Below are 72,089 nucleotides of genomic sequence, written 5' to 3'. Positions count from 1 at the left end.
ATTGCAGACGCGACAGCGGGGATTTGATCCCGCGACCTGCGGGACAGCATCAAAGTACTGTAGCCACTAGACCCATGCGACGAGGCCGTGAATATGATTATTTGCATCTCATGGTCTTGCTGCTCTTGCGGTGGTTTCGTTCACAAGACATATTGCAAAACTGGTATGTTATGACATCGCTGCATGGCGAACATAAGGGAGAAACCTTAACGTGGAAATCATGACATGCATTTTATGTAAGACATGACTACACGCCACGCTCACGGTGTACTCGCGGTTGTTCTGCTAACTCCAAATCTAAAAGATTGTATTACGGGACGTGAATGGATTACGAAGGTAAACGACACGTCCAAAAATAATAATCAATGCAAGCGTGTTATGCGAAGCATGACTACATGCTATACTCAATGCGCGTTCGTGGCCGTTTTGCTATATCTCGTCATTTACTAAATTCAGTAACACGTGAAATGAATAGACACAAAGATAAATGGCACACCTAATAATAATATTCATGAGATGCGTGTCATGCAAAACATGACTACATGCTACGTTCATAACGTGCTCGCGGCCGTTTTGCTATCTCGACATATACCAAATTTGGTATCACGCGTCTTGAATAGACAATGAAGGAAAATGACACGTTCAAAGATGATAATCATGAGATGGAACTCATGTACGGCATGATTTACGTCCACTTCGTAACGTTGTGCTTTTTTATGTGCTTTTCCTCATGCATGCTTCGCATATTATCGATTCGCAGTGTACGTGGGATCTGCCAAGTTTTCAACAATGTTAATAACTTTCACATTAAAAGCTTTGTATTAGTTTTCTACACTCTTATTCAAATTCTTGCCGTAAAGTGGAAAATTCGGTCAGATTACAACTAGTTCAAGTAGTTTTGTTCAGCGGATCCACAGCCGTGCCCCAGAGGATGCGGCACCATTCCGAGTGGCCTTCAATACAGACATGAGGTCACTTGGGCAAGTTTTAGGTCAAACTTTTTCTGACTACATACGGCCTTCGGTTAAGCGTGATGGCACTGTAGACGGCCTTGATGTGGCTGGGTGAAAGAATTAGGCGCCATGGCCTATTCTCGCCAGATTGCTAGTACAAGTTATGAATACGTGTAATCAAGAGACGATCAGTATCAGCATTTTCTACATCTGCGACCATAAGATACAAATTACACACGGCACTGCAGTTCAACTTGGAACCGCGTGCACCTTACTCATTGCACCCCAGCGCCATCGCATGAACGCTCTTTTCTCTTTTCTTGCAGTGCTATATGTGTACATTGTGGTTAGAAAACCATCTGTGCAACGTTGAACTTTTGTTTTCGGGCCTCATACATGAGTTTGAGCGTATACTAGGTCGACAAGTCATTTGCGGAGCTTCACGACTTCTAAACAGCGGTAAGCACCTTCATCTCCGACTTCAGTTCTTAATTTATCATGCCCTAAGAACAATTAGTGTATGTCCACGTGGTTTTTCAGTGCTTCTGCAAAGACATTCTTTATTGTGAGGTAATCAAAACAAATCGTCGGCTTGCACCATAAGCATTTAGCAGGCAATGCCAATTAGAAAAGGAAAATGAGCAGGGCAGAGCAAAGTGAAATCTTGATGGGAAAGGATGTGCAGAAGAAGTGGACTCCACTTATTTATCGAGTTTGAAATGCAACAGGATCTCTAGTTGCTTACAATAATAGAGGTTATTCAACTTTTTTTTAAACTTTAGAGATATACTTGCGGGTTTCTAATTTTCAGGAAGAAAATTTTGAATTGTGACAGAAAGTCCTCGATAGTTGTTAAATTTTATCTTTCGTGAGTGCAATGTATATAGGTCTGACGATTTTCGCTTCAACGTTCTTTTGTTCTTTTACTTTCACTCTTTTTTTTCAAGTTTTTTTTTTGTTATCCTGTCTCGTATTTTTCTCTCTCGTTTTATTTATTTTATTTTCTCACTTTTCCTACTTTTTGCCTTTCATAAAGCAAATGTCTCAGGTTTTGTCGTCTGCATCTTTTTATTTTAATCTTTCCTGCTTTCTACTTTTTCTTTCCTTTTCCTTTTTTTATTTTTTCGTTATCTTTCTACTTTTTCGCCCCCACTTTTTTTCTTTATTCACAACTATTTGTAACCGGTGCCATAAGCTTGTGCGTTACCTTTTCATAGCAGGCAGTAATATAACATGCATATTCGCGTTGACTTCGTGAATACGAAGGTTATGGTGACCTGTTAAGGACCAATAAGCTGCAGTAGTTTTTTAGAGGAGTGTATACACAACAGAGTTAGTATTCGGTCGTGAAAACGAAATATTCGCTATTGCGGCGTTATCGTTAGCCCTCTTTGCCTACGCATCGACTGGCACGTTTCATGTACACCACAGTGTCCTCGAATCCCCTCATACCCATACGATGGCCACTTTTCAGGGCTACATGCTGTGACTGGGCCACTTCTTGAGATGTAACACCACATGGACTTCATTTAAGCACTGCATATATGACCTGAAGTCCTGCTTTAGAATCACAAAACATTATTCAGCTGCGAGGGGAATGAGTCGTTATATAACGAATTACCTAGAAGGTCACATTCTATACCGCCGTTGTTGTTTTTTGGATGGTCTAGACGGAAGCTTTCACTGGTCGTTAGTTTTGCTACAACAAACGCCGCTGTTGAAGCAGTGGGTAACAGAGAGATGACAGTAAATACAAGTGTTGAACAGGCATATTTTGTAGATATAACCGATAACGTTAGTTGTTTCAAGCCACATGTAGGCATATGCAACTTTTCCCCATTCCCGGAATGAATAGACGCACCTCAGGTCTTGATTGCGTCCATGCTGGTAAATCTGCACTTTCGCTGAAGCAAAGCCGGAGGGAATAACACTCTCAACGTGCGAGATCGCTTAAACAAATGAGCTGTCTCTGTCAGTGGGTATGAATCGTCGGTAAAAAAGGATGACCGTGGCGGGTAACAGCAGGAAATATACTCTTAATGTTCGCATGAAAGATAGTTGTCTATTCTAGTTATGCGTGCTTCCGCCATAACTTCCAACGTTTAAGTACAGCGTGGCAGTCTAAGACGCGTTCGTAATGTCCGAGCTTGCAAGCTTTTCAATGTACGGAGGTAAGACGGGCGAATACTGGTCATAATAGGCAAACCATATCGTAGGTAGCCTGCGAAAAGTGCCTCATGCAGTTCACGCAGTGACCTGTCTGATGGGCTCCATTTGGAGCCTGCTAACTGTCTAAGCTTATGTATGAAGCTGATTAGTTTAAATCTAAGCATCCCCACCTTCTTCGACAAGGAGAAGTTTCAGTCGATCAGGACTGCTGGGAATTGGTGATGCGTCACATATGATACCAAAGCGTTGTGAATCGTAATCAGGTAAGGTTACATCGATTTGCGCATAAATGCAACGACCGCACACTTCACGGTCACCAACTGTAGACCTTGCTCACGCAAATATTCAAAAGTGACCGACGCTGCACGTTGTAGTCTTGCACGAAGCTGTGATGCAGATGCCGTTTGCGTACAGGCCCTCGCGTTCTAATGTACTACATTGGCAAGTCCAATGATAGTAATGTTGTGGAGTGTTGGTTTGAGAATGCCCCCTGAGGAACTCCGTGAAAGAATTCCATCTCGTCTATCCATCTGCCGTCGCCATATACATGGTCCCGCCTGTAAGATAGTTCAATGTCTACGTATCAATTTATCTATTTGGTGCCTACATATGGGTGCGCTCATGCTCTATCCCTTAACTTGGGGTGAATCAAGATTATTAAGGAAGCATAGATGGTGTAAAGAGTATGATGCACTTGTGATGGCGTGACGAATTTGAGAATACCGTGGCGTCCGTCGTCCAACGCTCTTGGCCACACCTGTGGCACATGCCCACCCACGTGTATGTGCCACGTTGAATTGACAATTCGTCTAACCAAGAATGGCGAGAAAAAACACTAGTAGTTTTAACGCAACAGCACTAAGGAAAGGCTGATATCAGCAGCGTCGATCGCACGATTGAAAAAAAAAATGACCGCTCTCTCCGTCATAGGGGTCGGAAAAACACAAAAGTGAAACGTTTTGTCCTATAAGTAGTTCTTATAGTCTAGTGATATACATCACTACGGAATAAGCACTACATCTGTGAGAGCTTGTACAGTTTCTATTGGCATTTTGCAGATATATTCCGGTAAACGTAGCTACTGTGATGCGTAATAGCACCTGTACATTGCGGCAACTACCACTCATGGCCATGATTTCACAGATGTGGCAACTTCAATTTGTAACATACACATAAACACAGCGTATCGTTATTCATGTACAAAGACACCAACAAGCACACGTTTAACACAACTACTCGATATGCGCATCTTCAAAATTCGTAAAATATTGAGATGTTCATATATATGCGGCGGCTCCAAGTGCGCCGACGAAAGACAGATAGCATGCTAGCCGCTCACACTGATCAACCGTTGGCACACCATAGAGCACGTCATTTTCGTGGCTGAAGCTTGGACGAGTGAAGACGTGTGCTTGGCTAGCCACCACCATAACCTCACAATACCTATTGTCGATGCTGCAACTTTGCTCACATGTGTGACTACTAACATCGACGATATGGGTTGTCTTGCAGATCGCCTTTATTCCTCAAACATGAATGAAGCGCATATAGCGAGTGTACCACTTATGTTTTGCCAATCTTACCTTGAGGAAGTGGGTCGTCATGTCGAACGAGTTGCTATTATTAGGGAGTCTAGAAATGAAAAGCTGTACGCGATCAGTATGGTTAGCATATCAATGCTGAAGTTGATGACCTAGGGTGACCAGCATGCAAAAACTCCCTCAGCAGGGTGAAGATAAATATTTACTGTTATATATATATATATATATATATATATATATATATATATATATATATATATATATATAGATATATATATATATATATATATATATATTACAATACTGCCGGTCAGATCTTCAGAACTTTGGAACTTTCCTCAATGGTGTGATTACTAACGTCGACGTTATGTATTGTACAGCAATTCGCCTTCATTCCTCCAACATGAATAAAGCGCTCATAGCGGGTTTGCTACTAATGCCTTAACAATAATACCTTGATAAAGTTCATCATGATGTCATCCGAGTAGCTAATATTAAGGAATCTAGAAAGGAAAAGCTGTACTAGATCAGTGTACTTAGCATATGGACGCTGAGGTTCACCTCGGGTGAGCAGCATGTATGAGTGCCCTTAGAAAGCGGATGACTGATGATATATTATTGCCTATCGTTCCAATGAAGCTGTTTCGCAAGAAATATATAAACGCCCTGAAGACTGAAAGGACTACACACACAATGCCATTTTGCTCCTGCGCGGAAAGAAGCACTGCTTTCGGGCCATTCACCAAAAGTGACCAGTTGACCCTTCCTGCATGGTGGTGACCTCATGTGACCACCTCACACTTTTGGAACTAAAATTGGTATTTTTTCAATAAATCTTTCTTGCCAAAAATGAACTTTTGTGCGTGAAAGGGTTGAAGCGCGCTGTTCAAGCCAAAATACGCACAAAACGAAGACAATGAATGATTGAATAAAACATCCATCGCCAAAATGGCAAATTACAATTAGTTCGAAAGAGGACATGGTGGGTCTTTGTTCAAGACCATTGTATGACGCTACAATTCGTGCCCACTCCACGAGGCTCGTTGGTCCTCTAGAGCTGGCTCAACAAAGCATTCTTGCAGCCCTCCCGCGTTGATGCGTAGATTGTGCAATACTTCTTTTAGACTGGCAGACCCAAACCATGTGAAAGCGATTAGCGCTGATCCCACAGAATTTTCGCGTGCCACTAAATTGTTCTGGGTTTATTTGGTCATCATTACCAGGCTGCTGTTCGATATGGTTTGCAGCATGTGCTGACAGGTCTCGGCTTTAGTAAGTTCCTTAGCGGGATGAGGCAATGTTTGTCTTCGTAGGCGACATAGCTGCCGTATATCTTCGTACGTTGCCGTGGGTTCGAACGCAAAGTATACATAGTAAGAGCGGAAACTGTAACAGTTTTTAAGGGCCAACCACTCGCACGCGTATTCACGCGTATCTACGTGCCCACGCGTTGAAAACGTCGTGTCATGCCAGTGGGCGAAAAGGGCACGCAACCACTGGTACGTGTCGACGCTCACACGTGGTTATGATGATGATGATGATGAGGATGATGATGTTGATGACGATGAAGACGATGATGATCTGAGGTCTTGCCTTTTGCAACGGGTGATCAACAGGCATATGTGTAGCCCTGATTAGTGTAATAAACGCTAAAAAACTTCCGAAAAATTAGTCCTCATTGATTGATTTGTGGGGTTTGACGTCCCAAAACCACCATATGATTATGAGAGACGCCGTAGTGGAGGGCTCCGGAAATTTTGACCACCTTGGATTCTTTAACGTGCACCCGAATCTGAGCACACGGGCCTACAACATTTCCGCCTCCATTGGAAATGCAGCCTCCGCAGCCGAGATTTGAACCGGCGACCTGCGGGTCAGCAGCCGAGTACTTTAGCCACTAGACCACCACGACGGGGCAAATTAGTCCTCATTGGCTCCGCTTTCGGGGGCACGTACCTTATTTCTAGTGCGTCATCAATGTTCTCGCCATTCTTTGGTTAGCTCTATCGCTTTTCAGTTAGGGGGTGCACCATGTTCGCAGAAACCCAGTGCAGTTGCCAAGGCACTAAGCTTCGTCTGGTCGAGCGAAGGCATAGAATGGATGCCAGTAAATTCAGGTACAGTGCCCTGTATGTTTTATTCGGCCGCACTGCAGCGGTGGCAGGTAGTCGACGTGCTTGATGTGTACTTCGTTCTGCAGGGAGCGAGTTGAAAGTACTCCAACATGGAGCGGATGTTCGGATACACGGACAGGTAGATATATGTACAAATGCGTGGACGGACAGATGTATGGATGCATGAATGGATCGCAGGATGAACGCACGCCCGAAGGGATGGATGGACCAAAAGATCAATGGAAGCATGGTGCAGGTAATCATGTATTGTGCTGTCATATACTTGATTTCTGTATAAATAAAGTCCAGTTTTTTAGAAATGTCCGTGTTTTGGTTGTGCAGCTGTCCAGTTTTGGTTTGATGGGGCGTGGCGCCTAAAAGTTGCCATCAGCAGTGTTAACCCAACGAACGCATACAATAATTATGAAGATCCTAGCAGGAATCGAACCCCCGAATTCTGCGTGACAATCAAGTGTTCTACCACAAAACCACGCCAGGTTTCTGAACTGCTTTTCAAGTCAAACGTGATGTAAGTGAAACATCAATTGTAGTCGCAGTGCTAGCTATCTACTCTTATAAACAGTGCTTACGTACTCCAATTATACAGCCGTCAAGTTGAGTTAACGACAACAAGCGCCATCTATTTAACCAGTTTCCAGTACCACCGTCCTCGCTGGCACGAATGCTGCCTCTCAGCTTATTGCTTCTGGTCTTGCTAATACCCATCTCGCTGTTTGCATGATTACGCAAAAATAAACAAGCAAATGTGTAAATGTTTAACGTACATTTGCACGTACAACATTTGTACAAATCTTTAGTCTCATTTCGCAATGTTTTGTTTAATAAAAATTAACAACTCAGAGACCTTTTCTCCTCATAGTCTGATACCGTTGACTGCTAAGCTACATGGGATATACAGATGTTTTTTTTGTTTTCCATCTCTTCAGTTCGTTTATAGTCCTTCTTTATCCAGGGCTATTCGTAGTTACCGTCTGAGACTTCGTGCTACATTGCAAATGATGTGCACCTATTTTATGATCCTCTCTTTGATGATTCGAGAGACCCGCCGTGCAGATTTCGCTGTTGCCAGGTGTCACTTTATGTTGTTTTTCATAAGCTTCCCCTTGTAGCATTTATTTTTTTGTAATTGTTCTTCCCTTTTTTAAATAACAGAAAAAGGCTGCGCTGGTCTTCTAAACGTAAAACGTTCAAATCCTATTGGTAAATAATAATAACTATAACTTGTATTTCCTGTTCCAGTATATCGCAATATGATTATGTGGGTCATCCTGGCTCAGGAAATTTCGTTGATCCGGTGTTCTTAAGCGTTGACTCACACCGCATAGTTGTACACGAGCCTCCAGTATTCCGCCTCCATCGAAGTACTACCATTGAAGCCGGGATGAAACCCGGGAACTTCTGATGAGCGGCCCAGCTCTAAAACTGCTACACCTGACTGGTGGTCCACGCTAAATCTAATGCGCGTGCAATCGTTCCTATTTCATTAACTAGAAGGGAGCGAGGCATATGGACTTGAACTAAATGCTAACAATTCCAACCCTGTTGATCACCTTGCTTGTGGCTCCGGATGTCGGGTGACAAACTTATGACTTGCACAGTGAAGATAAATGAATCCGCTAACCGCACTTCTTGTCAAAGACGAAAGCCTTACGCGTATTGTGTCGCCACAAATACGTCGGTGCTGACCTCTGTACACAATCCAATAGCTAAGCTGCTTACGTACGAGGTCCACACGTCTGTGGAGCGCAGTGAGCTGGCACCGGCTGCAGAGCTTCTCTTACGACCAGAAGGCCACCGGAGCCCACATTGTCCCTGACTATGGAGCAATGTGAAACGTTTTAGAACTGCACAATATTGTTCTTTTTTAGGTACGATATGTCCAAAATGCAAATAATTATGCTTTGATGCATATATAGGAACGCTAATCTATGGGGAGCTAGGGGGCTCACGGAAATAGGTGACGCTAGACGAAAAAGCAAAGTTCATTGGATATCTGATATATGGAAGGACTATTTATATCACGGGCATTCATTCACATTGGATGCCCCTGCAGGCTGGTATCATGAAAAACAAAAATTTTCTGAGAAAGGTGTTGCAGTTCTCTAGCGTCTCACGAAAAATCGGGCACTGCTTTCCCGCATGACAGAAGAAAAGAAGCAGCACCTCGATTCTGACTTTATTTGTCTAAGTAAATAAAAACATTTTGTACCATATTTATTATTTTCATACTGTTCGAGACACATTTATATTCAAAATGTGCATTGTTATGTTTATTTTGCAATATATTTGCATATTGCCACGTTCCATTTCCCAAGTTTTTGTTATCGTCCCAAAACACCACACCATTCTCAGCGCGAACCGCGCCTGCGGTTTTCGAGAAGGTTCCGGACTGTAGTAGATCATTTCGATAAGATCACGCCCACTGTGCGAACGGTACAGATTGTTCTGGAACCTACGCCGCCGCCAGCGATAACGCTAGAACATTCGACGGCAAGAGTATAAATGCCGACGCGCTTCGCCGCTTGTCAGTAGTTGATCGAAGGCCAACGCTCCGTTCGCCGCTATCAGTCCGAGACTGTTATCTGTGCGAGACTGCTGCTGTAATTGGACTTTCCGTTTAGCGGGCACAGGTTCGCCCAAATAAACAGTTAAATCCCAACACGAAGTCTCCTGTCTTCGGCCACGTCACGACCCCGTGACATCTGGTGGAGGTGCTGCTTCGTTCATGTACCGGACGCCCCCGTCAAGCCGTGAACCCAGCCCACGTCGCGGAGAAGACACCGACGCCAACCAGGAGCATCGAACAAGCCGCCGACAGCAAGGGCTACCACCGGAGTACGGGATTCTAGAAGACAAGGCGCGGAAGACCAAGGCCATGACCGCGACTGCAGCGACAATGACAACCGCCGCATTCCAGCCCACGATGGTCATGCATCAACCCAGGGAACCACCAATTTTTCATGGGTCATCGTTCGAAGACCCGGAGTCCTGGCTAGAAACATACGACCGCGTGGCCACCCTCAACCACTGGGACAACGAAGAAAAGCTCCGTCGTGTGTACTTCTACCTGGAAGACACCGCAAGGACCTGGCTAGAGAATTGTGAGTCCACGCTCCGAACGTGGGATGTCTTCTGCGGCGCATTTCTGCAAATGTTCGCGAGCGTCGCTCGCAAGGAAAGGGCCGCTGCTCAACTAGAGACCCGGGTTCAGCTACCAAATGAGAAGGTTGGAATTTTCACAGAGGAGATGACCCGCCTATTTCGTCACGCTGACCCAGACATGCCCGAGGAGAAGAAAGTTCGTTTCCTCATGCGAGGGGTCAAACAGGAGCTCTTCGCGGGACTAATGAGGAATCCACCGAACACCGTCCAAGAATTTGTATCCGAGGCGACCACCATCGAAAAAACCCTTGACATGCGCACCAGACAGTATAATCGTCGCCTGACTCCAGAATGCGCTGCTGCTCAAACCAGTGACTCCGAAAACCTGCGTGAAACGATCCGAGCGATCGTGCGGGAAGAGCTGCGCAAACTGTTGCCTTCGGCGCACCCTCAAGTGGATTCGATCGCCGACATTGTGCGAGAAGAAGTTCGGCAATCACTTCGAATTCCCCAAACACCGCTGCCCGAGCCAGAAACTATGAGCTACGCCGCTGCAGTGGGCCACAACGCTCCTCCCCGTCGACGCCAAAACGCTGCCCCGTCGCACTTCCGTCGCCGGACACCACCACCCCCACCGACGACCTACCGTTCACCAGCGGGCCAGCGCAGTGCACCGAGAAAAACCGACGTTTGGCGCACCCCTGACCACCGCCCACTGCGCTACCACTGCGGCGAGGCCGGGCACGCTTACCGCCGTTGCCAGTACCGACAGATGGGACTGCGTGGCTTCGCCGTCGATGCACCACGTCCGCAGCCAGGGGAACGGCCACGTGACATCGCCGACTACCTGACAGGAACTCAATGGACACCACGAAGTCCTTCCCGTTCACCGTCGCCCAGCCGCCGCATGTCACCACACCCCCGTCAGTACTCCTGCCCAACGCGGGGCCGGTCTCCTAGCCCGTATCCGGGAAACTAAGGGCAGCAACCGGTGGAGGTGCGGTTGCTGTGCGACGAACTACCGAAGATCCTCCGACGACGACGACGACGCCGCGACGGAGCATTCCGAACACAATGCCAACCAGGCAAAGCCCTGACGGCAAAAGCTCACTTACCGCAGGTGGCCTGACGACGCAACATGGAAGCATCGGATCAAGCCGACGCAGCCGTGACCCGACGCCACGCCCTAACTGTAATGCGAGACGGCGAACTAGCGACATCGACGTTCTTATTGACGGCCACAGTGTGACCGCTCTCGTCGATACTGGAGCCGACTATTCTGTCATCAGTGGGTCGTTCGCCGCGAAGTTGAAGAAAGTTAGGACAGCTTGGAAAGGCCCTGAAATCCGCACAGCCGGAGGTCATCTTGTAACGTCTGCAGGAATCTGCACAGCGAGAGTCACCATTAACGGCCGTATTTATCCTACAGACTTCGTAGTCCTACAGCGTTGCTCGAGAGATGTCATCCTTGGCATGGACTTCTTATGCCTCCATGGTGCTGTCATCAACCTAAAAACAAAGTCGATAACGTTATCCACAGAGGAAGCACTACCACCGCGCACGCCGTCAGGACACCATGCCTTGATTGTGCTGGAAGAACAAGTCACCATTCCGCCTCGCTCAAGCGTCATTATTTCAGTCGGCGCTCCTAAATCACCTGACTTGGAAGGCGTCGTTGAAGGCAGTCAGCATCTGTTGGTCACCCGAAATATTTGCGTCGCAAGAGGAATAGCAGAGCTGCGGGGAGGCAAAGCAACGGTTATGCTCACGAATTTCAGCAATGAGTACAAACTTGTGAACAAAGGAACAACGGTCGCATACATCGAAGAAATAGTCGAAGCCACCAGTGCTTTTGCCCTCGCCAATTCTGCGGAACCTGCTCAGAGGAACGAAGCCCCTCCCATAGCATTCGACGTCAATCCCAGACTACCGAACGATAAACAAGAACAGCTCAAGGCCCTGCTCCTGCAATACGAAGATTGCTTTTTGTCGTCATCGAAAATTCGGCAGACTCCCATCACGAAACATCGCATCATAACCGAAGAAAATGCCGGACCACTCCGTCAGAGTCCGTACAGGGTTTCGACGCGAGAACGTGAGGCCATGAAGAGACAAGTTGATGAAATGCTGCGGGATGACATTATCCAGCCGTCCAAGAGTCCATGGGCATCCCCCGTGGTGTTAGTGAAGAAAAAGGATGAGACCCTACGTTTCTGCGTCGATTATCGCCGCCTGAACAAAATCACAAGAAAGGACGTGTATCCTCTCCCACGAATAGACGACGCACTTGATCGGCTCCATAACGCCAAGTACTTTTCGTCAATGGACCTCAAGACTGGCTATTGGCAAATCGAAGTAGACGAAAGAGACCGAGAGAAGACGGCGTTTATAACACCAGACGGCCGCTTCGAGTTTAAGGTGATACCCTTCGGCCTTTGCTCAGCGCCTGCAACTTTTCAACGCGTTATGGATACAGTACTGGCAGGATTGAAGTGGCAAACTTGCCTTGTGTACTTGGACGACCTCGTCGTGTTTTCTTCGAGTTTCGACGAGCATCTTCGGCGCCTAGAAGCTGTACTTCAAGCCGTCAAGACGTCCGGACTCACACTGAAGCCAGAAAAGTGGAGATTTGCGCATGAGGAGCTTTTGTTTCTGGGACACGTTATCAGCAAGTCTGGAGTTCGTCCCGATCCACGGAAAACAGCCGCCATCGCCGACTTCCCGCCGCCCACTGACAAGAAGGCCGTGCGCCGATTTCTGGGCCTGTGCGCCTATTATAGGCGGTTCGTGAAAAACTTCGCCCGCATCGCCGATCCTCTCACTAATCTTGCCAAGGCCGACGTGGAGTTCAAGTGGGAAACGCCACAGGAACACGCTTTCCAGGAGCTTAAACATCGCCTCCAGACGCCTCCGTTACTTGCCCATTTCGACGAATTCGCCGAGACAGAAATACATACTGACGCAAGCAGCGTAGGTCTTGGCGCCGTCCTTGTGCAGAGGGCTGACGGACTTGAAAGGGTTATTAGTTACGCCAGCCGATCGCTATCCAAAGCAGAAGCCAACTATTCCACAAGAGAAAAGGAGTGCCTCGCCATCATCTGGGCTACGTCGAAATTTCGCCCCTACCTCTACGGCAGGCCCTTCAAAGTTGTGAGTGACCACCATTCCTTGTGTTGGCTAGCCACCTTGAAAGACCCTTCAGGTCGCCTCGCACGATGGAGCCTGAGACTTCAAGAATATGACATTACTGTCATTTACAAGTCCGGCAAAAAACACTTCGACGCTGACTGTCTCTCTCGTGCGCCTGTCGACCAACCGCTACCCGACGACTCGGATGACGAGTACTTCTTGGGAACGATAACTACCGACGACTTCGCTGAACGACAGCGGGCCGACCCGGAACTTAAAGCCCTAATAGAATACCTCGAAGGCAGGACCGCCGAAGTCCCGAAGGTACTCAAGCGCGCACTTGTGTCGTTGTTTCTACGAAACGGTCTTCTACAAAAGAGAAACTTTTCACCGCTTCAAGCTAAGTACCTCCTTGTGGTGCCTTCAGCTCTGCGACCAGAACTCCTGCAGGCCCTGCACGACGATCCGACGGCAGGGCGCCTCGGTGTTTCCCACACGCTCGCGAGGATACAAGAAAGGTACTACTGGCCACATCTTACCACCAACGTTACTCGTTATGTGAGGACATGCCGGGACTGTCAGCGACGCAAGACACCGCCGACAAGGCCAGCGGGACTTCTGCAGCCAATTTATCTACCTTGCCGACCTTTCCAGCAGATTGGTATGGACCTACTGGGGCCGTTCTCGACGTCGGCTTTCGGAAACAAGTGGATCGTGGTAGCTACCGACTACCTCACCCGCTACGCCGAGACAAAAGCCCTGCCAAAAGGCAGTGCATCCGAGGTAGCTAAGTTCTTCGTCAAAAATATCGTCCTACGTCATGGCGCCCCGGAGGTCCTTATCACCGACAGAGGAACGGCATTCACTGCCGACTTAACTCAAGCGATCTTGGCATACAGCCAAACAAACCACCGCCGGACGACAGCGTACCACCCACAAACCAACGGCCTCACCGAGCGGCTTAACAAGACGATCGCCGACATGCTGTCAATGTACGTCGATGTCGAACACAAGACGTGGGACGCCATTCTTCCGTATGTGACCTTCGCATACAACACGGTGGTGCAGGAGACGACGCAGATATCTCCATACAAATTAGTCTACGGAAGGAGCCCGGCAACGACGCTCGATGCCATGTTACCCAACCTCACCGACGAAGAAAACCTCGATGTGAGCGAGTATCTTCAACGTGCCGAAGAAGCCCGACAACTTGCGCGTCTCCGTATCAAGAGTCAACAGACGACCTACACCCACCGTTACAACCTTCGACGACGCTTCGTGGAATACCAGCCCGGTGAACGTGTTTGGGTGTGGACGCCGATACGCCGACGTGGACTAAGTGAAAAGCTTCTGCGACGGTACTTCGGACCGTACAAGGTGGTTCGACGTCTCGGCCCACTTGATTACGAGGTCGTCCCCGACGGCATCACGAACTCTCAACGACGCCGATCGCGACCTGAAGTCGTCCATGTCGCGCGCCTCAAGCCGTTTCATGCACGTTAACAAACTGAAACAGTTTTTTTGTATTATAGTTGTGTCGTAATTTATTCATTGTACTTCGTAGCATTATTATTGTACCTTCATCTTTAGTTAAACCATCGGGTCGATGCCTTTTTTTCAGAGGGGGACAATGCCACGTTCTATTCCCAAGTTTTTGTTATCGTCCCAAAACACCACACCATTCTCAGCGCGAACCGCGCCTGCGGTTTTCGAGAAGGTTCCGGACTGTAGTAGATCATTTCGGTAAGATCACGCCCACTGTGTGAACGGTACAGATTGTTCTGGAACCTACGCCGCCGCCAGCGATAACGCTAGAACATTCGACGGCAAGAGTATAAATGCCGACGCGCTTCGCCGCTTATCAGTAGTTGATCGAAGGCCGACGCTCCGTTCGCCGCTATCAGTCCGAGACTGCTATCTGTGCGAGACTGCTGCTGTAATTGGACTTTCCGTTTACCGGGCACAGGTTCACCCAAATAAACAGTTAAATCCCAACACGAAGTCTCCTGTCTTCGGCCACGTCACGACCCCGTGACAATATAGAGTGCTTTTTATTGCACTGTTTACCAGCTGGAAACCAAAATGGCGCACGTTTTGCATTAATATTTGTTTTAAAACGTCATTGTTGCTTTGAAACATGTATTTTTGAAAAAGCATTTTATAACGCAATACTTCGTGTGCTGTAATGCATGCTGCGGTACTTTTCCAAACGTCAGAAAACGATCTTCCCAAGACATTTCAAAATGAAAAATTTTTGCATGGCAACAAAAGAGTGAACTCATCATTTGTGCTGTATCATGCGAGTGCATATGTAATTTTTTTTAATTAGATTGCCACCACTGCCTTGACATTTGACAGTTCATGAACACTTGGCTCTTTTTCATAAGTACTTCTAAGAACTGACGTGGCCCTGCGGTAGAACATTTCCTTTCCGTGCAGAATTACTGGGTTCGATTTCTGCCAGGACGCTTACATTTATTCTTTGCATTCGTTCGGTCAACGCTGCTGACGTCAGATTTTTCTGACGCTCATGCTTTAGAGTTACACAAGTCTATTCTCACCGTTCCTGGGTAGACATAAACTGTCAATCACTTGTGGCGCACACCCGACAATGGCTACGAGCTACACGTGTGGTCAAAATGGTTTGACGGATTACGCGACTGTATTATGTAAGTATTCATGTCATGATCAGCGAGTCCTATTCCTCGAACTTTCTTAGCTTGCTGTACACCTTGGCTTTACCCTAATTTAAGGTGGCGATCATGAGAGAACTCAGACGTTGGCAAATGACAGATATAATTCAAAGTGCCGGCGATACTCAAAGAAATTATTCCCATATAAAAACGTTATTTTAGGTCCATTCACCTCATCAGCAATTTTTTCTTAAGCAAGAGTCTCCACGGTCTCTCACAATAAATTGTTCTTTTAATTTGATATTGTTTCTTCAAAATACTGAGTTTCAAAGTTGCATTTAGGTTTATATTTCAAATCGGAAACAATACGTGTTTTTCAACGATGATTGTTCTTGTAGAGTACCGCTTTATTCAGGTTTCCCCCATGGGTCAGTGCTAAGGCCACTCCAATTTGTGTAATTTATCAACCATAGTTCACATGATTGATGATTGATTGATATGTGTGCTTTAACGTCCAAACGCCACCACATGATTATGAGAGACGCCGTAGTGGATGGCTCCGGAAATTTCGACCCCCTGAGTTTTTTAAGGTGCACCCAAATCTGAGCACATAGGCCTACAAAATTACCGCCTCCATCGGAAATGCAGACGCCGCAGCCGGGATCCGATCCCGTAACCTGCGGGTCAGCAGCCGAGTACCTTAACCACTAGACCACCGCGGCGGGGCCAATATTCCACATGGTATACCGGTAAAAGTAAAGTTATATGCTGATGACTGCATTCCCTACACAAATATAAAAAAACACGACAGATCAATTCATTTGAATAATGCATTTCATGGGGTCATTCGTTGGTGCGATAAATTGTAGATGTCAGTATTATTAAACACCCTGTTTTCATGAACGTTTATCACAAAAATAACCCTCTTCATTTCAGATATTCAACGAATAATATTTTTCGGAGGAGGTACAACACTACAAGTACCTTGGTTATTGGATTTCGCATCACCTAAACTGGTGGAGACATAAAAACTGCAATGGGCTCATGCAAATACAAACTCTTTTATTTTAAACAAACTCTCATGCTTTTCACTACTGTCATTCGCCGTTTGCATTCAAGACAATTGTTCAACCTATTCTAGATTATGCGTCAATAATTTGGCACCCTCACAATAAAACCAATATCAAAGAAAACAAATAGTCATTTGAGACCTGTTATATTTATTTGTAACCGTTGTGGCCATACCTCAGTACCAAGTTTATTAGCAAAAGCCAACTTTCCAACTCCAACACAGAGAAAATTTGTATGGAGTTTGAAATTTTCGTTTCAATTAGTTAGAGGTAATTTTATTTAAGCTAGACTGATTGCACATGCTTTTTTTCGAATGGATATGACACAAGGCAAAGACATGCGTTTACATTGACTCCATTCTCTTCCTGTAATAACATATTCAAATATTCGTTTTTCTTAGGAATATTACCGAGTGGAAAAATTCTAATAACTATCTTGTTTCGCAGTCATCTTTAAACAGTTTTACCATGCAGCTCCAGCAATAAATGTGTGTACTTTATTACATGTAGTAAAGTGGTGTTCCTTTTATTCACAGTAGTGTTTATTCTACGCTAGTGGTCATCTTGAATACAGTACTTATTTATTTTATTGGATATCCTTGTGCTTATTCATTGCAAAATATCGTTTTTTCTGTTTTGTTTCAATCTTTTCAGATCCTGTACATGGTTTTCATTTTATTTTTATTGTGTTTGCCAGTTTTCAAACCTAGTAAGTGAATACCCACTCTGCTAAACCCTTTTTGAGGGTTGCAGTATTGATAAAAAATTAATAAATAATGAGTGCAACTCTGGCCTGCCCTGGCATGTACTGGCCTGTTGAAACTGACATAATTGAAAATAATCTCGTGTCAGCTGTGCATAGAAAACAATGGATACCAGTGTCTATTTCTATCAAATTATGGAACTTGGTTTGCACGGTGCGTTTGAACTGCCCACAATAGAAAAATTCTTGTGGCATTGTGCTCTGTTTCGGACACACAACTACTACCAGCGTCTAACACAATTTCTTGCCCCCCCCCCCCCCCCACGGAGGGCTAGTGCTAAGGTGTTCGGCTGCTGACGCGCAGGTCGCGGGATGGAATCACGGCTTGGCTGCATTTTCGATGGAAGCGGAAATGTTGTAGGCCCGTCTGCTCAGATCTGAGTGCACGTTAAAGAATCCTAGCTGGTAGAAATTTCCGGAGCCCTCCACTATCGCGTCTCTCAAAATCATATGGTGGTTTTGGGATATTGAACTCTGCACATGAAATGTCGCTCAACCGCACTTCGCGGTATCGAATCCCTTATGCGGTGACTGCCGTTTCAACGCAGGCAAAAACCCTTGAGGCCCGTGTGCTTAAAATTAGTTGCACGGTAAATGTCCACTCAGCGGGTTTGACTATCTTGAGCTTGAAACGCAATGCGTACATCGAGCGTTCACGATCACCTCTGCCGAAATTCGCTACGTTACACGCCACCAAAAATTAGAGAAATTTCAATCAGAACCCTGTTCTCCTTTCGTTTCGCAGGTGCGCATTCAGAGAATGAGATATCACGTGAACGTAGAAATTGCCCTAGGCACACGGCTGTGCTGTGACGTTGGTCCTCTACTAGATGACATGTTCTGACGCTGCAAACAGTAGCTCATAACATGGAGAAATTGGTTTAACACGGCATATGCAGCTTACGCAATTTGTTGCTTCAATATATGAAAAATTCGCAGATCCCAAGTACAGTGCGAATCGATTATGTGCGAAGCACAAATGAGACAGGTTGATATGTCACTTTAAAATCAGCTCAATATTACGACGTGGATGCAATGACGCCGTACATGACTCACGTGTTATGATTATCGTGTTTGAATGTGTCATTTACCTTCGTCATCTATTCACGTCAAGTGATACAAAATTTAGTATATGTGGAGCTAGCAAAACGCCCGCGAGCACGCTAAGGGCGTGGTATGTCATCATGTTCATACATGACACGCGTTTTAGGATTATCAAGTTTGAAGTCATAAATTTTGTCATCTTTGACGTCACGTAACACTATACTTGGTTTATGTGAAGCTAGCGAAACAGCCATGAGCGCATCATATAAAGGACCCAATACACTCCAATGTAGCGTTGACGTGTGCGCACGCTGGGCACAGCGACGCTACGTTAGCAAAACGCGAATATTCTATATTATGACGCCAGGCATGACCAGCGTGACCAGCGTTCGTCGGCGCAGCCCGAAGGCAACCAGCGCGAAATGCGCCATGCTGCATTTCATGCTGACGCGTTACCAACACAACAGTGCGTCTCCCTTTTTTTTTCGTGACGAAAGGACGCTGGACGCGCTGAAACGCGCATGCGTCAAAGCAATGCAGCACGGCGCGTGCCTGTGAGTATAAGGCAGGACGCGCGCCTGGCGTGGCAACGCTGTCGTGACGGAACGAAATGTACGCCGGTGAGCACACGCACAGCGTCACGTCGAAATGTATTGGGGCATTGAGTGTGGCATGTAATCATGTTCTCACATGACACGCATTTCATGATTCTTGTTTGCACCAGTCACATACCTTCGTCATCCATCGATGTCACGCAATAACATATTGGGCTTATGTGAAACTAGCGAAACGGTTGCAAGCGCATCATGAGTGTGGCATGTAGGCATGTTGTTACATGACACGCATGTCGTGATTATTATGCTTGGATGCGTCATTTACCTATGTCGTCCATTCGCGTCGCGTAATACCGAGATTGGTACATATGAAGCTAACGACATGGCCACAAACGCATCATGAGCGTAGCATGTAGTCATGTTGTTACATGACACGCATCTCATGTTCATCGCATTCACTGGTATGATACCTTGGTCTTCCATTCACGTCCCGTAATATCAAATTTGGTATAAGTAAAGCAAGTGAAACGGCCACCAGCACACGCTGGGCGTGGCTTGTAGTCATGTTGTTACATGACACTCATCTCATGATTATCTTGTTTCACCAGTCACATACCTTCGTCGTCCATTCACGCACCGTAATACCAAATTGGGTATATCTGACGCTAGCGGAACTGCTGCGAGTTCATCATGAGCGTGGCATGTAGTCATGTTGTCATATACACGTATGTCATGATTTTAATTTTAGTATCTGTCGCTTGTGTTCACCATGCAATCATGTCATACCATACCAGCTTTCCAACACGCGATGTGAACGGAACCACTGCAAGAGTTGCAGGATTAGGAGATGTAAATCATGACATTCATGACTTACTTATCATGATTTCCATGTTATGATTAGTCAAATATGATCTTCATAGAGTCATGTTATATTAAACCAATTTCAATAGCAATACCATTATTGAAACGGCCAAGAGAGCTAAAAGTCGTAGGCAGCTAGTACCGCATTGTCTCGCAGACTTCACCTGTTAACTACATCGTCGAACCCGTTACGCCATCCACAGACCAGCGCTTTCGGGGTCGTGAAACTGCTCACGTACAGTGGTTTGAACCTTATTACGATCCGCTCGTACTCTGTTCACCGTGAGTTGCCAGGATGGCTCCTTTTCCGACGGGGGACGAAGTGTAGTGAAGAGGAATGCCCACTACTAAAGCGACATCGACACGTTGGCGCGAGGCACGAGCTAAGACAGCCTGGTTGTTGCTGCGACGCTGCCCGTAGACCCGGCCAGCTCTTGCTGCTTCTGTACAGACGCTGATACCGCTTTTGACCTTGCATTTACGTTATAATATAGATAGATAGATAGATAGATAGATAGATAGATAGATAGATAGATAGATAGATAGATAGATAGATAGATAGATAGATAGATAGATAGATAGATAGATAGATAGATAGATAGATAGATAGATAGATAGATAGATAGATAGATAGATAGATAGATAGATAGATAGATAGATACGCTCAAAGTCGCCGAAGTTTGCTGAGAAAGGCTTCGCATATAAAGGGCCACTCACCAGGGCCCGTACCAAATTTTAGTTAAACAGTGGAAGTTGTTGGTGTCCAATGAGGAACATTTTGCCACAAAAATTTTTTCAATCGGTACATCGCGAGCGGAGAAAACGGGTTTTATGAAGCGGCGCGAAACGAGGATGAGAGGAGGTGAGCTCGAAATTCTTGTCACTCCTCCGCGTAGCCTTCGCAAGCCATCTCTCTTCCCCATCCTTTCAGGCATCCGACCAAGAGGTCACGTGTGCATGACGTGCCCAAACAAGTGCAGCCCCTGAGGACGCGAGTGGCGTTGCTTTGTTGGTCAGCGTTTTTTTGTGGTATTCTACCTGTTTCGAGGAGATGGCATAGAGAAAGAAGAAGACAAGAGCGGACACTCCGCGAAACCTGGCCTCAGGAAGTGCGTCACGACTACGTAACGAACTAGTGCTCTCACCAAACGTCAGAGGGCGCAAGCGCAAAAAAAAACTGTTATAATCAATGCAACAGAATTGTTTTTACAAAATAATAATTATACGCCCAAATTTGGTATTTTCTTTATACATAAAAACAATTTATTCAACACACCTTACGCGATAATTTTTCTTCAGCCGTACTGTCATAAACACCATCTACCCAGGGACAAGCCCATGCATGACTGACAGCGAGAAGCTTTCGTCGCTTTCGTCAACGTCGGCTGCGTCGGCGTTTTCATGCGTGAGATAACAGGTGAGGCACGTTTTCAAGCGAAGCTTGTTGAATGACATGTTGTTGGTCTTGTTGGGTCATTTTTTCAGAAAACTTTTACACTTGCGCGAATAAGACACCATGCAACAAACATAGAAAGATGCACACACACACGTTGCGCTTCGAGTGTGCGAGTTTTTTTCTTACGTGGCGTCTCATTCACGCAGTTGTAACCTTTTTCTGAAGCTTGTAAGGACTGGGAGGTTCGCTAAAAAGAAAGTTTGTGGCTCTATGCGGCGGCTAGACGGGAACATTGTGCAACGTATGCAGTATAATAAAGGCGGCACGGCGTCAAGCCGAGGCGACGCGTGCTGCGTCTGCCACGGACGCGAGCGTCTATGCGCTGAGCGTAGCTGGGCAGCTAGGTCATAGGCTCGGTGCAAAATATTGAGAAGCCCTCGCTGGGCCTCGCATGCTTCATGACGCGTTTCCCGAAGGCTCGGAACACGAATAATTCTTCGTGTGCTGGAGGCAAATCTGGACTAGCCAAGTGGCCATCATCTTCGTTTTTTCGCTAGCCTTGTGCCACTAGTGCAAGCTGCTCACAAATTTTTTTGACGTTTCCAATATAATTTTACCGCATAAATTTCAACTACGATTTTTCTTCCCAAGATACTGCTGATACTGCGTACATACGAAGGTGTTCTAAAGTTCCCAGGCCGCGATACCATTGCATTACAAGGGATAGCGGCCTGGAAACTTCTGAAGATCTTTGTACGTGGTCTTGACGTATACCTTTGCAAGTCAGAGTTTGATGGGTCAGAGATGTATCACTGGTTTTGTATTGTGCATCAATTAGCTAATCATTCAAAGGGGTTTGTTGGTACACTTATGACGTGCACATATCTTTTTCGTAATTTGACAGTGAAGCATCCACTTACTAACATTTTCAGACCGCGCTGACGCCATGCCGTCCGGCGGTCCAAGCTACGGCAGCTACTGCTGTGTATCGTGGTGCTTCAACAATGGCAGAACCCACAAGAAGCCTGGGACGAGTTTCTTCCGCATACCACGGGACAGCAGGTGTGTTAAAGCTTTTGTATGGTTTGCATGTCTTTAGGCTTACTGTTCGTACTTACTCAGTGAGGGTAACAATAAAAAATCACTATTCAAGCACTTCCCCTTTCAGCTGATAGTTCATTGCCAATGCAGGATGAAAGCATGGATGCAGTATGCTGGACGCGATGACCTCCTTAGTAAGCCGGCCAGCCTATTGTACGCAACGTACAGGGTTTGTAGCGACCATTTTACTGCTCAAAGTTTCATGGACCCTGGGCACACAAGGCTTACAAGAATGGCTGTTCACAGTGTGCAACCAGCTGCACCATGTAAGTGATTGACTGAAACTCAAATATGTGCAATAGCAGCCACTTGTATTGAATCAGTGGCGACAGTTAACCGTGAAGATCTTTGTAGCCGATGGAGAAGCCTCACTATAGAAGTAACACTTGGAAAGTCCTAAATTTTGTGAATTGTGGGCTATTACCTTCCTAACAGCAGCTTTACATTTCTGTCGTGTTTTGATGCTCTTGGCCTGCGCAACTTGTTTTAAAAGACTTTAAAGGGCTATTTCACGTTATCTTCAAGCCTGAGTGCACATGTATGTATACCTTTCATCAGTGAAAGCTGCCACTGTTGATAATTCCAAAAATCACAAATTACTTGTTTCCTAGTTGGTGCCTTCTCTTTTCTTCCACGTTCGACCAATTTATGCGTTTAAAAGAGCTGTTTAAGTTTCCCCATGCTACAAGCTTTGTAACTTGTACCAACTGCACATATATGCAGGTTCTCTGAGCGTCGCTTCAAGTAGTGACTGTGACATGGCTGCAGAAGCTGCACTGCAAAGTGCGGATGAGCTGAAGTTTGTGTTATTTTAAGCCTCTTACTGATACATTGTCGTGATTTCATTTCTTCAGGACCTGCGGTAGAGGCTTCAAAAAGTAGCTCTCACACATTGAGCTGCCCCGATGAACAGGGTGCGTTCAGTGTCGCGATTTCTTTTTTTTACCGAAATTGACTGTTGACCAAACCTCTGCAGGTGGCAGCTCCCTTGTAGCTGGTGAAAAAGTTTCCGCTGACTTCGTCTTGCCGGAGAAAATCTTAACCAGTCATTCAGCTGTCACAAAAGGAACTTGTGTGACCGGTAAGTTGTATGTTCACTTCAACACCAGAGTGGATTGATATAGAGACTTCCGCAGGCCGCTCGCAAGATTGTTCCGACAGCACTGTCCGAGGCACTGAACAAGCTTCACAAAACCCTCCAGAAGACGTCTCCGCCAACAGCTCCACGCCTGAGTGCCCTAGAGAAAATGGTGACTATGCTTTTATTGCAGCTGTTTTTATTGTGCTATTTTATGTTTAGGACATTCTGAGGAAACTATCCTACAAAGGACACTACGTGTGCATTTACAAAATGTAAGGGTGGGCTCTCAGTGATTTTTATTTTTTTTTGTGCATTGTCAACATTGTGAATGGTTTGTTTTTAGGTAGTGGAATCGAAAACTTTGCACCACAGAAAGTTGTGCACCTTGGGTCTGAAAGAGCGAGGAAAGTGCTCGTATGGGACTAGTTCTTCGCTTTTACATCCATTTTTTTGTTTATTGCAGTGCGGTCCTGTGTGCCAGCGACAATGTCTCCATCAATGAAGTACAAGCAAATCAATAAACATCTGCAAGCCAAAGTAGCAGCACAGCGGAAAACTATCAAAAGACTGCGGAGACAGCCTCACCAAGCACCGTCATCGACTTCAAAGGCCCTTGAAGTTATCCGACCGCACGTCACCGAGGAGGTTTTTAAACTTCTTTCTGCACATGTTCGCTTGAGGCCCAAACGCAAGGGCAAGCGGTTTCCCGTGTGGTTCGAAAAATTTGCTCTTCACTTAAACTTCCGAGGTCCGCGAGCATACCAATTTCTGGCTCCATATTTTTCTTTGCCCTCCCGGCGTTCATTAAGGAGGTGGCTAGCTAATGTAAAGATGACTCCAGGCATAATTACAGGAATCCTTTCTTCCATCGGAACAAATACTCAAGCTTGAAATGAACGGGACCGAGTGTGCGCTTTAGTTTTCGACGAAATAGCACTCAAAAAGAATTTGTACTATGATGCTGCAAGAGACGTTGTCCAGGGTTTTACAGATGATGGCACTCATCGCACTACAACCATCGCTGATTGAGCACTGGTTTTTCTTCTTGTTGGCGTTTCGAGAAAGTGGGTTCAACCGGTTGCTTTTACTATAGGGCACACATCAACACCATCATCTGTTATGCATAACTTGCTGGTGTCACTCATTTTGGAGCTTAGGAGCATTAATATTGCAGCGAAAGCAGTCATTTGTGACCAGGGTAGTTCAAATGTAAGTTTCGCTAACCAACTAAGAGTGACTGTAGCAAAGCCTTTTTTTGAAGTTAATGATGAGCGGGTATATTACATTTTTGATGTTTCGCATTTAATTAAAACAACGCGCAATAATGTCCAAGCACACAAGTTATACATTGGGGATGACATCGTTAACTGGTCGCACTTTGTAAGCCTTTACCAATCCTCACATGAGTTGCGGTTGCGATTGGCTCCAAAGTTGACTGAATGGCACGTTCATCAGAAACCTTTTTCTAATATGAAGGTCAGCAGAGCAACTCAGGTCCTCAGTGCATCAGTTTCGATTGCTATCACGGCATTGGTGTATGCGAAGGTTCTGCCTGCCTCGGCCATCACTACAGCTCAATTTTGTGATCGTATGGACAGGATTTTCGATGCCTTGAACAGCTCGAGTAAAAAAAAGAACTTCGCAAAAACTGCGGCATGCAATCATGAAAAATTATTCAGAGCTGATTGACCTCCTCCGAGGCCAGCTTCCCTGGATTGCATCATGGCAGTTTGTTGGCAGACGTCAGCCACAAACCATCGTAGGTTGGCAAATTACAATTCAGGCAATTTGTCAGCTATGGGACGACCTCTCCAAAAATTACGATTTTGAATACCTGTTAACACGCAGGCTTCAACAGGATCCTCTGGAGAACATATTTGGCCACATTAGGCAAAAACAGGGTTGCAACACCAACCCCAATGTTGCACAATTTATTTGTGGCCTGAAGCACATCTGCATAAGAAAACTCTTCAAGCTGTCAGAATACGGAAATGTCGAGGATGATGAATGTGACCTCCTCCAGGAGTAGCTCTCGCCATTCTCCCTCACCAGTGCGTCTCTTGTGGATAATGAGGAGTGTGCACAGCCACAGCCTGAGGACTTTCCCGCTCTAGACGATCTCTCTGAACTTGCGACAAACGTTCACTCCCATATTATCAATGACTCCGCTGCATATTATGTAGCTGGTTTTCTCATCAAACACTTCCTTCGGAATGCATGTGACGGTTGCAGTTGCCCACAGTTACTGAAAGACGACAGTGAGACGCTTAAGGGTACTCACCAGTATTTCACAATGCTCAAAGCATACCACGTCCCCAGCAAACTTTTTGGGAATCTCACTGTGCCATCAGAAGCAGCTTTTGCATACGTACAACAACTTGAATCTCACTTTCTTGCCATAATGGAGGCCACTGCACATCACCTGAAAGTGTGCGATGTTTTGTATCACCATCTGTCAACTGTTGGCGATTTTCATTTCTGCTCTGCTGGGTGTCGCGCGAAGTTTCTGAAAATGTTTTTGCCGGGTTCGTTTATGTTGGCATGTGCGTTTTGTGAACCGAAACTTAGATAGGGTTAGGTTCCAGTTTTCAATCTCAGGCATACAGCTTGACAAGTTCAAAGGTTAGCAATTAGCGGCGGGTTTACACTAAAGTATTCGAGTTGAGCCGAATCCTGCAATAGCTTTGTTATGTTATTACTTCGTTACAGCAGACTTCATTATGGTCTTATATGCTTATATTCAGCTCAATTGGACTAGCCACTCCTTCGTTGCATACATTGTTTAGGTTACCCGCTATGAGGAGTAGGGACACTGTGTATTCGCTCGAAGTGATTTGCATAACCTTAAAAAGAATGTTGGGTATCCTGTCTGTATTTTTGTAGCAAATGCGGGCGAACTGTACACTTTACTGTGGCTTGCTTGGTCACTGTGTATGCTTTATCTCTCCAGCTCAAGTAATATATCGATAACAAAACCGCTTGTTGAAATGTCTTCGAGCGGGTAAGGAACACAGTATGAAGTGGGCACGGTTCACGTTTTCACGCTTTTCGTATTTTCGCTTCTCATCAACCTCCTCATCTCGCCCATCAAAATTTTCAAAAGAATACTCAAACTTGTAGCGTTTGATGGGGCTGCGGACGCTGCCATTTTATTTTTATATAGCTTTTGAGTGATAACGTACGATGTAGAGCCTTTGTGAAAAATAATGAGCCAAAGTGGTTTCCTTCTGCTATTTATTAGCCCTGTAATACCGCTCTCGTAGCACCAATTAAGGTCCACAATTCTGGATAAGTGATGACTACAATCTATTTTAGCTCGCAAGCGTCACAGCAACACCCAGACGCAAATCACTTGGGATCTTGAGTTTTTGATGAAGGCGACGCATAAAAAAAGCCACAAAACCTGCCAGTGTTGTAGCATAAAGTTTGTCTTTCACGTAGTGAGCAAGCTGCAAAGCCCTACCTTTCTGAGGACAAGCAGGCATCAAGTCTGCTTTTTTTTTTCATTTTGGACTAGCTGTTCTTAAGCACAGCCAGCACACTGCACCTTTGCCTTTCTTCTATATTGTGTCGTGTGGTTTCTGTGTGCTCTTTTTTTATATGCATTATTTCGGTTAACCCCAGGCGTGATTCGCGACTTCATTGCTGTGTATATGTCACTTCTTCCTTCTTCATCAGCATTGTGCGCTGTGTTTTTGCCATAGATCCTTACTTACCCACTGGCCCGGTGTGTCATACTTCACCAGCTTCTCGGCTTCTGCCAACTCTAGCGATGTGTGCGTTGTCTGTGTTCTCTCTGTATTTGTTACAATTTATTTGTAAGGCGAGATGCATTTGTTGTCTACCTTTGTCATATTGTGCTTTTTATAATCTCAGACTCTACCTTGCCTTTGAATACAACATTACGGATACTCTGTCTCTTTGACTGATATATACATTGATCACTCGTTCCAAAAGAAAACACAAGCGCGATGAATAAAGCCATAGTGAATTATCATTACCTGCATCTCTTTTTATTATAACTTAATCGAAATAAAAATTACGTCACGACCTATTCGCACGAACCACTGAACAAAACAAAACAGGGAATCGCTAAATCAAAACGACCTACAAAAACTATCCATTTGGGCGATGATTAGTGGTCTGAAATCATGAACTTTCGTCATAGCCAAACGTCGGTTATGCAAAGTAATTCAAAATTTGCGCCAGTGAAACCGAAACAGGAAGCGCACGCCACTTGCTCTCACCAACCACTAGATGTGCTAGGGTCGATTGGGCCGCTAAAGTCTACGGGAGTGTCCACTCTTAACCTTTATTTCTCTATGATGGCATCTATGGAGATGGTTTGGAAACGCTGACTTAGACGTGGTAGAACCGATGAGCATAATGAGTGCGCGAACGCCTGGGAGCCTTCCCCGGTGGTCGTCTGCTCGATGCACTGACCGCGGGGGCACGAACGCATGCTAAACGCTGACACATTAGGCCCGCATCTCGTTGCAATTCACTGAAGAAAAATGGAAAAAAGACGCTCACATTCTCTTATTGCGTCTCATTATTTATCTAGAGCTTTATTATTCTCTTCGAGAAAAAAATTACATAAACTACGCGTGCCGTGGTAAACAATTTTCACCAGGTCACGCGCCACCGCAATGGCGTAGTGGCTAAGGTACTCAGCTGCTGCTGACCCGCAGGTCACGGGATGAAATCCCGGTTGCGGCGGCTCCATTTCCGATGGAGGCAGAAATGGTGTAGGCCCATGTGCTCAGATTTGGGTGCAGGTTAAAGAACCCAAGATGGTCAAAAGTTTCGAAGCCCTCCATGACAGCGTCTCTCATAGTCATATGGTGGTTTTGGGACGTTAAACCACACATATCAATCATATCGATCATCATGTCACGTGCCACTGTTTGCAACGTCAGAACACAGTCGTCTACGTAGAAGACTAACGTCACTGCATCGCCGTGTACGTAGGGTCATACATACGCGCACGTCATGCCTTCATTCTGTAGGCGCGCGCCGGCAGACGGGAGGGGGAGCAGCATTCATCTTGAAATTTGAGCCATTTTCGCGGCGCCTAGCGCTGCAAATTTTGGCAGACGTCATCATGAACGCCTCGTCTACACATTGAACTTGTCAGTTTAAAATTGTCAAACCAGGTGAGTGGCCCTTTAAAAAACCTAAAATGAATAATCAGCCGCAACAAGACAATGTGCGCCTCGTTTCAATCCCACCCCCCGTGAATTTTAACGAGATGCATGCGTTTCTGTTCCCGTGGTTAGCCCATCAAGCAGACGCCTGTCCAGCAAGAGAAATTATTGGTCCTGCGCGTTCCAGCACTCATAAGCTCATCTATTCTGCCATGCCTAAGCCAGTGTTTTCAAATCATCACGCTGAAATAGGCAGTAAACCATAAATAACGCTGGTCAACAAAACAATGTCACTCGCTTGCTTGGTGATTACTCTTGTGCGGGTACGTCATGTGCACGTGGCCTCTTGGTACGGTGCCGGAGATGGTAGGGAAAATATATGACCCGTGATGGCTACGCGGAGGAGTGGCAAGAGTTTCGAGTTCGACTCCTCCAATGTTCGTTTCATGCCGCTGCGAAACAGTAGTTTTCTCAGCTCGTTATTAACCAATTGAAAAAAAAACGTGGTATCATGTTCACCATCGCACAGAACAGCTTCTATAGTTTAATTGAATTTGACATGAGGCCTGATGAGTGGACTTTTAAAAAACCACATATGGTGAAAATTTACTGGGCGCTCCACTAAAGCATCTGTCATATTCTCGGATTGCTGCTTGGTGAGGTTAAACTCCAACAATTGTCATACATTACCATTTCAAGCTACGACGTCATTACGTCATGAAATTAGGTAACTGTATGACTTTACTACACAGTGAGCTTATAATATCAACACAAATTTTTAGTGACCTGTGACATCCTGACAACGTCATATAATAGCGCCATCGCGTGATATGTATATTTGCGATAGTAATTCTATGGACACTATTAGAAAAAACCCAGCACGCGGAATCAAACGTCGGACCTCTCAGTTTTGAGTGTGATGTGTTAGCCACTGAACCACGAAGGAGCACATTCTTTAACGTTCAAACGGCAAGCTATATATATATCTACCACTTACCGTTGGTGATGAACATCCCGAGGGAAACTATCATGTTTACAGCATTACAAGCAAGATGAACTATGAGCACGCGTCGCCACATCATCACGACGCGGCAGCGCGTGCTCTCATCTGCCACGCGTACAAGGCCCCGTGATGGGGGCAATTGTACTCCTTGGCTGGCCTTGGGCTTTTTCTTGAACAATTCTGTTGTATTTATGAGGCGCACAATGGTCACGGCAATCATTGCACAATCTTCGTTTGCGAAAAGGCCACGCTTTTCAGACACAGCGAAGTAACAGTTGAAGCGCTTACTCGCGTTCATCTGTACCTGCGAGTACGTTTCGTGCGTTGATTTGTGCGTGAGAAATGTTGGGCACTTTTCGGTCTCGTTGTCATTCTGCGCCTGTCCTTCTAATTTGTTGCAATCGCGTTCATTGCTTCGCATTTACGGCAACGTTGTGACTTTCTTTTTAATCATTCGTGTTTACGTCGACGCGTGAGGGTGGTTAGTTTTCGTGTTTCATGACGCATCTGAGGCCCTGCCTTTCATAAATGTCGAATGACCAAGCAGTTTCTCTGAAGGAACTCCACGTCATAGCTACTTGAAAGAAGGAAGGCTGTTGATAGCTATACACTGAACACGGTGATACAAGCAAATAGATGTTAGATCCCCTGAAATGCTTCCTACACAATAAGCTTGAAGTTTTAAACGAATAGTTTTACGATTAATTTTAGCAAAGTCTTTTGATACACTTATAAACATTCCTAAAGCCATTATTTTGTTGTCTATGTTGTGAAGAATGAGCTCTTTTTGTTCGTACTCTTAAACTTCTACACATTATTTGCGCTGAACTGAAAGGGCGTATTAAATATTTTATTTTATTAAGTCCTATGTTACCATTCACTTGAAGTTCAATACAGAAAAAAGAAGAATTAATATATATATAAAATAAATATATAAGAATAAATATATATTGTGAGGGCAGTTGCGGACTCTTCTTTAGGTGGCCAAAGATCATATCCTGAGGTAGTGACGAGGCGAATGCGCTCTTCGTGAACACGCGAAGAAAAGTCAGTGGCATGGAAATGTACGAAGCGCTGCCGACAACGTATAGAAGTGGACGCGGAAGACAAACGTACCAACCTAAAATGATATTATGGGTGCACTCACGGAGGACGGCGAAGACAATATTATGACAAATACCATCGATGCAAATACGAATCATGTGCTGTGCGAGGGGTCAAATGATATCGTTTGCCGCTGCTCGGAAAGACGGGCCACAGTTAGGCGTGGTCCCTTTTTGAAGTCAGCCACAAAAGTCAGCGCGAATATGCGAAATGGCAGCGCCAGTATCCATAAGAGCTTCAATGCGTACACCTTCTACAGATACTAATTATAAGCTCGATGGTCGCTCCGGAGGAACTGTTGGCTGTCCTGAAGATGTAGTGTGACTTCCCAAAACTGCATCGGGAATTTTCAGAGTTGGCGTTCGGGACATGGGAGGCGGGTCGCAGAGACAACACTGAACGGTGACCTGGTGATGGTGACCAGCGGTGATAGAGACGCGAATTTATAAGGATAACAGTACTGCAAGGATGAGAGGGCACACGGTGAGGAGAATAGTGGTATGGCAGCCGTGAGTAAGCCGCAGTTGGACAGACGCTTGCATGTTCCTCGGAAGCGCATAGCCACGTTGTTCATCCTGTTGGCGTGATCGGCAAAATCAAGAGATGTGTTCGCGGCAGCCACAGTAGTGGCAGATAGGTCGAGGAGATCCCTGTGGTCTATAGAATGTAGACGCACAGGGGGCGCCAACGTCACGAGAGGGTGTAGTGTCCTGGTACAGGCGTAGAAACGGGAGTGGCGCCGCAACATCGGCGTACGTGGTCACCTGACGAGCGCTGGCACCATCGGAGCACTTGAGATGAGACGCGGACGCTAGCTTTTGCTTAATCATATCTAGCAAGTTGGTCAGAGCAGCGGGTAGAGGCACCTTCGGAGCGCAGGAAAAACAATGCCCATGGAACTTTTAGGGGCGAAACTCCCTGAAGCGGCACCCGTTCGTCCCTCGTCGTACTGCGTAACCACTCTTACGTTTTGACCCGTAAGGTGGTGCCGGTAAGAGATTTTTCCTATGCGTTGTTGAACAATAAAAAATTCGCAGCGTGCGCGTTACCTAAAAACCGAATTCTCCTGTCTCTCATTCCCCATTAGCAGCCATTTGCATGTACATTAAGCACTATCTGACAAGAAAGGCTTGCTACGTTATACTCGCTGGGCGTACGTAACCTCCTTGGTTTTAGAAAGGTTTAGCAAGCATTGGGCTGCAGTGCAATCAATACAGTTAACTAGTATACACCATGAGCTCGACTTGTATAAAGGTGGGAAGTAGACACGAAGCGCAAGCCGCAAGAAAGTGTGCGTGTGCCACCTCTCGTTTAGTCCATGGAATGTCCGCTGGATGGTGGTGCTTCTATATGCTGAATATATGGTGAAAAGATGCCAGATGGTGGTACTTGGAGTGTTGAGAAGATGAACGGACGGACACGAAGACAGATGCATGAACGGACGCATGAATAGATGCATGGACGGACGGACGCATAGATGGACGCAGGGGCGGATGCATGGACGAACGCAGGGGTGGACGCACGGATGGACGTGTGGACGCACGAACGGACGCAAGCACCGACGGGTGCATGGACGCATGGACGGTCATACAGATGGACGCATATACGGACGGAAGCAAGAACGAATGGATGTAGAGATGCTTCGCCCCACTCTTGATCATTCACCTTGTAGATATGCTGTCATTTTTTTACAAACTATATCGCGAATCAGTGAACGTAAGTCGATGATTACAGGAAGACGATGATCGTACGTATCGTAGCAAAGCCAAAGAGTCTGGAGCTGCTCAAGACGCTGGCAGCTGGTGATGCTGTCTAGAATGGTGGCATGATTTTCCGTAACGAGGGTGTTAAAAGCGACCGTATTTGTGCCTTTAAATATATGACGTATGCGGCCGGCCTGTTACATGGCAGAGTTTAACGGATTGCACAATGTAAAAGCTATAGGATTCACCGGGAAGTTTAATGCGCTTAGCCAACTTCTGCGCCGCCTCAGCATGAGGTGTTGGCACCAAACATCTGGCGAAGCTGGTGTGTCCCAGTCGGGAAGATCTGGTTGACGACTCCAAAATCAGGTTTTCACAACACCATACAAGTAGCAGAGGATGTTGTGCAACTTCTGCGGATTTCCCTACCTGGTCAAGTGGCTGAGAATGTCAAAGTATTGTAGCCACTTTTCAACGTCGTCCCCTCGTAGACCAGAGAACACTAGTGGACCCCGCTAGCGGCAGTTTCTGGGTGAACCGGAAGGCGGAGGCTGCACTGCATTGACGGTGGCGGACTATCCAGCGTTGTCTCGAGCGGTCAAGACAGGTGGTAGTAAGTGACGACAGGAGCGGAGCTCGAGTGAAAGCGTTTGAGAGGACTGGGAGATTGAATCGCATTGTCCACCACTTAGGAAGCACAGCTTTATTCGAATTGAGCTCAGGCTCCCACACGTTTGTTTGTGTGTCGCCAAAGCGATCTTGGCTTATACCAACAAAGACGATCGGCCACACTGTACTTTATAGCTTAAATATATATGAATGCTTGTTAAAACAGAAAGATAAGAGCTAGATGAATAATAACGTGCAATAAATAAAGAACATGAAAAGGGCAAAAGTATTCGACAAACTAGAGTTTGCAAAAATATCAAAAAAAAGAAGAGGGACAAAAAGTTGGATTCATTCAGTGGTACTACTAGCATTCATTCAGTGGTACTACTACTAAGACTATGTCTACTTAGGGCAGGTAATAACCGCAGAGCCGAACCACGAGATTGAAGTAACTAGAAGAATAAGAATGGGGTGGAGCACATTCGGCAAGCACTCTCAAATTATGACAGGTAGATTGCCACTATCCCTCAAGAGGAAGGTATATAACAGCTGTATCTTGCCGGTACTTAGCTACGGAGCAGAAACCTGGAGACTTACAAAGAGGGTTCAGCTTAAATTGAGGACGACGCAGCGAGCAATGGAAAGAAAAATGGTAGGTGTAACCTTAAGAGACAAGAAGAGAGCAGAGTGTATTAGGGAACAAACGGGGGTTAAGGATATCATAGCTGAAATCAAGAAGAAGAAATGGACATGGGCAGGGCATGTAGCGCGTAGACAGCATAACCGCTGGTCATTAAGGGTAACTGACCTGATTCCCAGAGAAGGGAAGCGGGTTAGGGGGAGACAGAAGGTTAGGTGGGCAGATGAGATTAAGAAGTTTGCGGGTATAAATTGGAAGCAGCAAGCACAGGACCGGGTTAACTGGCGGAACATGGGAGAGGCCTTTGTCCTGCAGTGGACGTAGTCAGGCTGATGATGATGATGATGATGATGATGACTACTAGCAACGTATCCTTCCGGTTGCCTGAATAAATTTGTTTAGCTAGGACAGAATAGCATAGCGGCCCACACCCAACTGAGTGGCTCCAAGTTTTAAAAGGATGAATGTACAAAAGGCGGCTAATTCCTGCATACCCATCGGCCTTTCGAGAGTTATTCGGCGGAGGGAGGCGAAACGGCGGCATGTGAGAAGGAAGTGATTGACCGTTGCCGGCTCATTGCAAACGGCACATAGGTTAGTTAATGAGAATCCAGATTCGGGAAAAGAATAGTTTAACCAACAAACGAAAGCTTGTGAGGGTCAATTTACATTGACGGAAAAGGAATTTAGCGGTGTTCCATGTGAACTGCTAGTGCAGGAACTCCTCAGATTGTAGGAGCGATGTTTCGTTGTTTGTGAAGACCTACAGGCGTTTATGAAGATTGTTTACGAAGTTTTGTTTCTGAAGACCTACAAATTATTGTAGTCTAGAAATGTGTTGCTTCGGTTCGATCATAATGCAAGGGCACTTCGCTTTGACGTTTTGGGTTCATTAATAAGAGAAACAGTAACGCGCCACCGTTGGTTTCAGAAAGAAAAGGTCGTAATTTAGGCGTCGCATTTGTAATCAAAACAAACCGGAGGTTCACCACGAGCTCCACCTTATATCTGGGCCTTGCCTGCAGCAGCTCTGCAGACAAGGCCCAGATATTTATTCATCAACGACTCCGCCTAGAAAGCAGCGCTGACGGTTCGTTATCCTTCGATGTAGGAGGGGATCACAGGTTTTCTCAGTGACCCTCTTCAGAGCTTGTCACTCTAGTCCCACGGCGACATCAATGGATACTTGTGTTTGGTGATGTAGGGCGGCCAGTCGAGCTGGCGACGTCTCCTCTGGTCAAAAGAATCACGCTATCTAAGCTTGAGCAACAGATTTCACAAAGTGACGCCTCACTTATTGACCCTCCGTGCCTCCGTCACCGCGCGCTTTCGCCCGGGCCGCGAAGCCAAGAAAGGTTCAGCATGATTCGTGCATGCGTTGCACAGCGAAATCTGCAAGAAACAGACCACATCTTTGTCACAGATTTTTCTGGGGAATCAGGTGGTGCCACTTCGATTTCTCGAGTTTTCCCGATCTTGCGTGGTGTTGGGGTTCGAGGATTAGGAGGACCCTACCACGGCCTCTGGATTGTTTGGACCGGGTCCTGCCGGTCCCGACTGGTAGCTGGCTCTCATCACCAGACACATTCTACGTAGTGAGGAGACGGACCCTTGCACGACAGTCAGAGGTTTATTTACATCTCCCCAGCATAGAGAAGCAATAAAGGAAAAAAGTAGTGTACTTCGGCTAACATAGCCAGCCGTCGGACATCCTGAGACCCCCGGTGTTTGCAGCTTCCATCAGTCGGGTAGTTCGATGACCCAGTGACGAGGATGAAAATCTGGCAAGGTGAAAGGGGAGGGGAGAGCGTCGTTGGGCTCCAGGGTTGCAGACGCTCCTCTTGAACGACTTCGTAAAGGCGTTGTACACGTATTTTGTCGTATTTCCTGTACCTTTGTTTAAGTGACACCTCAGCTGTCCAAGACATTCGGCAGCTCTTTAGCACAATTAGTCAAGTGTGTACTTTCTTTCGGGTGTCACCTAAAGGAACAGCAGTTCTGAAGAAACATCCGCAAGTGTTTACAATGTCATTTCGCCGGCTGCAGCGATATTGTGAAACAAGGTGGGTTAAGCAAGACTATTCAGCTGCAATGTTTATGGAGAGGCGCTGTGCCAGAAAGTTTGCTTACTTGAAGAGTTCGTGGACCGCGGCCAGCGCTCGTTGCCTTTATCAGTGAATATGCTCGCCCCACTTTCCTATACGCCACGCTGTTATGCCCCTGTCACACGTGCCAACTTGCTCTAGGTTCAAGTACACTTCACCGCGAGTGTCGTTTCCGCGCTGTCATACGAGTGAGCTGAGTGTCGCTCGCTGTGAGGTACACTTGCCAGAAAGCGTGTTCCCCAACCGCACTTTGCTGCGACGAACTGTTTAGCCTCGGTACGAGTGGCTTGCCCAGAAATGCGCTGTTGCCTAAATTGGCGCCTATACTATATTTATATTACTGCTATGTATTAAAGCAAGTCAAAAATGAACAAAAACTTCCCTCCTTTCACCCTGGGGCAGTATGCGGCCACATCCTCTAGCGCAATGTGATAACTTCCGGTGCAATGGCTGCGTCCGTCGCATTGTTTAATTCTGGACACACCAGCACACGTGTAGGTGAGTCGTTATCTAGTTATTTGCGATGGCGTGTGTCACTGGTGCTAGTTGCACGAAGACAACGTTGTCTGACGATGAGACACTGGTGCTAAAATAACAAATATATGTGCTCTACAAGTCCGCCAATTTCCACTGCCATCTTTGCCAAAGTGCCCTTTCTCGTGTCGCAGTCAACCGCCAAAATGACACTTTTTGACCGCAAGTATGCTCACTCAAAGTGAACTTAAGTTGCCATGTGTTATAGGTTCTAGTGAGACATTCTTATAGGCCTCACACACCACGAGTATGTGTATCTACAGAACTCATATATTGGCATGAGCATTGCCTTGGAGCTAGTTGACCACTACTGACTAGTCTGGGAGAGATGATAACTAACGCAAAAGCAGGATTCCGCAAAATATTTTCTCTATGTGAAGACAGAGCGCCAAAGTTCAGAGTGAAGTGCGAGATTCTATAAGTGGTAGGAAGAAGGTGCTTAACAGCGCAAACGACAGGAGAAGATAGAAGAGACCAAAACAGGTTCTGTTCTTGTCTATTCTACTCCCTCCTGTCGTTTGCGCTCTTAAGCACTTTCTTCGTCTACCATGCAGCACCAACCAGCCCAATCAAGCACTTTGTAAGAGTGGTAGGCACACAGAGATACCGGAAAACTACGATCGTAGTTTTTGGGAGAGTACCACGGGCGAGCCTTGTTTAATTCGTACATAGATGACCTGAGAGTTTCCCTCAAATGACACTTTTCAAACCATCGCAATACACTGCGAAGTTTGCCATTTGTGCTGCCAAAGGAGGCCTCAAAAGGCAAATTTCAATCTGCGCAGGCCCTCAATTTTCACCTGAGAGATATGACAACAACTGATATACTTACACCAAAAAGCGAATGAGAAATCATGAAAACTGAATGGCAAGCCTTCTGGGAGGACGAATTTCCCCACTTTGAAATGGACGCTTTAGCTGAATGAGGCAAAGCCCTCTCCCCGAACATTCATACACTCCTCAAGATATTGACGAAATTCCCCATCTGTACAGCTGCTGCAGCACGCGGCTTCTCGCCACTAAAACAAGTGAAAATGTATTTGATGAATGGTACAGCTGAGAAGCAGCTTTATGATCTGGCCCTGATGTCCAGTTACAGGATACAAGTCTGTGTCGACTAATTTATTACTCTGTTTATAGAAAACTGCGGCGCATCAATATTGCAGCAGTAACCGATCGTTTTGGCCATGCCACATGTTCGTTTTTTATTTTATTTTGAAGTGAACTTTACAGCGTGGTAAAACCATTAACAATGCCAGTCTATAAAATTGCCTGCTAGAATGAATGTTAACGTTCTGCCTATTTTGTGTTAGGGAAGCATCCATGTTTTAGGCATTTGTTTTTCAATAAAGTTGTTTTCCCCGAATGTGTGTGTTCTTGCTTTGAAAATTTCTGCCATAAAATAGTACCCCTTCTTTTCGCAGACCTGTTGTAAAAACAGAGTGTGAGAAGTTCGTTAGAGAAAGCGATTGCTGTTTTTTTTCGCCGCACATGTGCAAGTGGACAACCAGTTTCTTTGCATACCCCCCCCCCCCCCCCTTTCTTTTTGTCACTCGTTTTTTCGTTAGTGACAATGCGTGGGCCTTCCTGGTCAATATTATTTGGTAGGAAAGCATTTTTTCTAGCGCACATGCACTACAGCTTTTCTGCATTGTAAAAGTTTGCTTTCCATCGCTGATGAATGGATCTTGTGCCGCATTCTAATTTGTTCTCACTTTTTTCAGTAATTGGGCACCTTCTGTATTTCACGGGCACTTTCTTTCTTTTTGCCAAAAAGTTTTTTTACTTCCTTCACCAAAAAACTTAATTCTGGATATGTGCATAGTAGTAGTAGTGGTTTTTTACGGGGTCACATTGCGAACAAGGCCAGCAGCCTTCATATTGTGTTCCAGAGACAGATTGCCTTCCTTGCCGTATGTATACCAACTGCCCCAAAAACACCGATGGACCATAAATAGGGGAAGACGAACAAGATGGATGTCCATGGCAAGTGTTCCTCTCTTTCTTTTTTCTCTCTTCTCTATGCTATATAAAGAAGTGTTGCAGATAGGGCAGGCAGTTCTTGTTTCGCTTGTTTGCAGCCATATAAACCTATCGTCTCTTATATATTCCCGGAGTCTGTTCACAAGGCTCTTGAGTCTGCATAAGAATAACCGCAAAAATGAACTCGTTTGCAATAGTGATTTTGTTCCTGGCACCTTACGTGTTATCGTATCAAATGAAAAGAAAGGTAAGCTCTTGAAACCACCTTTTATGATAAAAATTGGATTTGGCTAAAGTCCATTTTTTTAGTAACACGACAGTCGTAACCCCTTTATATCTCAATTTACGCATATATGCTCACATGTGTTTTCCTTGCATATCTCCCCCAGTGTTTCAAATCAGTCATCCCATGTATGGTGTGTGATTTTTCAAAATATATTTTCGTTACTGCTAGCTCACAACACAGGTGTTAAAAGATAAGCTAATCAGGGGGTTAAGAGGCCAGTTTTGTTTGAGAGAAGTAATGTAACCACGAAAGCGTCGCCTATAAATAAAAAGGCTGGATGAAAAGAAATAACAGAGGTATATTCAAATGCGCGACCCTGTTATCACCCTAGCTTTGGGAGTTGGGGACACTCAAACTGACTGATATATTTCGTGGTATACAAATACGCCCAGAACATAAAGCGCCTGCAAGTTTGTATTTATCTTTAACAAGAACGAAAAAGAAAAGACGAATCTTGCATTGGGCCACGTGAATTATAATGCAGACCTATATCGAGGCTTCTAGGAGGTTGTCAAGCCTTAGCTAAATGGTTCAGCTCGTTATGAAGTTGCGTACAGGTCTTTGCGCAGCTGTGGCTAGGTTGGGTCTACGCTCATTCTAAGAGCTGTGACAAAGTTTATGTTGAACCACAGATGCGACACGGGCGCGTCACCGTTATTCTAAGCAAGCCTTCCACCGCCTCGGGGTCTCTTTGCAGCTGCCGTTGCCTTTCCCGTTCTTTAGTACTCTTTCGTTGTGCGTGCTCCGGACTTGGGGCTCGCCACCCTCTCTTGGTAACCATTTTCGTTGAGCTAATAACTGTGATAAGTCATGGTATTTACGCAATTTCCGAGGAACATGCCCCATCATTGTCATACTTTTATTAGGTTTGCCAGACAAAGAACAGTTCGCTAGACTGTTTCGTCGTTAAAGAAAAAAAGAGAAATTCAAGCTGTGGCACCTCCACTCACAAAAAGGTTGTGTTCACTGTGTATCTCCAGCAGTGTGTAGCTCTCCGTGCAGCCACCATTAGGCAACTCTGCGCAACGCCAAGGTTGCCCGCTCCGGGACTATGTTACTTCCTCTGAAGTCGCTTTATGTTTCACTGCACAGCGCTTTGCTCTTGGAGATTTATGACTTTTGAAATCGGATACCATTGCAAACGGATCAAGTCATGGCAGCATTGGTTCGAGCGTTCAATATTATTATTGCACCCGAAAATAGTGCTCTGGTTTGGTCATCTAAAGAAGCTGTTGTCATACTATGTGTCCATCGAAGGTCTTTTTTTTCCTTTTATATACTCAATAATTTCTCTATACTAATCTCTCATAACGTTTGATGCCCCGTTCATGCCTCAAGAGTCGTTTTGTTTGCATTTTGATTACAAGAGCAATGGAAAGGGTCTACATTCTAGGGACAAGTGTCACCATGGTAGGGCCATGGCGTCCCGGTATGACCGCCTTTCATGTGTCGCCATGGTAGGGCCATGGCATCCCGGTATGACCGTCTTTCATGCATCTTTAAATTTTCGTATACTGAGTAGGTACTGTGATTCGCTTGCGTACATTAAGGTATTTTTCACATTTATCCAACCCCTCATAGTCAATATTCATTCCAAATAATGAATTCTTTATAAATTACGTATTAGGTACGCACAACTGTTTGCCCGAAATAAAATAACTCATCACGAGAGTTAGGTAGGGTACGCTTTCAACATTCTCACTAAAGCAGATCATCTAACACATGCTCACAGTTTCCAAAGCCCTCCTCGATGGCATCCCTAATAACCCAATAATAACAAGCTGAGTGTCTCGTTTGTTTACTTTTATTTATTTATTTGAATATTCCAAGCTTATACGGGCTCCTAAAGGATGCGATTTGCGCGTACAATGCATTGAAATACTATACTCCACAGCACAATACTGCGATCATCGAGTCTGCCCAAGCCTCAAAACATGTGAATAGCCCGACGAGTTAATGCTACCGACGTACTACAAAGTCTACAGCTGTGCAAGTGCGAGTGGCACCCTATGATCGTGCAGTGCGTACTTCGCCAATTATACAGCAAAAGCCATAATCATGACGCAGTGGGCAACTCACAACGTTCCCCCGATCAGGTCTGCGTATCATACATGCTAAAATGCACTTCGTTGGCCACCTCGCTCCCGGTGAGCTCTTTTGTTCCTCCTCACTTCGCTTGTGTGGAAGGTTTACTTCGCGGGGTGAACTGGAGCCTATCTCCGCCTGAAATCTGAGAGATGTTTTTTTAGCAGCCTTTCTTTAGCAGCCGCGGTGCTGTTTTCCGTTATTCACGCAGCGTCTACAGAAGATCTCGAAAGAGTCGGTGATAGTTACCTTAGCTGGTGCTACTAGGACGACAGATGTCAAAGCTTGGCCGCTGATATATCTGGTCGAAGCGTTTCCTTCTTGTCCACCACAGTGCCATTAATTCTGGCGTTTTCGACATAGCATGAAGGGTTGCCGACCAGTAGAGCGGTGTCAAATGTCTGCAGAAAAACACAACTCTAACGAGTGCAAAGTTCAGGAAATGTCTTGCTGTTTCTGCGCTGACCCTCAACGGTATGATGATGGCACATGCACTGCGATAGCTCAAGAGATCTATATTATGAAAATGGCTAAAAAAAAGTTCTTCAAGGTGTGAAGCTCGAATGGTCATCACAGAGCGCTCTCGTGGATACGCTGGTGCTACGATCCGTAATAACCATGTCACAGATTCGTCACTCTCAGAAGTATTGTCCTCGAGCGTTGAGAAAACAATAACAAAGCTATTAGAGAATCTTTTTCTGGCGCTGATAGAGTCATTCACGCAAACAGTGAACGCATAAATCAATCAAGTTCTAATGAATGGAATTTAGTATGATGTAGCTTCTATACTTCATCAGCTAAGGAGGTAAAAAAAAATCACTACAACGAGTGCCTTTTAACTTTAGCCAAACGACAACAACATATGTTGAAGAGTTATACTGATCAAGAGCTGGTCCTTCGGACAGCGGTCGTAGAATATTCCTCGTCGAACATTAAGATTGGTGCTCTGATTCAGGTTCGGAGGACTAAGAAAAGAAATTCACCCCAAGAAATATAAAATGGCGGGCATCGTCTGGAAAACTTGCCCTACAGTGAGTCCTAAAAAAATAATGACACAATATCAGGAAGAATTCTGATCAAAATGTTTTTTTTGACAGAAATTTGATTGCAGAAGGCAGTGAATGCTGCCTGTATATCCCCAAAAAAGATGTATTAACAATTCTGCAGTAGAATTGCCCGTCAATGGTTTCCGCAGCTACCGATTAATTTTGCCTTTGTAATCACCATTCTCCAGACGGTATAGTGTTGCAAGAAACCTGGCTTTTTAAAGAGAAAAATTTTCATCCTGAAAAACTACCACAGATTTGGCTTAGACTACCCCTCTCGAGGTAGTGATTAATAAAAGTTGATCGCTTCACAAATTGCGCATCGGGTGAAAATTACAGGTCAAATAATTTATTTAGAAAGTGTAATTTTAACGTTAGACATCTCCCATATGGCATGCCGCCCCTTTTCTTTCGTAAACGCTTTTTTGTCAGGTGTTCGAAATTCTAATGTTTTAGATACTGTAATTTCATCTTGCATAAAAGAAGTAATATGGATAGGAGACTTCAATTTTCATCAGATTTCGTGGACATGCAGAAAAGATATGAGTAGGATGCGTTTTTGAGATTTTGTTTCTAAAAATAACTTCCCATGTATTAACAAGCAAACCCTCTTGTTAATGTGCAATCAGTCTTATTTTGCGATTGATCTTATTTTTTTAGTTCCAGCCTCTTTATTTCTACATGGTCTACTTCGATTGATTAATATGTGGAGTTTAACGTCCAAAAACCACCATATGATTATGAGACACATCATAGTAGAGGGTTCCAGAAGTTTCTATCACCTGGGGTTCTTTAACGTGCATCCAAATCTGAGCACACTGGCCTACAGCATCATTTCCGCCTTCATCGAAAATGCAGGCGCCGCAGCCAGGATTTGATACCGTGGCCCGCAGGTCAGCAGCTTTGTACCTTAGTCACTAGACCACCACGGCGGGGCTGATGGTGTACTTTGAGCCCGGCCACAAGTAGCCACCACATTTCCGTATTGTTTGTGTTGTACGTTCCGTGACTTCAGTAATCAGGCAGTCAATTTTTCAAATCAATTTCAATACATTTGAACAGACACTACGTGCGGCTTTCTTTGTCAAAACGAACCGAGGAAAATAAAGAGTGGGACATTAGCATCCTTATTGATTCTATTAAAAACATTCCTAAATAGAGCTAAATTTTCAGTACAGGTCTCTAAACAACGTCCTTTGAATCATTGGTGGAACTCTGATGGTTCACGTCGCTACAGCCTAAGAAAAGCGGCCTAGCGAAAACTGCTCCATAACCAGTGCCCTAGAATCTGGAACCCACGACTGCTGTTGTTAAGCGAACAGTTGCCGCTACGACAAGTAGCTATGATAGCCGACGTTTCGTGCTCCTTTCGATGCCTGGCCACAAGAAATCACTTTTCAGCTCCCTTAAAACCAAAAAGTAATCCGATCACCAATAAACATCAAATCGATAGTCTCAACGCCAAGTCAGTTGTGTACTTTTCTGGAAAATATTGCTCAAGGGCTGCGAAGCTGCTTCACGGCTGCTTCCTTTTACCACTGATAATCTTTTGTTAAAAGCATTGAATTTGAAGAGGTTACAGCGTCGGAAACAGCATAAGTGGTGAAAATATTGCCCGATTCCGCTCCACATCTTGATGGAATAACTGCATCGGTAATAAAAATAATACGTGAAGTAACACTTGAGGACTTGCTTGCAATAGTTAACCACTCCAAAAGAAATTCGTGGATAGCGCCTAAGAGAAAAATTTCGAAAATAATTCCTTTCGTAAAGAAACATGAAGCTGGGTTTACAATAGATACCATTGGGCCTATTTCACTCACATCAAATCTGGTAAAAATAATCGAACGAATTCTGAACAGTGAGACAAACATGTAGTTGGACGAAAACGTGACTTTAAGCCTATGCCAAATTGTATTCAGGCCTGGCTGCTTCATTTGGTGTGCCCATGTCGATTTGTAAAACAGGATACAACTAGCGCCTTCTAAAAAAATACATGTTGCCCCCTTAGTAACTCTAGATATTGCTAAATACTTGACAGTGTGGAACACGTTAAACTATTAAATTCGTTTACTTGCGTAGGTTTACAAAATACTTTGGTGCATGGGTTTACTCCTTTCTAGAAGAGACAGAATTTTATTGCTCCTAATCTGGCGTACCTTCTTTAAAGTATACACAAAATAGAGGCCTCTCGTAAGGCTCAGTACTGTCACTCATATTTATTGTTTTACTGTGCACGATTATAGTACACACTTATGTACATGTGTATGTATACGTTGACAACATCACATTTTTTGCTAAAACTGCAGATATACATACACTATATCAGATGCTACAATTTTATATGAACGCTGTGGACACGGGGTTGGACGACATTAATTACTCATTCATAAAAAAATCAATCATAAATTTTCCTCTTAGTGTTCCAGTGTAAATTTTCGTACTTTACAGACAGGACGTTATCCCGCAGGTGAAAATGAGTAAATACTTAGGATTGGCTTGTTCTGAAAACCTGAATGTGAGTCTGCATATAAAAACTACGGTAGTTAAAGGAGGACGGGTGGTTGAGATGCTTCGTAGGCTTGGTAGTAAAGGATGTAGTTTACGTCATGATGTGCTCATCATGAAGTAATGTATGTATATTTTCCCATTGTTAGAGTTTGGCTGTGTCTTGTTTTCTGGATCACCACCTACAAAATTGGCCCACTGGTACTTCTAGAACGTGATGCGTCACGATTATGTCTTGGGGTCCCTAAATTTGACGCAGTTATTTCTTTATATAAGGAACCACGCCTGCCATGTGTTCTTGCAACGTTAAAAATACTAAGACTTCGTACCTTTCTAAAATTATATGTATTGCGACACAGAATGTCGCAGTATGTTTTATTATTGAGCCGACGTTTTTTTTATCGGGCGTCCTTTTTATTGACGTCCTTATTATTATTATGCCGACGTCATAGAGCTCTTGGAAACATTGCAAGTAAACCTTCGGGAAGTACTGGTATAAGAATACCTGTTCAAACAATGATAATTGAAATTGACATTATATTTTTTTAAATTGCGAAAATCTTCCCTGTATAGGTACCTAAATGCCATTGTAAAAGACCACCTGGCAAGATTATAATTAAAGATCGCAAAAGCCACTGGTTCTTCCGTTTGTCGAGAAAAGGCAGAAGTTGGAACAGCATCTTTATTGTTGGATTTTTTTTATTTCAATTCGTTTACCTGACTTTACACCTATTTATCAAGCTGAAATACTTGCGACTCTCTTAGCATTACGAACATTGTGAATTCATGAAAGATGTTCTCATTCCTACAGACTGCCTGTCTGCCCCACTGCAGTGGTCTAATGGCTAACGTACTATGCTTCTGACTAGCAGGCCGCGGTATCGAATCCCGGCTGCGGTTGCTGCATTTTGAATGGTGGCAAAAATACTGTATACCCGAGAGCTCACATTTAGATGCACATTCAAGAACGCCAGGTGGTCAAAATTTTCGGAGGCCTTCACTACGGCATCTCTCATAACCATATAGTGGTTTTGGGACGTTAAACACAACATATCATTCATACTGCCTGTCTGTGTGTAATTCAGGACCTGCGCCTAATATGTCCAATGGTTTGGAAGTGTTTAACACCCTAGCGCAAGATATTCACGATTCATTCGCCCTGTGTGGATAACAGGGCATAAACCTTCAACCCTCAGTGATTATGCAGATGCACTTGCAGTGGCCTCGCATTATTGCCCTATAATTTTTATATTGCTGGCGCTAGCATTTATTGCCGTGGCATGCTTTGAAATATTTGAGACATCAGATAATTTGGAAAGTCCCCCTTGGCAACATCTGAGTTTCGTCATCTTAAGTGCCCCTGGAAAAATCGATGGCGCTCTTCAAGAAGGGCGCAGATAACGATCACAAGACTACGCTGCCCAGTTTTCCCACTGAATTTTTATCTACATATGTCTGGTCCGGAGCAGTCACCCCATACGCCTCCATTGCAATCATTTCTTCTTAATGTGCAGGTTAATTGCAAATCAAATAAAAGAACTGTTAGAAGAGCCTCTTTATAGGTTGGTTGTAAATTTATCCCTTTCGGTGCTCCTTTTTTTTGGGGAGCAACTGAAAAACTATTTAGTCACAGGAACGTTTGCGACGCTGTATGCGATTTTCCCAAGGAAACAAAATGAATAGAATGTTGAGCTTAGGCATAAGTTCTCTTTATTTCCAACCAGGTTTGTTTGTTGAGTTTTATTTTTCTTCACCTCTAGTATTTCCTATTTCAAATCCACGGTTTACCAATATATTCTTTGTTAAAACATCCCTACCTAAACATCCCGTCTGGTAAAACAATTTCATCTCAATAACGTTTCGTCCATTTCATGGCCGATGACCTGTGGTCGTTTGCGCCAGGACTCCGAGAGACAACCAACAAACAAACTTGCGGCAGACATTGTAGAATATTTTCAGATGGTTAATGTTGGACGCACAAAAGTTCCTTTCTTTGCGCCAAGGTTGAAGACGATGCGAGCGCATCCCGGTGGTACTATCACGTTCCACTCCTACAAGTGAAGCTCAAGCGTCCTTAGCAGCTTTTGGGAGCACATCCGGAATAACTATTATAATAATATTAGTAATACCTACTATTACTATTAATATGGTTGTTGTTATTATTCTTACCCACCCCTTATGAGCCAAAAAGCACAATACGTATACAGCTTTCCATGGATGCCACTCGTACAGAGGCACCTTTATTGTCGACATCAGTTTATTTTTATTCGCGCAATGAGAACTTCTCGGCACTTAACAACTTTACGTAATGACCTCTTTGCTTCTATTGCTATCAATGTCACGTCTATTGATTAGGTAGCGTCTTCATGTTATGGTGATTAGGTAGCGTCTTCATGTTATGGTTAAGCTCTATACACTCGTGTGGCCACATTGGAAAATAGCTGTTTCATCGTTTGGCGTATTCAACCATATTGCCCAGGGACATCATGGAGGAGGAAACGAGCCGACAGACTTCCATGGAAAATTCACAAATTTTATGCGCAAAGTACAGCACCAGGCTCGCATGCGACACAACTACTACAGGAGACTTCATGGCGTTCCAGATCTAAAAGAGAGCGAAGAGGTAAGCTTCTGTCTGCGAGGCAAAATGTTCTGGCTCTAATTAGCGTGCATAAGGTAAGCATGCCTATGAGGTAATCCTAACGAGAGGTGGACAGCGATGACGACATCGTTTATATATGCAAGGCTGTCGCATACGTCGAAAGGAATATATTGCCAGGAGAAGATAATACGAACAGTGTCTATTACTCATGAGATCAAGAACTCAAGTTTTACCAATGATCTGTTTTAAAGATTCCTTTGTCCACACTACTAAACATGAACTATATTAAATTCAGAGCATATGCGAGTGTGGCGAGCAGTACAAGTTACAGAGGTGGATTCGTGAAATTGATTCATCTGGGAACTGAGATTTATTCGTGAACGACTTATTACACATATGTGTTGTCGAATACTTCCGTCGGTGTTCGTGCAGTATGATGGGACGCCTTAAACAGCGGCATCAGTTTTCGTATTTTAGTTACAGATTAGTGTTGGCCATAACCATCAATAGTTTGGTATAAAGTTTTTACAGATATCCCGCACGTTTTTGTTCGCACAATTCTTTTCGTCCACCAAGGACGTGATCTTTCATATGATGGCGAAGAAGTAATCATTGACAATAAACAGTATGTAGCTCATTGAAACACCAAAACACACACACGTACGCATGTACACACACCCACAATAATTTATTTATTGACACACGCATATGTATATAATATATATATATATATATATATATATATATATATATATATATATATATATATATATATATATATATATATATATATATATATATATATATATATATACTTGCCGCCATAGCAGTGGGTGGCGCTGACTGACACTGCTATGCTTAATTCAATTCATATATAAACCCTTTAAAGTGGCTGGACGGATAGCCGTCGGGGTAGCTCAGTCGGTGGAGCATGGAACGTATTATTAAAAGATAGCATGTTGGGCTCTTTCCCACGATAGTTACCCTCTTCCCCTTTTTTCTTCACATTTACATTAGGATTCGGTGTAATAACTTCCCCTACACATTCAATGGCATCATTATCTGTTAGATCTGATTATTATTGTGTGAAACAAAAAAACGAGCCCCCAATATATATATATATATATATATATATATATATATATATATATATATATATATATATATATATATATATATATATATATATATATATATATATATATATATATATATATATATATTTATATGTATATATATATATATATATATATATATATATATATATATATATATATATATATATATATATATATATTTATATATATATGTATATCGTAAGCTATAATTTTTGTAGTTCTCATCCTACCTACATTATTTTTTTTTTACCAGCTGAATCGTTATGCTCAAGCGTGGGCTGAACGGTTAGCCAAGACGGGACAGTTCAGACATAGGAGTCGATCCCCTTATGGTGAGAACATCTATATGAGCTACAACAGTGACCCGAATTTCAAGCTTAAAGGTGAGTCACCTTACTCTGTTTTGTTATATGTTAAATAAAAATAAAAGTTGACCAATATAATTCTAGTTGTGTTTTCAGTTTACATACGTCGCCTATACCACAATAATTTGGGAACCGTGGTCAATGACTTTCTAAGAGTTTGCTTCTGTGTTTGCGTATTTATTGCGCGAGGCTGATGGTGTAATTTTAGCGTCCTTCCAGAAAACATATGAGGTTCTGTGCTTTCTCTTTTTTTTTGTCATTGTGTGTCATGGTAGATTAATCTTTATCTCTGGATATAGCTTGCTTGACTCCCTCCTGGTTTCGCTAAAATATGCTGATTTTGATGTCTTTTTTGTGGTAACGATGCATGTGCAGTAGTATATTTTGAAAGTGCAGGAATGCGCCGCTGTGTACAATACGCCGAAATAACAGGCGATTCCAGGCACCAAACAATAATATAGGGGTGGGTAAGCACACACAAAAACAAAAGCTTGAATTTTGCCGCGCTGACCAATAAGATGGCGATTCGTGGCTAGAAATAGGCCTAGTGGCCGCTGGTTTAAACTCAGATATAGCTATGTCGGGACTAGGCAGTACTAGTTCGACTTCGCTGTAGCTAGGTCTGAACTTGACATCTCATCACGTCTCGTTGTTTTCGGCCGCACCAGGGAAGAAAGAGTTCCCGTAGCACGCACGGACCTTACTCGCATTCCAAAAAGATCCCATCGACTGGAGAGTATACAACTTCGAGTTTCACCGCAACAAGGCTCAAACTTGGCGTGACTGTTGAAACCAGTGTTTTTTAGGATGCTATATTAATCCTGAGGCAAACATGAGTATAGGACGTATATATCAGATCAGTTGCTTTTACAGTATAGAGATGTGTGGTATTACACCATTTTTTTTATTGCAGGACGTGCTCCCGTTGACTCATGGTACAGCGAGATCAAATACCATAATTATAACAGCAACGGGTTCAACCCGAAAACAGGGCACTTCACACAGGTCATCTGGAAAGGCAGCCGCTGGCTTGGAACAGGCGTCGCTAAGTCACAAGACGGCAAAATCTTTGTCGTGTCGAATTACAAGCCACGTGGAAATATGATGGGCCGCTTTAGAGAGAACGTTCCGAGGCCGAACTCTGATGAAGAAATGCAGCAACAAAAATTTGGTTAAATTGATATCTGATCAAAAATATCCACGCTGACAAGCTATTGATACGTTCGTCATGTAGTTTAGCACTCACAATAAATTCATCTGCTGTTTGAGTTATAATGCATCATTTCACTGTGTTTGGCATCGTCGAACGCTCATTTAAGAACACATAGGTACTGCAGTCACATGCTGCGTCGCTTTCTTGCATAGTAATGCCAATGCTACAGGCTTTAGTGTGAATCCCAGAAACAAGTTTGTTGACGGATCGGGAGGCTATGTATGCAAATTTTCTCCTTTCTTGCAAATAAAAGAACTCCAGCCAAAAGCACTGGTCCATCAACTAGACACATAGCGGTCTATTTAAGCGCAACAAATACCGGTACCTTCGCAGATGCTAAAGTAATTAATATTGTGGTATTGACAGAAATATTGAAGCAGGCAAAAAAGAACGTGACGCAACGTGACCGCGATAAGAAACCTCTGTTTTCGCGAGGAAATGAGAACAACAATGTTTAGAAATTGAAGAAGCTGCAAGAGCATATTTGCCTGAAATCGAAAATCAAAACGTCAGCGTAGAATGTAACCGCACGCATCTACATGTGTCGCCCTATTTTGCTGTCCTTATATATTCCGGAAGTCATTCAACATGCGTAGAGTTGCGCTTACATTTCCCATTTCAGAGTCAGTAATCGGCCTTTCTTTGTCTTCATTAGGCTGGTAATGGCTTAGGTTAGTTTGTTTTCCCTTCACAGAAATGGTGAAGCGAGAAGCACTACGGACGCGGAGACGAGACCACCGTCTTCGCCGCCTCAGTGTCCTTATAGTCCTGTGTTTCCCAGCTTGTATATAAACCTCTTAAACAACATTCTTTGTCGGTGATTGCCCTGAATGTGTTTTTCTTATTATTTTTGTTTCCGCCGTCCTCCCGAATGACTGCCAGAATGTTATAAGCTAGAAGCACACCAGCTACCCTCCGTTATGGCCTTATTCGCAGGATGACATGGCACTCAAGTTCTCGCGATTGTCCCTTCTGAAGCGCGCTGATGAATACCATGAGAAGCTCATGACTACTTTGTACTATTTCGTGGGTGCCCCCCCTACTTCCGCAAGAGTATGCAAGCGCGCTTGCCGTTGTCATGGCAGGGGCAAATTTTCTTTCACATTTTTATATTGTGCGTATGTATATGTCTGCGCACTCATACAAACACCCACATAGACATAAAAAAACTGTCGAAGCCTTCGCAAATCACTTCAAGTCTGAAGAAATAGCCATGATATTTGGTAGGCAATGACATCAAAACTTTTAGTGCAATCACGGACGCAAACAAGAAGCTGATTGTGTGGCACACAGCCATAGATATCGTTATCATTTACCGAGGAAGCCTGGTAGCCAGCAAAGGTATTATCTTTCAAATATGCAATGACGTCACGTGAACTCTTGTCAAGAAACAGATAATTGATTGCTAACACATTTAATTTTCTCTGAAGAAATAGCGTTACCGATATCTGCCACTTATCGACCTCAAATGCTATATTACACGATAAGGACAATAAACTTTGGCATTAAAGAATAAACTGAGAAGTACATCCTTGAGTTCGTTCTCATAGATGATATGAAAAAAGCACGCGTTTTGAGAGTTAGTACAATTGCATGACTGTTTAATAGATTAGCAATTTGACATTTTAAAAATTGCTGACCACAGGTAGTTGTAGTTCTTGGTTTCAAAAGAGAAGGTGCCTAAAATGTATATTGTAGAGTTGGTAATGTTTGTAGCAAGAAATCACCCAAAGTCATTAACTGTATAATATAATTGGGAGTTCAGAAAGACGCTCAATTTATATTTCACGAATGCAAATAATGTGCTGTGATGAAAAATGGTATGATTTCTTTTTGTGGTATGATAAGTTACGAATAAAGCAAAGAGCTCTTTTTTGCATAATCTAGAAGCTATTTAGATTAGATCAAGACGTAATTCCCCAAATAAGAACACAGTAGTGCAAGCGGAAATGAACAAAAGAGAATTATAAATGGCGTTTTAACCATTTTCGTAACAAGGTCTGGTACATGCTTAGTAAACCTGTGGATATCGCTGTGTTCCTTACAAGAAATTCCACGTGTGGGAAATCGTAGGTTTTCGTGGCACTACACCCCGAAAAATGTATAAATTCCTTGTGTCGCTCCTGAAGTACAAGAAGGAACATGTACACTCAATCGCACAAATGCAGAAAGTCTGCATGAACTGCGGGCTTATTTTTTTTAAGCTGATCCTTTCATCCGCTTATTCTTCTCCGGAACCCGATGACTTGTCATGAAGTGGTTTGCAGCCTTTTAAGGGTCTCAAAAATTAGCCATTTTTTTCTAATAGACCGAATATCTTCAAGGTAACAATATTGGAGCTGTTTCTTTATTTACTGTGAAAATAAAGGTGTGTAAAAGTTAGGAGAAAACAAATGCGTGAAATGTAGGGTCATTCGAGCGTTAGGCCGGCCTAAGATCGCAAGATCATTGATTTGAAACCACGGAGGGTGTTGTTTTTTACTTTCAAACATTTACAAAAACGTCATGCTTTTTTCGTTTCACATAGTTAAGAAAAGAAGGCCACGTGAGCTACGAGTCACAAGAAGTTGAGAGCTGATCGGCTGTCAGGTGGTGTTCTACAGTGATAAAAAAGTTAACAGAACCCCTGCTAAGAAATTGTGCGGCAGCCTAGCATGGAATTGCAAAATTTGGTTCGAATGCAGATGACAGAACATTCCCAATCGTATATTTATTTAGAACACGTGATAAGGCGATCGTTTGAAAAAACGAGGACGTCGTGGATGCCTCACTGTCGACCAGCTGCCAGTAATGGGCTTCGTGACTAGAACAGGATTGGACACCCTGGTGCTGTACTTGGCCACTACCTCTCATGACTACAGCATTTAACCTTTGACTCTCTGGTCCCTGGCGGCTGCCAAGCAACTGTCCAAGGCGGTAGCCCCACATGTCAAGCAGCGGAGAGTGCTGAGAATCTCTGTGTTCCTAGAGGCCATCATTAGAATCTGAAGTGGGCCAAGTTCAACGCTAGAATACTGTCAGGTGAGTGTAGTCTAGGTGTCTTATTTGAGGAGTTTGATGGTGGTCAATGGGATATAACAAGGCTCAGCGAAATTAGGTGGCTTATACAGTGCTGAATAACGAACACGTGCAATGTTACCATTAAGTAATTCACAGGAAAAAACTAAGAGTGGAGTTTCTTATACACAATAATATCACTGGCGACATCGAGGAATACTAAACCATCAGTGAGCGGGTGGCAAGTATCATAACTGAGTTTAACAAAAAGGTACAGGAATGTGCTACAGGCCTATGCGCCGACATTGAGCCATGATGGTCATTTGATATGACGCTTCCATAAACCCTTAGAGCCAGCCTATAATAAAGTAATGTCTCCATATACTATTCTGATTGGTGACTATATTGCCAAGGTAGGCAAGAAACACACAGGAGACCATGCAGTGAGGTAATACGGCATCGGCCCTTGAAATCCATGTGGGAAGTTATTAGTAGAGTTCGTAGAACGTAATAATCTACGAATCTTGAACACCTTCTTCAGAAGATGAGCTAACCGTGAAGGACGTGACGTAGTTCAAATGGCAGAACTAAAAAATGAAATAGACTTTACCTAGGTGTGCACAGCCAGGTATTCTACAGGTTGTAGTTGTTGGCATGATCCAATGCAGTGGCCATAGAACGGTAAAAACTTGTATTAACCTAGATTTTTAAAAAGCAAAGATAAAAACGTACTCTAGGAGCCAACTACTAAACTAGTGGAAAGGGTGAATGTTCATCCAGGAATTCAGACTTTACCTTCAGAATAGATTCGAAGCAATAAAGAAGGTAACCGACGTTACCGCTGACACAATTACGATAATTTTACTCGTATCATGAAAGAGTGTTCAGTGAAAGTCGGAGGTACAGTCCCTAGTTAGCACACTGGTAAAATATCTCAGGAGACAAAAAAAACTTATTAGCAGGCGACAAACTATAAAAGCCTCAAATGCAACCGACGAAACAGAGCTAGTGGAACTGTCTAAGTTTATCAATAGGCGTAAGCTAGCTGACATCAGAAGATATAACATGGCGAGAATTAAGCGGACTGTTAAAAGCGGCAGAAGCCTGAAATCGGCGAAGGCAAACGTGTGCATAGCCTAAAACGTGATTTTTACATTCAAGAACGAGGAACGCACTGTCATAACTAATACGGACAGAACAGTCGAGGTGGCGGAGGAGTTCTACAGAGAGCTCTACAGAAGCCAGAACAGCCAGCATTATATTGTCACGAGGTTGTGACGTGGCCGGAGACAGGAGAAGTTATGTCTGTTTATTTGGGTGAACCTGTGCCCGGTAAACGGAAAGTCAAGTTACAGTCGAAGTCTTGCACAGACAGCAGTGAATAGAGCGTCGGCCGTCGATCAACTACTACTGACAAGCGGCGAAGCGCGTCGGCATTTATACTCTTGCCATCGAATGTTCTAGCGTTATCGCTGGCGGTGACGTAGGTTCCAGAATAATCTGTACAGTTCGCGGAGTGGGCGTTATCTTATCGAAATGATCTACTACGGTCCTCAAGCTTCTCAAAAACTGCAGGCGCGGTTTGCGCTAAGAATTGTGTAATGTATTGGAGCAATAACAAAACTTGAGAAACGAAACGTGTCATTGCCCTCTCTGAGAAAGACATTGTCCCGATGCTATAACAAAAGATGAAGGTACAACAATAATGCAAGAAAATATAATGAATAAATTGCGATACAGCAGTAATACAAATAACACTGTTCCAGTTTGTTAACGCGCTTGAAACGGCTTGAGGCACGTGACATGGACGACTTCAGGTCGCGATCGGCGCCTTTGAGGGTTCGTGATGCCGTTGGGGACAACCTCGTAATCAATTGGGCCGAGACGTCAAACCACCCTCTATGGTCAGAAGTACCGTCGCAGAAGCTTTTCACTGAGTCCACGTCGGCGTATCGGCATCGACACCCAAACACGTTCACCAGGCTGGTATTCCACGAAGCGTCGTCAAAGATTGTAACGGAGGCTGTCGGTCGTCTGTTGATTTTAATACGGAGACGCGCGAGTTGTCGGGCTCCTTCGGCGCATTGAAGGTACTCACTCACATCAAAGTTTGCTTCGTCGGTGACGTTGGATAAGATGGCATCGAGCGTCGTTGCTGGGCTCCTTACGTAGACTAATTTGTATGGAGATATCCGCGTCATCTACTGCACCGCCGTGTTGTAAGTGTCACCTACGGAAGAATGGCGTCCCACGTCTTGTGTTCGACATCAACGTACATTGCCAGCATGTCGGCGATCGTCTTGTTTAGCTGCTCGGTGAGGCTGTTGGTCTGTGGGTGGTACGCTGTCATCCAGTGGTGGTTTGTCTGGCTGTATGCCAAGAACCCTTGAGTTAGGTTAGCGGTAAATGCCGTTCCTCTGTCGGTGATGAGGACCTCCCGGGCGCCGTGACGTAGGATGATATTTTCAACACGAACCTAGCTACCTCCGATGCACTGGCTTTGGGCACGGATTTTGTCTCAGCTTAGCGGGTGAGGTAGTCGGTAGCTACCACGATCCACTTGTTTCCGAAAGCCAACGTCGGGAACGGCCCCAGTAGGTTCATACCAATCTGCTGGAATGGTTGGCGAGGTGGTTCGATTGGCTACAGAAGTCCCACTGGCCTTGCGGCGGTGTCTTGCGTCGCTGACAGTCCCAGCATGTTCTCACATAACGAGTGACGTCGGTGGTAAGAAGTGGCCAGTAGTAACTTTGTTGTATCCTCGCGAGCATGCGGAAAACGCCGAGATGCCCTGCTTTCGGATCGTCGGGCAGGGCCTGCAGGAGTTCTGGTCGCAGAGCTGAAGGCACCACAAGGAGGTAATTGTAAAACGTTTTTCTTTTGGAGAAGTCTATTTCGTAGGAAAAATGACGCAATTGTGCACTTGATTGCCTTCGGGGCTTCGGCGGTCCTTCCTTCGAGGTCCTCTATTGGGGCCTTAAGTTCTGGGTCGGCCCGCTGTCGTTGAGCGAAGTCGTCGGCAGTTATCGTTCCCAAGAAGTAGTCGTCATCCAGGTCGTCGGGTTGTGGTTGGTCGGCCGGCGCACGAGAGAGACAGTCGGCGTCGGAGTGTTTCTTGCCGGACTTGTAAACGATGGTAATGCCATATTCTCGAAGTCTCAGGCTGCATCGTGTGAGGCGACCTGAAGGGTCCTTCAAGGTAACTAGCTAACACAAGGCGTGGTGGTCACTCACAACTTTGAAGGGCCTGCAATAGAGGTAGTGGCAAAAGTTTGACGTAGCCCAGATGATGGCAAGGCACTCCTCTTCTGTTGTAAAATAATTGGCTTCTGCTTTGGATAGTGATCGGCTGGCGTAACTGATAACCCTTTCAAGTCCGTCAGCCCTCTGCACAAGAACGGCGCCGAGACCTAGGCTGCTTGCGTCAGTTTGTAACTCTGTCTCGGTGAATTCGTCGAAGTCGGTGGGGGTGGTGACGACTGGGGCGTCTGGCGATGGAAGTGCGACGGGATCGCGTTTCGGCGTGGACAGGGAGGAGCGGTGTGGCACACTGCAGCGGCGTAGCACATAACTTCCAGCTTGGGCAGTGGTGCTTGGGGATTGAGAAGCGATTGCTGAACTTCTTCTCGCGCAATGTCGGCGACCGAATCCACTCGAGGCTGCGCCAAAGGCAACAGCTTCCGCAGCTCTTCCCGCACGATCGCTCGAATCATTTCATGCAGGTTTTCGGAGTCAATGGCTTGAGAGGCAGCGAAGTCTGAAGTCAGGTGACGTTTATGCTGTCTGGATCGCATGTGCAGGGTCTTTTCGGTAGTGGTCGCTTCGGCTACAAATTCTTGGACGGTACTCGGTGCATTTCTCAACAGTCTCGCGAAGAGCTTCTACTTGACCCCTCGCATGAGGAAACGAACTTTCTTATCATCAGGCATGTCTGGGTCAGTGTGACGGAATAGACGGGTCATTTCTTCTGTGAAAATGGCAACATTTTTATTTGGCAGCTGAAGCCGGGTCTCAAGTAGAGCAGTGGCCCTCTCGTTTCGAGCAACGCATGCGAACGTTTGCAGGATTGCGCCACCGAAAACCTCCCACGTTTGAAGCGCGGACTTTCGATTTTCGAGCCAGGTCCTCGCGGTGTGTTCCAGGTAGAAGTACACACGATGGAGCTTTTCGTCATTGTCCCAGTGGTTGAGGGCGGCCACACGGTCGTGTCTCTAGCCAGGTCTCCGGGCCTTCGAACGATGCCTCACGGAAAGTTGGTGGTTCCCTGGGTTGATGCATGACGATCGCGGGCTGGTATGCTGCGGTTGTCATTGTCGCTGCAGTCGAGGTCATGGCCTTGGTCTTCCGCACCTTGTCTTGTAGGGGCCAGTACTCCGGTGGTAGACCTTGGTGTCAGCGGCTTGTTCTCTGCTCTTGGTTGGCGTCGGTGTCTTGTCCATGACGTGGGCTGGGTTCACGGCTAGACGGGGGCGTCCGGTACATGAACGAAGCAGCACCTCCACTAGATGTCACGGGGTCGTGACGTGGCCAAAGACAGGAGACTTTATGTTGAGATTCAACTCTTTATTTGGGCGAACCTGTTCCCGGTAATTGGAATGTCTAATTACAGTCGCAGTCTTGCACACATAGCAGTGAACGGAGCGTCGGCCGTGGATCAACTGCTACTGACAAGCGGCGAAGTGCGTCGGCATTTATACTCTTGCCATCGAATGTTCTAGCGTTATCGCTGGTGGTGACCTAGGTTCCAGAATATTCTGTATAGTTCGCGGAGCGGGCGTGATCTTATCCAAATGATCTACTACTGTCCTGAAGCTTCTTGAAAACTGCAGGCACGGTTTGCGCAGAGAATAGTGTAATGTATTGGGGCGATAACAAAACTTGAGAAATGGAACGTGGCAATATCGTGAGGCACAATAGTAGTGCAGAAGAATTCGACATCCTACCAGTAATGAGAGGGAACTTGAAAAGGTCCAGAAGTAATGCGAAGATGCGAAGCCGCTGTTGAGGATAAGATAACAACGAACCTCCTGAAAGATGGCAGAAAAATTGTGTAATAAAACTTGCCACTGTATGTACGATGTGTCTTTTATTGGGAAAGCTGCCAGAATCTTCGAATAACGACAACAACTTCTAAATCAATAAGCAAAGAGCCGTCAAGTGTATGAAAGTTACAGGCCGATAAGCTTACTGTCGGTTGTGTACAAACTATTTACAAAAATAATAGGTTATATAATTAAGGCTTCATTGGAGTTCAAACAACCGAAGTACCAAGCAGGAGTTATTACCGGCTGCTCCACAATAAACTTATCTATGGTATCAATTAGGTAACAGAGAAATGCGCAGAATAAAACCAACCACCATACATAGACTTCATAGATTACGAGAAGGCACTTGACTCAGTCGAGACATCAGCAGTAATGCAGGGACTGCGAAATTAGGGCATCGAAGAACGTTACATAAAATACTGGACGAAACTTGCAGTGGATCAACAGCAACCATAGTTCTCCCTAATGAAAGCTACACAATTCCTATAAAGAAGGATGTGAAGCAGGGAGACACGATCTCCGCAATAATATTAATCGCGTGTTTACAGGAGCTTTTCAGGACCCTAAACTAGAAAGAGTTAGGAATAAAAGTTATTAAATAGTATCCTAGCAACCTCTCATTCACTTATCACATTGTCTTGATTATAACTCGAAGGACGAATTCCAGCACATGATTACAAAACTTGGCATGGAAAGCAAGATAGAAGGTCTGAAAATAATACGGATGAAACTTAAGTATTGTGCAATAGCCTGCTCAGAAAACAGCACATTTAGATGCGTGGAGAGACGCAGGAAATTGTAAAGGAATATGTCTACTAAAGACTGGTAGTACCCATAGAATTGAGCCATGAGAGAGTCGATGAATAAGTAGGAGAATAAAGATGGAATGGATTACAATCGCCAAGCATTTTCAACTGATGAATGGTAATCTGCCACTTACCCTCAAGGGGAAAGTATATAACAGCTGGATCTTGCCAGTACTTACCTGTGGAGCAGAAACCCAGAGGCTTACAAAGAGGGTTTCGCTTAAATTGAGGACGACGCAGTGAACGATGGAAAAGAAAATGATAGATTTGGCATTAGGAGACAAGATGAGGGCAGTGTGGGTTGCAAACCAAACTGGGGTTAAGGATATCAAATTTGAAATCAAGAATAAGAAATGAACTTGAGCAAGGCACGTAGTGCACGTAGAACGTAGGCAGGATAAGCTCTTGTCTTTAATGGTAACTGAGTGGATTTCTAGGGACGGCAAACGCAAAATTGGGAGACAATGTTAGGTTGGCTGACGAGATTATAAAATTCGTAGGTGTAGCGGCGAACAGAAAAAGCAAAACCAGGTTGATTGGTGACTCGTGGGAGAGGCACGTGCCCTGCAGTGGGTGTAGACTAGCTAATGACGATGATGATGATGATGATTATGATGATAATGATGATGATGATAAACGTGTCTGTGATAGCTGACGGTAGTTTAGTCGCTGCAAAGAGCTCTAAATTGGCTTGCAAATATTTATATTCGTGCAGCGCTGTGAAGCTTTGCATGTGTCGGCGCTTCTTGCAGAGCTTTATTGAGGTCGTTTGGGCCTCCTCTCCTCGTCACCTCGTCTGCATATACTGCGTGACAAATATGTGGAATCTTTTCAACTTTACTTGCAGTTTCCTTGTCGTGCACAGAAATGAGAAGCGTGATCTAGAGGCCGGATCATAGGCAAATGCCTTTTATTTTGGGGTTCCTATTGTGTGACATTGATATAAGAGCATGACTCAAAGCTTATAGGGGCTCATATAGAGCTTTTATGGTGCTATAAATGCTTCTTTTTTACGTTTGTGCCTAACCTTTTTCAAGTGCCTATGAATGCTAATTTTTTTGGGGCCTAAATATTTCCTATTTAACCTCAAAGTTTGCTTTCAAGTAAAGTTAGAGACCAGTATTCATGTTACCAGGCGAAATTGAGCTTTCGTAACTCACTGGTGTGCAACGTATGCTCCATCTCATAAGTTTATTTCAGCACTGATATGCTGCAAGACTTCTCCGCTTATAGAAAGGCCAATCACCTTCTAGACATGTACTCATCCACATCGCATTGTATGCTCGGAATCTTCTCAATGTCTCCTCGCATGCATAGGGAACAGGAGGCGCTTTTGCGCAGCTGTAGGACGATGGCAAATTAAAGCGAATTCTCGGAGTGTCATCAGGGGAAAGTAGAGTACAGTTGAAAAAAGAAATGAATGCTCCAGCAACAAATTGAAATTTCATGCGAATAATGGCAAGCAGCTCAAAGCCCACATTGTGCACCGTCCGCAGAAAGCATGCATGAAACTAATATAAGCGACACGAGCGCGGACAATCAACTGTTTCAGCTTCACACCTAAAGCACGCTGGTCAAACGGTGAGACGCACGTAACGAATGCACAAGTATACTTAGAACGAGCGCAAACACCTACAAAGTTCTTACTTCATCGTAGAGCAGCAGTGTGCTCCTTTCGTAAACACGGCAGCGGCAGCAAGCGAAGTTGCCTGCATACTCTTATAAATCACAAGTATGATCTGATAATCACACGCGCAGGAGGGACAATGCCCCGTGGAAGCACGCACACAGAAACGCGAGAGGTACCAATGTGAGCCCATTGCACCGTATCTCGCTCCTGATGACCAAAACTCGGTGAAGGTGAGCTTTCAAAACTGCCAACAGCACATGGCGTATATAAATGGCTTGGCGTTAGCAAGCTTCACAGCGTTTCTCTGTAGCTTAGTGGATTGCGTCGCGCACTGCAAACAGAGGGTGCTAGTTCGACGCCGCGCTATAGAAGTTTTCCTCTCGTTTATTTATTTCCACCCTAGTACCATAAATTTTACTACGTCATATTCGTGACGAAAATTCGTCAGCAGAGCAGTGGTGCGCCCCAGCATAAAACTATTTTGTGTTAAAAAGTTCTCCACGTGTTCTTTGTTTTGTTTATCATTTACTTCTCAAATGGTGCTTCACTAGATAACATGAGAAATTTTACCTAGACGCTGCAGGTTGTTGCGTGCCCAAATAAAAAGCTTTGCATCACAATAATATTAATCGGTTCACTTAAAGTCGCGAAAACATGTTGCGAGGAGGTAAGCTGTTAACATTGGCCACTCGTTCGGTGTATACCTTTCGCAAGTCACATTCCTTCTTTGCCCTCCTCGGCATTAGAGCAACTGAAACCGGGAAGGTCACACATTGCAGAAAGTTAAACACATCATGTGCACGGACGGTTACATTCGCATATAATCCCCATGGAAAAAAGCAGTGTTGTGTCGTTTGATCGTTCTCTGTATTGCGCTGCCTGTTTCTGCGGGATGGATCTCTATGCGTGCACGTTTGAAGAGGCTAGCATGGATGATGTATCTTTACCACAATACGTAGCATCACACCGTTGGAACTACTTGGAGTAACGATGCACCAAAAGCACGCCAAGTGTAGCAAATGCTGGAACCAGCACAATTGGAGAACGACGAAAATACCAACAAAGGCAAAATTGAGGCAGCATTTTCTCAATCGATACAAAGTTGAAAAAAAGCGCATTGATTCCGCTCGCATGTGGAAATATTTCTGTCAACCTTTATAGTCCATTCAGGCAACATATTGCACAAAATACACGGCTCAACTCGAATAACTGTCACAGTGTCACGTACTACTTTGACATACGCAGGACCATTCCTAGTTGTATACGTCACCTCCCCCAGGCTCGGCGTGAGCCGGGGAGGTAAAGGTCAAGATGCATTCTGTCTGACATTTCAGCTCATTCCGGGGCACGTAGCCTTGCGAGTCTTTGCAGATAAAATCGTGAGAGCCGAGTGCAATCACTCCTATTACCTGCTGGAAACTCTCAAACCTGGTAGAGAGCCCCTGAAGGTCTTCACAGATAAAAGAGAAATCGACCTTGTGTGGTTAGACCAAGGTAATGCGAAGCAACGAGACCCTTCTGGTACATTAGTGCCCAGGCTGTTTGCTCCTGTGTTGCCCTTTTTAGCCATGCTGAAATAAAATAGACCCAAGAGCATGCTTAATAAACAGTAAGAACTAGAATTCATCATGGTGGACTAGAAAAGAAGTCGTACTCTGCAAACACTGTGGGCAAAAAAAGTACATGGCCTTTGGCGGCTTTGTATCAACCTGAACTAAAACATTTGTTTTTGCTTCATGTCTTAGATGGAAATACCACACATATGTCTTGGAATATTTGAATTTTCTCAATCTTATTGTGCCTATATTTACAAATTTGGCAGCCTAAAACAGTGCCCCGCCCCCCCTCTTTCAATCGCACAAAGCCTAGTTTTTCAGCTTCCCTATATCAAGCCCCCATGATAACACTGCACCTTTTGGTGTACCTCATGCTCCGAGTTTTGTTACTGTACTTTGAGTTACACCAAACTGCAGGATAGCAGTTCTGTCGTTTAGACATGCCCGAATATAGTTATATTGTTACGGAAGAGAATAGGCGCCGTACGAACGAGGCTGTGGATGATATATATTTCCAACAAGCGTCAGCGGCATCAGCGATTGACCGAGCGGAAACTACCCTTTGTCCTCTTCATCAGGCAGACACGCAGATCGTCCAGCTAAATGTGAACATGCATGTAGCATAACCCTCGGCAGCAGAAGCGCCATCTCCGTGCATCTAGATGTCGCTGTGAGCGGGAGAGTGGCAAGGCTTCAAGCGTGCCGCATGTATGATACCAGTTGAAGACGATGAGGCAGGAGACGCGATTTCGTATGTCACAAGAGTATCCTCACGAAGGACTCAATTTGGACCTGCGTAGCAAGAAAGAAGTTTTTGCGACAAGCCGACTGGACGGGTAGGGAACCACAGCAGGACCAATGAACCGAGTAAAAAGTGCACGTAGCGGTGCAGTCTATTGTACAAATGCCGCTGGTTCTGTTAAGAGGCCACAAAGCGAGTGCGGGCGATTGTGTGCGTGGACATCCCGAGTGATAGCGTCAAGGGCACATTCGCTGGTCGGTGTCGTGGTAGACGGAATGACTGTATCTAGGGGTAATGTAGGTTTTCGGTCGAACAACGAAAAAAATGAAGAGTAAGGGGCAGTGTCATGGTGAGAAGAATTATATTTAAATGTCACTTATGACAAAGCAAGGTTCCAGTCAGTGTGGTTGGAAGAAATATACTTCGCAAGCATGTCTAAGGGTTCGATTCAGACGCTGCGTGACTCCATTTGTCTGCGGGTGGTACGACGTAGGGAGCTTGTGCCTCGTTTCACATGACTGAAGGATATCGGCAGCTCCATGGTCTGTAAGCAGCTGGCATGCAGCTCCATGTGGCAAGATCACGTCGTGTAGGAGGAAGTGGGTGACATCTGTGGCGAAGCTAGTTGGAAGTGCTCGAGTGACGACGTAGCACGTGGCATAGTCTGTGGCCACAGCTATCTATCTGTTGCCAGAAGAAGACAAGAAAAAATGCCCCAGGAGGTCTAAACCAACGCGGCAGAAAGGTTCTGACAAAATGTCAAGTGGCTGAAGGTGTCCGGCAGTAAACGTCGATAGTGTTTTGCGGCGCTGACATTTATCACAAGCCGCAACGTATCTTCCGACTGAATGTGAAAGCCGTGACCAAAAGAAGTGTCGGCGAATCTGGTCGTAAGTGCGTGGCACACCAAGGTGACTGGCAGTTCGAAGGTCATAGAGTTCGTGTAGAACTGCCAACAGGAGGTGTTTTGGGATTACGAGCGGCTGGGCTGGTCCATCAGTGTAGACGTTCTTGTGGTATAGGACATTATGTGGAGAACGATTGAGCGATGGGATCTACCGGAAAATGGTGATTCGAGATGTTCGATTATAGCACGCAAGGATGGCTTACGGCGTTGCTCGTCACCGATTCGGGTCAGTTGCGAAACCGAGAAGACGCAAGTATTGGTGTCGGTGTCAGGGATGGTGCTCAATTCATCTGCCGGGTAGCGGGAGAGACCGTCTGCGTCCTGAGGCAGGCGTGTCGACTTGTACGTGACTATATAGGTATATTGTCGAAGTCGCACAGCCCAGCGCCCAAGCCGGCCAGTAGGGTCCTTTACTGACGAAAGTCAACAGAGCGCATGGTGGTCCGTTATTACTGAGAAATTTATGGCGTGTAAATATAAGTGGAACTTCGTGACTGCTCAAACAGGAGCAAGACATTCACGCTCTGTTATCGAATAGTTGCGCTCAGCAGCTGTGAGAATGTGGCTAGCGTAGGCGATAACTCGGTCGTGTCCCCGCTGGCGTTGGGCTAGGACGGCTCCAATCCTGTCACCACTCGCATGAGTTCGGACTTCTGTCGGAGTGGACCGTTCAAAGTAGGCCAATATAGGTGAAAGTTTGAGGAAGATGATGTGAGGAAAAGCGGTGGCTTGGGTGGAACCCCACGTAAAAGTCACGTCTTTCTTTAGAAGGTCGGTGATTGGTCGAGTGATTGTTGGCAAATTTTTCACAAACTCTCTAAATTAGGAACACAGTCCGACAAAGCTCCGGACGTCCTTGACAGATTAGGGTAAGGAGAGCTTGTGACGGCACAAATTGTCTCCGGGTCAGGCTGCACACCTGATGCATCGATAAGGTGGCTCAACACCGTAATGTGCTGGCGCCCGAAGTGATATTTTGACGAGTTTAGTTGAAGGCCGGCAGTGCGGAAGATGTCGAGAACCACTGACAAACACTGAAGGTGTGTTTAAAATGTAGGCGAATATACAAGGACATCGTTCAGGTAGAACAGGCATGTTGACCACTTGAACCCTTGTAGTGGCGAGTCCATCAACGCCTAAACGTTGCTGGAGCGTTGCATAGCCCAAACGTCCTCACCTTGAAAGGCTATAAGCCATCGGGAGTTAAAAACACGGTCTTTTCTTGGTCTTTCTTGTCCACCGCAATCTGCCATTAGCCAGAACTTAGGTCCATTGAAGGAAAGTATCGTGCGCCATGAAGACAATCTAGAGCATCATCTATTCTGGGCAAAGGATAAACGTCCTTTTTGTGATTCGATTAAGAGGACGGTAATCAACGCAGAAGCGCCACGTGTAATTTTATTTTTAACGAGCACAACAGGAGATGCCCAAGGGCTCGAGGAGGGTTCAATAATTTTTTGGCTAGCATCTTGTTGGCTTTTTCTTGAATTACCTTACACTCTCTGGCAGAAACCCGGTATAGTTGGTGGTGAATGGGAGGAGAATCAGTGACAATACTGCTGTGCTTCCCGAGGGAAGTCTGACCGAGTGGACTGCTGTCGATGTCAATTATGTCGCGGTAGAAGCTAGGAGGCATCATAGCTCATCGGATTGCTCAGGTTTGAGTTTCGGGTCGATCATGGGGTGCAAGGCCATATCGAGGGATGTGGCATCCTGCGGGCGACATGGAAGATCAAGGCATGCGTCTGCAGCAAAAGTGGTGACGTGGGCGTCTATTAAGGGTCGAAGCGTGGCGACTCAAATTACGTGTGGTAATACTTGCTGCGTGAAACTGAAATTGATAATGGCCAGACATGTTCGGTAAGAGGCCAGGGTTACGACAGAGTGTGGCACAGTTATCTTGTGCGCCAGGAGAACATCAGGAATAGCCGTGAAAACACAATCACCGTCAATAACGGGTGAACTTGTTGCATATTCAATAAATTTGAGGGATTTTGGCAGTATCCAACTTCTATTTGTGGTACAGAGGCTTTTCGGCAGCTTGGGGCGAGAATTTGAAAGAAGAGGAAGTTTTAAACAGAGAGTACCGGCGCAAAGGTCGATCAGGGCAGAATGCGTCGATAAGAAGTCAATCCCGAAGATGAGGTCATGAGGGCAATTGTCTAGCACGGTAAATAAAACAGGAACATGGTGGCCGGCAAGGCTAATAGGAGCAGTACACATTCCAATGACGGCCGCAGTTCCACCATTGGCGACACTGATGGCTTGTGTTGCGGCAGGCGTGAGTATCTTTTGAGGCGGCGACAGAGACGAGCACCCATTATAGACACCTGGGCACCAGTTTCAACCAAACCTGTCAAAGGAAGACAGCCCACATGCACTTCCAGCAAGTTCTTATTAGCAGAAAGCGTCAACGCAGGATTTGGGTCAGTCGCCCTTGATGCAGCACTGCTTACAGGAGCTGCATAATCCAGTTTTCCATCCGGGAAGATCCATAGTTAGTCGACGATGGATAGCGGTGGGGTTAGGGCGACGGAGAACGGCGACGTTGCGGTGACGGTGAACGAGTGGTAGAGCGGCTGTTGGGTGTGTCGGAAGCGAGATACTCACGGCCGGGCGAATACCAACGGAGTTCCGCGTACGGGGGAGCATAATAAAATTGGTTCCAACGGGGAAGCGTCCGAATGCTGCGGCAGTAGCGGGAGACATGTTCTGCTCGGTGACAGCGGAATCAGATCGGCTTGTCGTCTGCTGTTTTCCATTCCGTCGCACAGCGGGATGTGGGTAGATAATATGGAACATGGCGTGGTACATTCATTGGCGCGTGTCTGTAGTCCAGTCGGGAGACAAAGCAGGCGACAGGAAAACCAAGGTTAGCAATGTTAGCAAATTCTGTGGATGAAACGCAAGTGGATGAAACGGCACCGGACAGGCCGCTCAAAGCTTGTGCCCAACGATGCGTGTAACATTCTTGTGCAAGGGTGGTGTGGCACCATATCGGTGCAGGTTGACGTGACAGCCATGTTTGGGAGTCGCGAAAATTGAGGCAGAACTTGGTGGTTTTTGGCCATTTTAAAGCGGCGGAATTTTTTAATGATGAGATCGACGGTCGGCACGTTGTTGTACAAGGGCAAGTTGAAAGTGTCGTCCGCGATGCCCTTGGGTATGTCGCCCACCTTGTCACTCTCGGTCATTTGCTCGTCCACTTCGTGGCACAACGCAAGTACGTCCTGTATGTACAAGACATATGACTCAGTTGATGACTGTACACAGGTGGCGAGTTCTTGTCGCGCGGCCATTTGTCGACCGGATGGGTCCCCAAAGATGTCGCGTAGTCGTTCCTTGAAGATGTCCCAGCTGGTGAGCTCGGCCTCATGAACGTCGAACCATACACGCGGGGTGCCATCTAAGTAAAAGATTACGTTGGCGAGTGAAAATAGCGCTAAGAAACGGGGACACAAGAAGAGGGCACACGGCACAGGCGCTAACTTCCAACATGTTGGAAGTTAGCGCCTGTGCCGTGTGTCCTCTTCTTGTGTCCCCGTTTCTTAGCGCTATTTTCTGTCGTAACAATGCACCAACAAGCCCAAATTTCGAGAGTACGCTGGCGAGCATCATGGCAGGGTCCCATCGGTGCGTCAGGCTAACGCGCTCGAACATACGGAGCCAGTAGAGGACAGCAAGGCTAGGCTGGGCGCAGAACGTACCGGGATCGCGGGGTGGGACAACGCAAGCTACGGAGTAGCTGGCGCTCTAGCTCTCTTGGTTCATGGGTGTACTTCTTATAGTTCGTCCTCATCTAAATGGAGCCATTGTGGTCGGAGGTCGATCCCACATTATCAAACATAGGAGCGTGACACCACCCGTACAATGCTGTCACAGTGGTTTGCTTGATCAACGGTAATGTACATACATACCGCAGGCAGCCCCTACATAACCGCCAGTAAAGAAATGGATGCTGCTGCTACTACATCATCGTTTTTTTTTCTTACTACAGAAGTGTCCAGTGGGGTATTTTAGCCACACTGGCATTATAAGTGCGTCCTACCATAGAACGAAATCCCAATCAGAAATGATGCGAGAGAGTCGCCTTTAAAAAACAGCACCATCCCTTCGATACTATGCCCATAGACGCAGTCCGCTTCGCAAAGCTTCTTTCCGTTTTCGAGTGCTATTTATGTGACAGTAGCCTTCGGACAGATTTTTTAAACGACAGTGCAGCAATACTGGCACAATGGTTTTTGGCGCTGTTCGTTCCAAAATAAAGCAGGGCAGTGGCACGCGTGCGTGCTCTCCTTGAAACCGGTCGTCTGAGCGTGAGCAGCTTAGGTGCTTCGCGACTCTCTGCCAAGTGCTATTTTTTTGGTGAGCCATCTATCCAGTCCTGGTCTCCTATAAAACCAAGACTTCGGATCGATGCCGGTCCCAAAAAAGCACGTGAAGTTTCAGAGGTGTATTTAATGCAGAAGAACAATGTAGGAAACCACTTCAGCAAATGTTTCATAGAGGAGAAGATACCATTTTGTAATTAATACAGGAGTCTTGGGATAATCCACAAGTGTCAGTGCTGAAATTGGGTTGCATATACTCTTTCATCTTGTGTGTTCTATCTGTTGGTCAGTCATCCTCTTGTATAGTATTAGTTGACATGTGCCCCATTATAATCCTGTTTTAAAAGTTTGTGCAGTCGTGTGTCTTGTCCTGTTATAAATTTTAACAGCCATAAGCCATCGCTGCAGACTAGGTAACCTGGCTAGCAACCCTGTAAGTCATGTTTGGTAATCAAGAAATACCTCAACTTTATATCTAAATTAGCCAAGCAGGCTTGTTTTGACCAACTTTTATTGAAACCTATTCTTAAATATTTTGATCTGTGGCAGATATTCGTTGCACAATGATTATTGAAGTATTTGTTCATTTCTTTTCATATTGACCATATGGCATTTGATCTGCATAGTACAACATAATATCTCCTGTCATTGTTTTTTATTGTTTTAGCTTGCATATATGTTATATTGCAGTGCTTAAAACTTATATTGAGGTGTTTATTTCTATTCACGTATGCAGGCGTCTGAAAAAGCTCAGAGTTTCATCAAGACGTGGCTGTTGAAGTTTGTTGGCCACAATGGAAGTTAGAAAAGCCACTTTACGGATGTTTTCATAGTTTTGCAGCCCGATTGATGCTTCCCCTTACAGCAGGGATTTGTGACAGCTTGTGACGGTTGGTTTCCTGCCCAATCGGCCATTTCAGAACCCCAAACAGCCCCCCGTCATTGCCTCATCTCCTGCTGCAGCTTCTAAATCATCACCCCACCTCTGCTGCTCTGGCCAGCCCAGTGCCCATAGAGCCTTGCTGAGCTGGCCTCCTAGTTTGGGCTGTATTACTGAAAAGCAGTAACTTAAAACACTGAACTAAAAATAAATGCTTTGACTTGGGATATTTAGAAATAGGGTTATAAAAATTGTGCTCTGGTGTTCTTATTTAGAGATTCCTTGTATGCGGTATATTTGCTCCGAGCAGATATTTTAGGTAATGTTTTTTTAGCTGTTACTTGATGGAATAGCCTAGGTTACAATTTCTAGTAAGGCTGAGAAGGAATAGAAAATAGACAGTGACTAGACTTGTACAGTCATATGCCTTACATGTTGGGATGGTATTGGGCACCGCAAGAAAAAAGGCATAAATGAACGGTTCAAGGTAATCTTGTAGTGTTTCTACACTAACTATACAATGGTCAATCGCCTTGAAATATACTGCACCGCGAAGCTCGTACGGGGCTGCTATAGGCTGCTAGGGAAGTTCTAGGGGCGTAATGTAAAATATACCAGCTAAAAATGCCAGCAGTAAAAAGCCTATAATAATTATGCTGGAATACTGGCAAGCCAATTGTAGCCAATATTTGTCGTAAATCGAATGTTACCATAATAATGGCACTTCATTGGCAACAGCGTGACCCGAAGATGGTCCTATTCAGGATGTATGTCGGCAATTACGTCGGTGAAAGGACGGGCCTTCATTGGCATGAAAGGAGTGGGCCGGCCTCGGCTGAATATTAGAAAATGCAATGGCAGAACTTCGGGTCTAGGTTGGCTTGAACATCGGTCCGACATCGGAAGAAATTGCACTTGAGCGAGAAGCCAACCTTGATCCAATATCGCGGCCAACGTTAGCCGACACGGGTCCAGGATTGGTCCAACACTGGTGTGCTGCCTGGGCGGTGGCGTGTTGTTATCATTGGAAGCCATGGCCGGAGGCTGGACGGTGCGGTCACTGCGAAGCTTTGCAGTGAGAACGGGGAACGTTCCACATAAACCGAATATGTTACGGAAGAGAAGAGACGCCTTTTCGATGAGGCTGTGGATGAAATATATATCAAACCAGCAGCAGCGGCATGACCGCTTGACCAGACACCGCGAGGAGACCACCCTTCATCCTCTTCGTCAGGCACACACGCACATCATCCCACAAAATGTCAACATGCACGTAGTAATAAGCTAAACTTCTTACATCAATCTTAGCGAAATTAGTTAACACTGACTTGTGGGTTACCTGATAAACATTTTCGGAATATTTAATTCTAGTATTGTCCTGGTGACATCGGAATTGCCTGGTTTCGCAGTGTCTCATTTTATCATCCACGTAACACCTTCAGTGGACATACCTTGCCTAAAGTCAAATAGAGTTGCGGGAAAGAGTAGGTTCTTCTCTGTGTTCATGAAGTCTGGTTAAGACAAGAGTGCCTTTCTCAAGCATAACGTCAGAGATATTGGCCGTAATCTTGCAGCTCTAATTTCATTCTCGGTTTAGGAATGAAACAACTTTGACTTCTTTTCAAGTACTAGGGATGTTACCAGTGGGTCATATGTCATTGTAGAGTTTAATTTGACTTCACATACACTTATCACCCAAGTTTTTCAGTATCTTGTTCGCGACACCGTGTTTTTCCACGGCTGAAGTTGTCTTGAGACTTGCAAGTGTTGCCCTGACTTCAGCTTAGGTGACGTCTTTATCTAGTTTTTTTGTTGTTGTTGTTCTCTTCGTAACGAAGATAGGGGGCTTTGTACTCTTCTAAATAGAGGTATATTTCTGTTAGTGTCTTTATGATGTCGTCATCCATGCCGTTGAGTGTCAGTTCCAGCATTTGCATGCATCTTTGTGCAGCCCTTTAAGTATTCTCTGGCTTAAATAGGTGCTTTAGGAGCAACCACGGGTTCTCGGAGCCGATCTGTTTATTAATCTTGTCAAAGACTCGCATCTATTGCATTAGAATTAGTTTGTCGGAGCACACCTGTACTTGTTTTTTTTTACTTCTGCCAACTGTTGTTTGAGCTTTTCGTTAAGTCTATATATAAGCGATTCTGCTTGCAATGTTTCTTGTTTCTCCCACAAGTTGACCTGTCTTGAATCTGGCTTGGGACCATCTTATTCCGGGACCTCTTTGGTGGATTCTTCTGTATCTTTAGACCGTTCTTGTAGCCACTTATCAATAGTTTCAATTTTGCCCACGACTAGCCGGTTTCATTTGTACCTGAAGATTCCATTTAGTACGGTGGACTAGAACATTTTTTTGCGATAACCTCACGCCGGAATATTGAAATCGGGTAGAAAATGTTCACAGCCCAGATTCAGCCCTGTGTTTTCCAGATTGCATTTTCGGCATGCCTGATGAAGCATAAGGCTGGGGTGGCAATTCTTGTAACACTGTTACCTATCGTTGTCGGCTGTGAGGGAGCAGTAAGCAGCGCCAGTTCGCTGTTCTTGGCACCATTGATGTCCCCACATGCTCCGTTGATGGCCCCACATATTGTGACGGGCATTAAAGTCTCCAAGGACTGCTATAGCTGTTAGTTTGCATCATTTATGCTTTTTTATCATTGCTGCAAAAGGTATGTTTTTACTTTGCGATGGGCGGCATATGTTAAGTACATACAGGCATTTACTTTTCCGACGTTCAAGACTGAGTTGTACAAAATGTATAGTAAAGTTTGTTTCTATTTTATGCCAATTTGCATTGACTCAATTTTCTGTTGTACAATCCCTGGGTTGAAGTTGGGAAACGCAAATCGCAGTGCCACACGCTTTTTAGAGAAGGACCTGCGATTCCACTTATCACTTCTAACTTGTACCACCATTCTTTTTAGTGTAGGGTTCAACCCTGACGTTGACTGTGTTGATTAAACTACCACTTCACACGTTACTTGATTTAGTTTGACTTGGCTCTATAGCCGATAAGTTGAATGTCACTTGAGAGTAGCCTCTACTGATAACGTTCGAGAGCATTCTTCGTATTTTACTGCTAAGTATTTTATGAATAGTGGTAAATTCGCAAAGCAACGACCAGTGGCATCAACTGTTAGTGCGAAGCGCGACCGTATCCGCGAGCTGTGGGCGCTTAACTACCGGCTGTCTGCCGCCTGTCTGCCTACTACCTGGCGTCGCTATTCAACTCCTTTGCAAAGTGGCGGAAGTGTGCTGGGTACGCCAATTTGGAAATTCGAAGCCGTAAGCTGCCCGCTGCATCAACCATGCCTAATCAGATCACTGAGAAAAGCACCTTCCAGCAAAGCACGGCTCAATCCCAACTGGTCATATTGGCTACCACCCTGCGCCAACGGGATCTTTTATTCAGCGGCACTGAGGAGCAAAATATGGAAGACTGGCTTGCGTCTGATTGAAGAAGGTGAGCGCCGCCAACAAGTGGCACGACACTTCAAAACTATAGCATGTCCCATTTTGCCTCAAAGACGTCGCTAGCCTGATGTTGCAAACCACCGAACTAAGTTTGTCACTTGGGCCTCTTTCAAGACCAACCTTGCAGCTGT

The 72,089-nt window shown here is 45.0% G+C and overlaps 1 protein-coding gene across 1 annotated transcript; it reads left to right on the top strand.

The window, feature by feature from the left end:
* Positions 1-38,429: 38,429 nt before the first annotated feature.
* Positions 38,430-49,645, top strand: LOC142804189 (Golgi-associated plant pathogenesis-related protein 1-like). The gene is made up of 4 exons (XM_075890858.1): positions 38,430-38,607; positions 46,765-46,908; positions 48,259-48,388; positions 49,284-49,645. Exons 1-4 carry the CDS (start codon positions 38,539-38,541, stop codon positions 49,544-49,546), a joined length of 606 nt encoding a protein of 201 aa, XP_075746973.1. The 5' UTR covers positions 38,430-38,538; the 3' UTR covers positions 49,547-49,645.
* Positions 49,646-72,089: the final 22,444 nt, after the last annotated feature.

The sequence above is a fragment of the Rhipicephalus microplus genome, chromosome 3 (genome assembly GCF_043290135.1).
Source record: "Rhipicephalus microplus isolate Deutch F79 chromosome 3, USDA_Rmic, whole genome shotgun sequence".
NCBI classification, from domain to species: domain Eukaryota; kingdom Metazoa; phylum Arthropoda; class Arachnida; order Ixodida; family Ixodidae; genus Rhipicephalus; species Rhipicephalus microplus.
This window is presented reverse-complemented; position numbering and strand designations above follow the sequence as displayed.

Coding starts and splice junctions, on each gene's coding strand:
- LOC142804189 (XM_075890858.1), top strand. CDS start 38,539: ATGAACTCGTTTGCAATAGTGATTTTGTTCCTGGCACCTTACGTGTTA. Junction 38,608..46,764: donor CGTATCAAATGAAAAGAAAG/GTAAGCTCTTGA, acceptor CATATTGCCCAG/GGACATCATGGAGGAGGAAA. Junction 48,389..49,283: donor CCCGAATTTCAAGCTTAAAG/GTGAGTCACCTT, acceptor TTTTTATTGCAG/GACGTGCTCCCGTTGACTCA.